General features: G+C 34.6%; 3 protein-coding genes across 3 annotated transcripts; 2 read left to right on the forward strand and 1 right to left on the reverse strand.

The window, feature by feature from the left end:
• Window positions 1–19,742: 19,742 nt before the first annotated feature.
• Smp_196930 (wnt related) lies at window positions 19,743–25,490 on the forward strand (the record flags this gene model as incomplete). Its single annotated transcript, XM_018794480.1, has 3 exons — window positions 19,743–20,054; window positions 24,888–25,047; window positions 25,180–25,490. 3 exons carry the CDS (start codon window positions 19,743–19,745, stop codon window positions 25,488–25,490), a joined length of 783 nt encoding a protein of 260 aa, XP_018648889.1.
• Window positions 25,491–33,315: 7,825 nt separating this feature from the next.
• Smp_151410 (putative protein phosphatase-7) lies at window positions 33,316–52,843 on the reverse strand (the record flags this gene model as incomplete). The annotated part of the gene is made up of 11 exons (XM_018794481.1): window positions 52,436–52,843; window positions 47,242–47,403; window positions 44,920–45,086; window positions 43,231–43,267; window positions 40,975–41,124; window positions 39,798–39,863; window positions 39,174–39,595; window positions 37,326–37,432; window positions 35,704–35,873; window positions 35,261–35,342; window positions 33,316–33,518 (listed from the first exon to the last, which is right to left on the reverse strand). Exons 3-11 carry the CDS (start codon window positions 44,991–44,993, stop codon window positions 33,316–33,318), a joined length of 1,311 nt encoding a protein of 436 aa, XP_018648890.1. The 5' UTR covers window positions 44,994–45,086; window positions 47,242–47,403; window positions 52,436–52,843.
• A 17,045-nt stretch (window positions 52,844–69,888) lies between these two features.
• Smp_192890 (hypothetical protein) lies at window positions 69,889–70,843 on the forward strand (the record flags this gene model as incomplete). Its single annotated transcript, XM_018794482.1, has 1 exon — window positions 69,889–70,843. One exon carries the CDS (start codon window positions 69,889–69,891, stop codon window positions 70,753–70,755), a length of 867 nt encoding a protein of 288 aa, XP_018648891.1. The 3' UTR covers window positions 70,756–70,843.
• Between the last annotated feature and the right edge of the window lie 1,246 nt (window positions 70,844–72,089).

The raw sequence follows: 72,089 nt of genomic DNA on the forward strand, positions 1-72,089 counted from the left end.
TTAAATGATTAGATTTTCTATATAAATGTCACTTGTGACATTTAACCATGTAGATATAGTTATTTAATTTTAACCTAGAATCTTAAGTTATATAATTTGAAGACATTATTTATTAGGCTATTTTGATTCGAATCTCGCGGGTCGGGATCGTGGATGCGCACTGCTGAGGAGTTTCACAATAGGACGAAATAGCCGTCCAGTTCTTCCAGGTTTTCCATGGTGGTCTAGCTTCAATTGACTCATGATGTCAACTATATAAAAAAACTAATATTCATTTTTAAATAATGAGTTGATATTTTAACTATTATTTAATTCCGTTAAAAATAATACATAAAAAGCTTATAATAAACACTGTCATAAAACAGTTTTTTTCAGAGAATTATTACAAAACACAACCAAACGTACTTCCTAGTTTCTATTGCTAGCCACCATCCATCTTTGCCTATAATATTTGTCACTTTTAATTGATTCTTGTATTCATTTTACTTTTTCTTAGAAAAACCAATATTTCTAACAGGGATTACTATTATTATTATTATTATTATTATTACAAAGAACCTTTTAAAAGTTGTTCGGTATATAGTTAACTTACAATTAGAAAATTATTACTAACTTGTGATTGATATGAAATTAGAGAGCTCAGTTTGATAACTCTTTATTAGTTCGTTCTGATTTTTAACTGTGTCATTAACTGATATCAGTCAGATGATGTAAATGTAACTAGTAATGAATACCGTAGAATAAGTAATATATCATTGATGAAATATATTTAAAGCTGATTACATTAAAATTGATTTTGATGTTTATGTTATCATTTATGTTTGATCATAACCCAGTAACTAAAATAAAATAAGAAAAATCTTATTAGATATTTATTTTTATCAATATTTATTTGACAATTTAACTTGTAAATTATTTTCCATTCAGTCTAGACATTATTCTAGTCAAATGTGAACAAAAGTCAACATCTGACATACTATATAGAAATGAACATACCTAACTTAACTGTAAACATTCATATATGCATACATGTACATAATTACACTGTAAATAGAATTTATCGACACAGTAACAAATAAACTTAAAAAAATAAGCATAGGAGAATAATTAGTTTTCTCTCTTGGATGCTTTTGCTTCATGTGTACTCATTAAAAATTCAATTGAATAAAGCATGAATTACATGTGATTGCATTCAACATTTTCACTTTCAAAAAACACCATTGTTTGGTTAGTTCATTCGATCGAATAACTCAGATGATAACCATGTAGTCTGTTCACTTATTTATATGTGTGTAAGTGTGTGCATGTGTGACGATGTCATGGAAAAATGACCTGATGAAATGTAGAGAAACGACCACAAAATTAAAAAGACATCTTTATGTATTTTGTTGTATATCTATAGACTGATATTATTTTTAATACGCGATATGTAAAGATTGTATCATATTTGAAAATGGTCATTATGATGTTCTAATTTCTGGAAGATATCTGGAACTAAATGATTAGGTTATTAAACAATATATATTGCCATGAACAATGTAATGACTAGTACAGTGACAAATATATAAGCAGTAGTCATATGACTATATCCCTTTACGAATTTGAATAAATCCTAAAAAGCAATTGAGGCAGAATAATAGAATTTCGTTTTATTTCACGGTTTTTCATTAGCTGCTTACGATTATATTAAAAATTTAATTATTTGTTCTTTGTAAGAACTGTAACACTAAAGTATATTACAGTTAATAGAAATTAATGCGTAACTACAGGACAAAACTTTTGAAATCATTCTCTTCTGTGAGGCTAAATATATTGTTTGTTTTATAAGTTCATTATTTTGGACAAATATTTGTGGATGTGCATTTCTGACAAGTCCCATAATGGACGAAACGGCCATCCAGTGATTCCAAATTTTCCATGGTGGTCTAGCTTTAATTGACTCATGAACTCAACTATTAGAATCACTTAAATCTCCACAATAGCCTTCAGATATGTTAAAACACTAAACGGAATACAAAGGATAGGGAGACTAGAAATGAACAAGTGGAATTATCACCCGGAATAAAATCAGCTTCTCGTTTCACATTAATAAATTCTGACTGTTCGTTCGTGTTCAAAAAACCTATTTTTCAACACCGACTACTTTTGTCTGTCATCCTCTTGTTGAATATAGGATAAATAAGAAATTATGTTAGTTCACTTATTCGATAACAACATAAGTAGAATAACTCTGTCACAGAAATACTCATCCCTCAATAAGACGACCACTTGATATGGAATATTTTTATATGTGTTCAATAAATCTGAGCCCTGCATTTAGCGTCAGTAAAACTCATACTCTACCCAGAAGTTCACGGGATACTGGTATTTTTCATTATGGAATTGTAATAATTTTAAGATGACTACTGAATTTTCAAAAAACCAAGCAGATCCATTATTATTAATTTTCTTTTACTGTAAGCAACTTGACTATAAAAACTATTTTAAATTCTTTGGACTCATAGTCCAGATAAAGGTGTTTGCTAAACTAAATAATTTGATTTCCTAGGATTATGTATAAAAAATTTACATTAAAGGCAAACAAATTCCCTCAGAAATCAGCGATCATCTAAAAATTACGTAGTCGTTTTAGCATACTGAATGGATAGACTAATGCTAAGTTTAGTGTCTATACGAAAAAAATAAATAATTATATGCATTAAACTTATATATGAAAAATTACCAAGAGATGAAGACGGATGAGTTAGTAAGAAGACTTTGAACCCATTATATATATATATATATATATATATATATATATATATACTTCCACCTTTTACCCCTCACGAAAGACGATAGGCCGCCCACCAGCATTCTCCATTCAACCCTGTCATAGGCGATGTTTTCCAGTTGTTTTCACCTGTTATTCATCCTTTTCATGTCTGCTTCCAATTACCGAAGTGGTATGTTCTTTGGTCTATCTATTTTCTTTTTGAAGTTGAGATTCCAAGTTAGAGATTGCTTCGTGATGCAATTTGGTGATTTCCTTAATTCTTGTCCGATCCACTCCCAACATCTTTTCCTAATTTCCTCTTCAGCTGGAAGCTGGTTTGTCCTCTCCCATAAAAGGCTGTTGCTGATAGTATCCGGCCAGTGAATGTTGAGTATTTTGTGTAGACAACTGTTTATAAATACTTGTACCTTGTTGACAATGGATTTAGTAGTTCTCCACGTTTCAGCTCCGTACAGTAGAACTGACTGTCTTGACGTTCGTATTGAAGATTCCCACTTTGAAATTAGTTGAGAGTTGTTTTGAGTTCCATATGTTTTTCAATTGCAGAAATGCAGCCCTTGTTTTGTCAAAATCCTCGCCTCTACGTCTGCATCAGATCCTCCTTGTTCGTCAATGATGCTTCCCAGGTACTTGAATGTTTCCACCTCTTCCAGAGTTTCTCCATCAAGTGTGATTGGGTTGGCAGTCTTCGTGTTGTATTCGAGGATCTTGCTTTTTCCTTTGTGTATGTTGAGGCCTATGGATACAGAGGCTGCTGCTACATTGGTTGTCTTCGTCTGTATTTGTTCGTGTGTATGAGATAGGAGGTCTAGGTCATCTGCGAAGTTCGAATAATCTAATTGACTCAGAGATGTCCATTGTATTCCGTGCTTCCTCTCAGATGTCGAAGTCTTCATAATCCAGTCAATCACCAGAAGAAAGAAGGGGGAGAGTAGACAGCCTTGTCTGACTCCGGTTCTCACTTGGAATGGGTCTTTCAGCTGTCCCCGATGCACTACGTTGAAGTGTAGTCCGTCGTGTAAATTTCGGATAATGTTGGCAATCATCTGAGGAATTCCATAGTGTCTAAAAAGTTTCCATAATATTCTCCTCTCCACACTGTCAAACGCCTTCTCATAGTCAATGAAGTTGATATGTAGTGACGAATTCCACTCAACTGATTGTTCAACGATAATCCGTAGTGTCGCAATCTGCTCTGTGCACGACCGATCCTTACGGAATCCAGCATGTTGATCTTGAAGTTGGGCGTCTACCGCGTCTTTCATCCGGTTGAGCAACATTCTGTCGAAAACTTTTCCTAGTAACGATGGTAGTGTGATGCCTCTGTAGTTCTCACACTTTCTCAGACCTCTTTTGTTTGGAATATAGATGTGGTTTCTTTCTTTCCAGTCTGTCGAGATTTTCTCTTCCCAAATATTCCTGAATAGAATGTGGAGCATGTTCGCAGTTACTTCTATATCTGACTCTAGAGCTTTAGTTGGTATATTGTCAGGTCCTTCTCCTTTCAGACTCTTGATTTGTCTTTTCTTTGAGTAGATTTTGTAAGGATTCGAACCTGTTGTTGAGAGCTGAAATTCGTTTGGTTTGTCAGTGTCTTGAAGGGAGTCTGTATTAAACCTTTGTAATGCTATTTTTCCAGTTGTCCCATGCTTCTTTGACTACAGCTTCATCTTGGCCACAGCAAGGTGGTGATCGAAAGCTATTCCAGGTCTTCTCTTTCTTTTCACTTCTTCCACCGATCTTCTGGATTTTTTAGTGATGCAAATATGGTCGGTCTGATTCGCTGTAATATGTTCCAGTGAGACCCATGTGGCCTTATGTGTGCGTTTGTGAGAGAATATAGTTCTACCTATAACCGTTTTTTTGAAGGTAGACACATTTATGAATCTCTCACCTTTCTCGTTCCTTTCTCCCAGTCCACGTCATCCCGTGATGTCTTCATCGGTATCATTGTTGGGTGCATAGCAATGGATAACATTATTTTTTATCCCTTCCTTTGTTGTGAAGGATGCTTTGATGATTCTGGATCAATGAGATTACCACCCCGTAAGTGGTTTTCGTAACTCTCTGAACAACATCAGCGCAATTCCCTGAATGTGCAAAACATTTTCTCCTTCATGACAAGAATACAACAGCATCTCTCCTGAAGTTAATCTTTTCTATCCTGCTTGGGTCCAATAAGCCTCACGCATTCTGAGAACCGCCAAATTTTATCTCTTAGTTTCAGCAGCTATTTGACTGGTCCTGTCAGTTTCCTACATTGTCCGAACATTCCATGTACCGATACCAATTATTGCTCTGGTTCGTAGATGGAGTATCGGCCTCGTGATTTACAACGTTTTACTGTATGACATGAAATTGTTGACCCCATACCCAACTCTCCTCCTTTATGCAAGATTCGGACCTGCAGCAGCAGGCGGAGTTTCGTCATATATATATATATATATATATATATATATTCACAATAAGGTTACCAATGAATCCAAAATCTTGTTAGACTCCTCAAATGAATTCCATGAAGTCCTGTACATGGGCTATATGACATGATGAAAATTGTCGTAAAATATTCTAGAACTACCAATCCAAGCATTTATATAAGCCTGTGCAAGTTTAATTTCTTATCTAGATTTGCCCTTCATAAAATTTATTCTTTACTATTTGACAATTCAGTTTTTCAAATTCCGAATTGTGTAAATGATGCAAAATATCCAAATATATTATATTGTATGTAGCTGGAGAGAAAGCAACATAGCACACTGATTTCATCGCATTCTATAATTAGTATCGTTCATGATTTTCTTTTTTGTATACAATATCACACAATAAACGATTAATATCATAAATTTTTACTTTAATTTGAAATATTTTATTGCCTTTTTTGTCATTATGAATAAGTGGTTGAAACAAACACTTCTAATGTTTTATTTGATAATGGTATTGTCTTAGTTGATATTATTGGTATTGGTGATAGTAGTAGCGGTAGTAGTAGTAGTAGTAGTATTAATAGTAGTGATATTATTAGTAATGCTATTGGTAGTAGCAGTAATAACAATAATAATAACTATTATTATTATGGATACTCGTCTTCATTTCTTCATACCCTTATGTTAATATTTTATGACAAATATTATCATGATATATTACTATGATCAGTTATCAACAGCATATACAATAATTATACAGTCATTCTTGTTGTGGTGTTAGATTTTATCATTATGACATTTATCACGTAGACGTAAGATGTTGTTTACAGATAAGCAATGGATTCCGTTACATAAAAATATGGTTACATTGAAGCGTGTATATGAAAATTTGTTCATATAGATATTTAGTGTTAACATATTTTATAAACACAAATATATCTTCATTCGACATATGTTCATATGATCACAGAAGCAGATAGGTATTATTATGATTATATTATTTCCACTTTAGGTCAAACAATCTTGTTTGTTGGTTCAAAGAGATATTTATTAAAATTGAAAGGAAATCACTGGAATAATTGGGAGTTTGTAGAGACTGTTGAACATAGAACGTAGCTTCTATCATGAACTGATATCAGCTGAATAACTATTAAAAAAAACTAAAGAATGTTGAATACATGTTTCTTTTTAGTTTACGACTTCCCAACGGTGTACATTGACTATCCCATCAGGAATATAACCTAGGATCTTTTGGTCACACAACAGACATGATACCTGTGGAGCATTAAATCTAATTTCTTTGAATTTCCAACTTTATTTGATAATATATTCCACTACTAGTGTAATCGATGGTAACTCGATATATAATCGATAGTATTGACTAATAATCGTGCAACGCTGCAAAAAGATTAAAGTTAGACACGTAAGCTATGGTATTCTAGTCCATTGGTTACATTCTGACTGCAGCACCTGAAATTTCTTGATGTGATTATGTAAATGTTCATGAATATGCACTGTTAAACCACCCAAAACTAAAATAAACCTTTAGTTCAGCACATCATCGTTTCCAACAATCCCTCATTCTATGAAATTCCGATCGGAATAGAATTTGAAAATGATTATCAAGTAGATCTTATAAAATCATGTTAAGATCATGTCGTAAACTTTCAACTGCCTTATCAGCCTATCATCGACGTATTATATATTGTCTAAGTTGAAATTTGAATGGCGAACGGGTGTCTTAATTTGAAAATAGGTCGGTCGATTAGGCTAAGATTTGTTAATAAATATGGGTTTTTCCAGGTTTATAAATGAATAACTAAATAAAATACCACACATTTAAGTTTTTTTGAACATTCGGTACGGACAAGATGAATATAGTTTATAATATCACTTTGAATTCAACTTATAATGACAACCGATGATTACGAAAGTGGTGGAAAATTTACCGGCCGAAGAAAGTTCGAACGCTCAATCTAGTGGTTACAAAAATCAGAACTGTTCTCGGGAAAGGGAACGCTGAATAGAAACCTCATAATCTTCAATACTTATATATTGAAAATTCAGATGGTACATAAAGGTTTTCGATGCAAGTTAAACCAATTCAAATATTAATTTACTTGAAAACCATATCAGTTAAATAACGCACTTGTACCTCTACTGATCTGTATGATTAATATCAAAACACTGTAGTACATGTATACTGATTAAATGTATCCAATGCTTACGTTATATTCGCAAGTTATATTTAGGAGAAAGGAAAAAACTGGATAACAAGGAATTGAAAAAAGTGTACAAAAGTATTTGATTACACACTGTTTAATTTCGTAATAAGATGATTTTTTGGATGGATGATAATACAATCTGTAATTAAACTTAACACTCATGACCAATAGGGTTATTGGAATAATTGATGACGAAATAAACAGAACAGATAATAATCTTTATAATAAATTCTCTTCAGGTTCTACAATTATATATCAAAATTAATAATCCAAAAAGTGACCGGGTCTGAGGGCTTAAACCTGGTAGAAACTGAAGAGGATTTATTGAAAATAATATTCTTTGTTCATACATCTATGTTTTAATAAGATGGTAGTTTTTCAGATAACAATCTGCTGAAACTACTGTTCCTGAATTTTGTAAAACAAGCTGCGACAGTTCAGTGCCAGACATTAATTTTTCTCATACTTAGTCAGTAAGACATCAAATTTATTCCAATTGTTTGAAGCTTTTCACTAAATTTCAGTTTGGTAATTGAGTTGTCAGATATAGATGTCAAGAGTGAATAAAACTCAAGTCCTGATAAGGCTCAAGCTAGTGATCTCCACATTAATTAATCAAACAGAGACAGTTTTGTAGGTGTTTCTTGAAATTATTCACAACACAAAGCAGATAAATGAAAAATTCGACCAAATTTATTCATCATACGTAAAGATTCCTCCTATAAAATCTGCATAAATGTAAATTATGCCAATATATAAAGCAGTGAAATTATCTAAAGACAATACCAAGAGTTAGTATCACGTACATATGAGTGATTTCCAGTTGGTGACAAAAAGCCGACTCAACAGATAAGACAGTTATCAGCTGTTGATTAATATAAGTTTTCGGTGACTTATAATCTTAATTACATTTGCACAGAAATTTTAATGGTTTTAAAATATTTCTTCATTCTTCTTATTAGCTAATAGAATATAATGAAACAGAAAACATGAAAATCATAAGGTTGATTTCTGATTGCAAGTGATAATCTTCTGATTACACAAAACTATGTACTAAATATATTAGTTGGACGATTATTTCACCATAATCTTTTTGAAGTTGTGTTGTCTTACCGTAGTTGTAATTGTCAATTGGTAGTTTACAGGAGTGTATATATCAGCAAGCCATAGGCTGGTTTATGAACACTGTTTTATTGATAATATCTTGTATAATTCATTAAAAATCATTTAAAAGTAGATTTCGTTAACAATTATAGTCTTCTAGTGACAATCAGACTTATATATACGTATATATATAAAAGAAATTCTAATACTGATAAGTTGAAATGACGTTTCAGAATTGATTTTCAGAACAATTTAATATCAATTGATAAGCCTTTTAAAATCAAGATATACCCTACTGGATCTCCATATTGAGCCGAATGTTTACAGTATCACCATACTCAGTAATAATTATTTGTTCACTGATGATATGAATTTTTCTAATTTTTCATACAAACTGTCGTTGGTTGGATAAGTGGATTCGGCATTAACACGGTGACTCTTGGTGACTATGAATTTAGATTTCAGTATATTATAAACTAGCTGAAGTTGCGAAGACAGATTATTAGACCCAAACTTAGTGAATAAAAAATACCTTGTATCTTACTAGATCTAAAAGTCATTGGTTTCATCCCATTGAAATGTGTCCGCACGATGAATCTCAATCTAGAAAGAGATAATTATTCGGTGTTCTCTAATCAATTTCTGTTCGTCATAAAAATGATCATTAAAGATAAATTCGTTTCAGTTGGTATCCATTGACACACATATTCATGAATTGAATAATACAACTTCATGATAAAATGAATAAAGAAGTTTGATTTTATACATCTGAGTTTGTTCAAATTAATTTCTATATTTTGAGGTCGATCCATTTCACCGTGCATTCGTACATTTTAAAATCACTAGAAGAACAAATTTTATATTGTCGATTTAGTTAGCTAATTCTTCACTTTTTACACACAGAATATTATTTATCTTGAAATGTGTATTTTAGGCTGATTTCATTCGATTCTTTAAGAAAAGAAAATACTTCAAACTAAATAGGGCACATAAAACAAATAAGAGGACATGAATATCGATTTCGGATTGTTTTTCCTAATATTTACATTGTCTTTCCATGTTATTTTCATTTTGTAGTCAATAGAACAATCTCTCAATCTATTTTAGATGCCCACTTAATAAGTGATAAAGTTTCGATAATTTAACATGACAAGGCATAATTTCTTTGTTTTTCTTTGATGAAGAAAAAATAGACAGTTGACAATACAATTTAAAGTGAACCAACTGTTTATTTCTTTTCTTTACGTCTGTATCAATCCTATTTGATTATTTGGAAAGAATTATTAAGTAATGCTTAATTAATATTATTGTTAAGAGTATTATTATGTCTTACTTATACTTGATACAGAGCTGTTAACATCATAAGATGAAAACCTATTTACTAATCCTTAAGTAACCCAAATCAATTTTAAAGTTTATGATGGCCAGCTTTCAAACTTTTGACATTCAGGGATGCATTGTTCACACATAACCTTTTTGGATGAATTCTTTTAAAATGAGTTTCATCGATGGCGCACTTCCGTAATCTCTCATAGGATCGATTCCATGACATTCAGTCTCTCCAGTAAACATCATAACTTTAACAATCAAACCTATAGTAACTTCAGTGACATAGGGGAATGAAATAGGTGGAGTTGGTGAAAAGCATCTATTATGATTAGATATTGCCCAACTTTATTCATTATTGTTACCCAAGTATATAAATCTGCTGAATCATTACCATCTTATGCTGGAAACTGTGGAAATTTGAGACCAACTTCAACGAAGAAATATATCATTTTAGCATCATTTTAAGTTTCACTTTCATTTGATCAAGTTTTACGCGTGATGAACAGAATGTTATTTTCAAAAGTTGTTTTTCTATTTTAAATAAGCTCAACAGTTAGAAGAATAAGTTTCTTTCTTTTCACATTACCTACTATGAAAATGACTATTTGACTTCTAATTTCTATGCAAAGATACATCAGCCTTTCTGGAATTTCACTAGATCAGTATTTTCTGTGAATGTCGATTTACATTTCACGTATCACTAATGAACACAAATCTAACCTAAATTAATTAACTCCTTCACAGTGATATAATGAAAAATAATTTCTATTACAAACCAATATCAAAAGAAGTGTTGAGAACGAATATATAATAAACCAGTCGTTTGTCATAATGTGAGGTTTGTTATACAGTAAGTATATCTGAAGCAACACCATATCTAACCTAAGACTCTCATATCTTTCGTCAAGTATATTAATTGTAGTCTAGTGAGTTAAATTCCAGTAATTCTCATTTTATACTTCAACCAATTAGATATTTGCTTGATTTATCGACCGAGTTGTGACAGACAAATCAATGTGTTTACATTTGATATAAAACTGAGGTGGTCAGTCTTGATTACCTTTCGTAAACAAATTAGATGTACTGATTATTTCCATAGGTGTATTCAGCAAAAGTAAGAAGTTCTAGTACTAGTTAACATCTGTAACGGTTTATTATTATTAGATCATGAATCAATTGATTCATGATCTCAACTATTAAAATGACTATAATATCCACACAAAACCCCTTCTGATATTAAAATAATAATTGTTTTTATTAACAACAATATTTTAAGCGTAATATCCAATCCTTTGGTATATGGATTTTAAATTAATGGAATTTGAAAATAATATGAAAATATGTATGACCTCTAATGTCTGACAGTGTTTTCTGGGCCTTTTTAAGCATCAAACTTCTAAACACATGTTGATATGTACAATTATGCATACCTAGAGATTTTAAAACTAACAAGTTTACACTTTTCTTTAGAAAAATGAAATTTAATCGTGACGAAATTAAACAAGAAAACAAAAGACAGCTGAAGAAATTGTTTTTTCTTGACAGTTTTGGCACTCGATTTTTCCCCTTGTTTTTTTTTGTCATTTACCTTCAGATTAACTACTAGAAACATACATACAAGTACTTAGACAGAGAGAGGTTAATGTATAATAGTGTATTTGCAGATGAATATTTATGTTTGCGTGTGTGCGCATTAATGTAACCTAAATTAAGCAGTTAGTCAGTTGACTAATTCACATTCAACAGGGTTTGTCTTTCTTCCTCTCTACATTGATTATTATTATATGTATATATATATCTGTCATCTCACATATCGAATTTTTCATTGGATGTTTGTGAAGTCACAAGATTCTAGTAACAGTGAAGTGCGATGATAAATTTCTTTTAGTCTCATGGCATTTTTGTTTGTTTATTTCTCTCGTTCATTATAACCGGTCGCTTTTGTCCGTGTTTCAAAATAATAGAGAAAAATTTTGTTAAACTCAACAAAAATCATCATGTAGAATTTATCCACATTTATTTAATCTGTTTACTTACTATGTCAACAATAAACGTCAAATAAACATTTTACATAACTGTCCACAAATGAAGTTACGATTTTAGTTATACATATCGAAAAATAGAAAGCTCTGGGCAGCTGTTTCGTCCTAGCGAATGACTTCTCAATAGTACGTATGCACTACCCAGCCGAGGGTTGCGTCTTCAGGGCTCACAGAAAACGCTTGACCTTCAGAGGAATGAGCCAGAGCTCAACAATTTATACGCTTAACTTAAATTAATCCATGATATTAGGCATCCATCTTTCAATGTAGTTTGTGGGTGACTGCCTCACACAAGATATGACTGAACATTGTTCACAGCTTCTCGCTAAAACTCGAAGATTCACTTCTCGAGACTAGTCAGTAGTGATCACACAATAATTATCAGTATGGTGGTCTATGGAAATTGTCTTCATTTTTTCCGTTTCCAGTCTGGATGTTTGGAAATCAACATCTCCAGCTGTATCGATGGACAATGTAGGTTTAACAAAATAGTATACAGAATAGAAAACGATCAAAAATCCCCTTACAGCACATACATTCTCTTGTGTTTTGCCCTCGTCTGATTTTCTAGCTGTTAAATATCAGCTAACTTTATTCTGAAACAGATAATAATCAGTTTTATTTTTGTTAGTATTGATAATGAAATAAGGTCGATTACCAATTTTATACGTTTACCATGTCTGTCTGTTTAAAAATTACTTTCTTGACTGAAATCACAAACTTCAAAAACAATGGTTTGAGTATTCTATGGCTGAATTTTCAAGCAACTAATTATGTGCAAAAAGTCTTTATGACCCCTGAAAAGTCAATCTAATGTTTTGTGGAAACATTTGTATAATTACCACTGTTTCATAAACTGCCTTGATTAGTTGGATATTCTCATGATTGTATATAGATGCTACTGAATATCAAATTGGGACCTGATGAGAATCTAACTGAAATCAATGCTGTTTGCTGATATAAACTGTACTAATTTACAATATGAGAATTTTTAATATATTTCAAGTTAATGATCAATTACACATATCCCTTACTTCATAATGACATTAAATAACATTAAGTCAATGAACAATTGACATTTTCGTAAGATAATACGAGGATAAAAAACTGGTGGAATTTAATTAAATATTTGCAGTGCAGTATATTAGTTATAATGATCTGACTTTTTCAATTCGCTATTAATAGAAGATAACTTTAAATAATTCAGAAGGCTTCAGCAACGGAATACAACCAAGGTAGATGAAACGTTCTGTGTTGACTTAACGAGTAAAAGACTTCCTTCAAATGATTTTTTTTCAGCTGGCCAGATTATAAACATATAATTACTGTATATTTTTGCGGCGAGGCTATAATCTATGGACGAACGAATTAGATATAAAATAACAGGTCTTGGATTTTGGAGTGAAATCCATTCATCCATTTGGTTAAATAGTGTTTTGGTATTTTAGCTGATGTCAGTTCGTGATGAAAACCCTAGGTCTAGTTCCTAGACCCTGACCTAAACCTTGACCATCAACCGTAAATCATAATTGTAATTCCTCTCACTACTTTATAACCTTCATTTAATCCTAGTTAGTAGGTGGACATGCTCAAGGTCACTTAAGCATCGCTCATAGGTTGTGCATAAATTATAGTCTCACCAATTTCGCTATTGAAGATAATATTTAACATTATTGTAATATACGATTAATCTAAGAAAAGATAATGTCATTATGGATTGTAATGCAAAATACATGTTTTAATATGTCCAACGGTTTCTGGGTTTCATTGATTGTTGAGCTAATAGCAGTCTATGACAGAAACTAGTGAATAATTGATTAAGTAATGACATTTTCTAGGCAGTATGTCCATTTATACATAAAATATCTCTACTGCGTATTCTGTGTATATGGTTTATAGAAAAATAGATTTTTCAAAAATATTGGCATTTCCTAGGTTTTTTTTGCAAAAAATATAAAATTATGACCTTCGATGGAATTCCCTTCTTGTTTTGCTTTTCTGGATTAAACTAATAGTAATTATGTTCTGCCTTCCATGGGTTCTGAAATGACAGTTCGATAGGTCAGTTTAATATTTAGTTGAAAAGATACAGTAGAATCATAGCATATGGCATTTAAATTTTCCTTATGGAACCTAAACTAATTCTTTCACTTAATATAAATGTATATGTTAATATTCATATTATTTTGACTTTGATAGGTATATAAACATTTTAATGAAGGAAATTAAATTCTCATGAAATTAAGGTCCATCTTGTTATTTATTTATTTATTATTTTTTTAATAGTTGAGATCATGAGTCAGTTGAAGCTAGACCACCATAGAAAACCTGAAAGCACTGGACGGCTGTTTCGTTCTATTGTGGGACTCCTCAGGTCTATTGTGAGATAGTAACTCGCTGAAGACAAGGGTGGATGTGTTTCTCAATTTCGTGGATCGGTTGAAGTTAGACATTAACACCGTTGGATGCCGGCCGGCTCAGTGGTCTATCAGTCAAGTGCTCTGGCGCGAGACTGGTAGGTACTGAGTTCGAATCTCGCGAGTGCGGGATCGTGGATGTGCACTGCTGAGGAGCCTCATAATGGGATGAAACTGCCGTTTAGTGCTTCCAGGTTTTCCATGGTGGTCTAGCTTCAATTGACTCACGATTTCAACTATTAAAATACTAAATTCTTCACAAAACCCCTTCTAATCTGAAAAGAATTCGCCTAATTTTGATCACAACTGCATACCAGAATGTAATATTAATGACACAGGATTTACTGAGCTAGTTTGCAATGTGTACCACAAAATTTTCAAATAATTTATTTGTATCAGTTGTTTATATTATTGAAACATCAGTTAGACAATATATGTATTCACTTGAGTAAATAGTAAGAAGATATGAATTTAATATATTAAGAAATTATTTTATACACTGTTTCTGATATCATAATAACAATAGGAATATTTAAAATTAGTACCATCAACATTATTCAGATTAATCGAATCTTGGTTACCTAGAATTGATCATTTTATTGACTTAATTTCAGAGAAAGACTAAAAAGAATTTCGTCATACCCATTAATTACTGTGGGCTAAATAAAGTTATACTGTAAAATTTGTACTATTGATCGAGTATACAGCCAATTGTTTTTATATTATTCAGAAAAAAAGAAAACAATGATTTAACCGATAGACTGATGATACTTAATTGTGGGTTGTATCAAGGAGGTAAAGTGTGAAAATCAATGGAAAACAGAATAGTTGTTTTAACCTACTTCTGGCCTCTTCAGAAGTACATAAAAATCAATTCAGGATGAAAATCGATTGGAACGATGGTCTTGTCTTGTCACAAATTCATCATAGTTGGGAATACGGATTTTTACTTCTAAGTAGTGGATTACAGGAGAATCCTAGTATTGGATGTACAATTACAAAACAGCTTTATATTGTCTTGCTGTACCTAAAAATCTTGAATCCTGTTCATACTCTTTACAAAGTGATTTAGAAGCATCGTTTTGCATGCCTCAGGCATTTTTAACAATATTAATGATGAGAGGAAATTATATTTAGTTATCAGCCACTGATGGGACAGAAGCTTTGATATTTGCGAAAAATGATGATAATCTAAGTTACTAACTGATTTTATCTAGTGAACTACTAGAGAGATAAGTATTTCTTCCTAGTAGGGAGTTTCTCAGGAATGCACATCCATAATTACTTCAGAGATAATACTTAGAACCTTCAGGTTTCTCACAGAACACATTATCTTTATATTACTGAGTAATCTCTATAATCCTTCAGCTTTATTACAAAAACATTATTTAATAAAAACAATGAATCATTATAGATACTATGGTCCATTTAATGTCCATTTATTTTACTGAACAACAAATTAACGTTAATCCGTCTTATCTGACAGGATATGCAGAGATAGGAATTAGAACTGAATAAATAGTCTCGTCAGGAAGACCCAATAATCCATGAAAATACTGTCTAATTACTTATAAGGTGTATGTATACGTTATCGAACTGTTCATGGCATAATAACTAATATTTGTTTTATTTTGTGGGCTGTTATGGTGCAGTTGAATAACTGGAAAGTTATCCATCGACGAAGTATGTTAATGCTGTTAATTCTGTTGAATATTTATGAAATTTTTAAACCAATTCACGGTATGGTTACAAAAAATACACAGAAATTTATTCAATATAAGTGTTTTTATAAGACAAATAATTAACAATAAGGTTATCTTAAAAATCCATGACTCCACAAATTTCTTTCGACCAACTGGCATTCATTGAATATTCATAAATAGAATGGAAAAATATAGAGGGATAAATTTATTTTCCATCGGAGCATAATAATAAATTCTAAAACAGTGTTATAATTTTAAAAATTTTGAAGGAACAAGTCGAAGATTTTAAATACTTGGTTGTTACACATTGACCAAGTTCGGGTCCATGTAATCGGCTATGAGTTATATACTTTATATGATGGTTATTGATACTCTTTGGCCATTAAAACCATAGTAGACAGAACGATTTCTGAACATGCTATCTGAATTTAGATAGTAGTCCTTTGACCATGAGACCATCAGTCTTTTTAGATAACTTTCATTTCATTTGAAAAACTTCTTACCACTAGCAAAAGTTAGTCTACATCAAACTATTGAAGTACCATTTCTAGTTTAGCGGAAATTTTCCATCTAGTAAGATATATCACGGACTTAAAAAGTGACTTCTAATTAGTTTACTTACTTTAGCCATGCAGCATTAAGTGTACATCACCAGTTTCTTCAGTGTCTTGAAAGTCAATCGCTAAGGCCAAGCTTCATCATAGTTGTCAATCGTCACCAGGACATATTCGCAAACTTGGAAAAGATGAAGTTACTTGTAGGATTTTAGCCTTTGTCATACAGTGTAATATTCATTAACATTAATGGTAAGCTATCCGGATAACGACTGGTTTTCTGTAATACTAGAATCCTTGCACTAATAGACTATTTGGTAGAAAAGATGTTATATTTTCTAGTCATTAGTCCTGATAGAATTTTATCAAACAAACTACATGTCTTTGTTTAAGTCAATACTAAATATTTTAACATAACAACTGAATACGCTTTATATTGGTCACCAAGTTACTTTTATGTACAAACCTTACGATAACTGATGTTTCGATTAACCATGATATCAGTACTGAGCCGTTCATTTTTAGATAATACCTAACCATAGAGCTTTCTACACTAAAAGCAAATAGATCTTCTACTAATGATCGTTAAAAATCTTAGAATAAATCAATACCGTCTTATGCATAAGGAATTTCACTAAATGCGTTAGGCGTTGAACTAATCTGTTACACCCCTAACATTATGTTGACTTTATTAAGAACAGACTCTTAAATAAGAATTTCTGGAATACTTGACTTGCAAATTTAGCTTGCTTAGCAAGTAAGTAACTAGATCTATCAGATTAATTACGAGAAATGTATTTAAAAATAAGATGATCATTATTTAACATTGAGAAGTTATATTTCACAGTGACCAAAGTCAGTATTGTACAAATCTCTAGACTTTGACAGGAAGATATAACCACAAAAAATAAGGCTGTGCAATAAAAATTATTCCTACTGCTTTTTGAATCAGCAGTTTGAAGATAGCGATTCCAAATAACACAAAATGTTCCACCTTATAAATATTATTTGGCGGCTTAAAATAGAACAAGACTCAAAAGTGTGACCTAATGGTGGAAGACTGATTCCTTTATACCTCATTAACTTATCCAGATTATTTACAACATTATTCTAAGTAATTATTCGCCTATCTATCTTATTATTACCTTTGGGCAAAAATAGCTCTTATATCCACTAAAATGTTGATCATTTTAAAACATCTGGTAGTATAAAAGAAAGGTAAATATCTTATTTAAACATTTCCAGTTGGGTATACTTCAAACCAGGTGAATTAAATTACAGATGATTTAACACATGACTAATAAACGGATACGTAATTTGATGTGGTATTGATAATGAAGTAGAAATAACCGATATCAATTCCATATGTTCAGTGTAGTGAATCACTAAAGTTTACACTACACTGATAATACGTATCAACTAGGGTGGACGATTATTTAATGGGATGAACTATATTTGCAAAAAAAGAACTTCACACGTATGAATCCCGAAATTTTATAAAATATTTGAGGTATCCAATCATCCGAACCTTTAGATATTATACAATATAATGAGCATGTGACTGTTTAAAAGATTAAGCTTAAGTGGTAGAAATGTGCTTTCCATCAAATAGTCAAATTATTACAAGACAAAATACGACAATTTTCTAGTTCAAATGATTGTAAAGAATTGTTTTGACCACTAATTTCACCTGTGCGTTAAAAGTAAGTTTCACAAGGTGTAAATAGATCCAGTTTATATCGTATTTTTCTCCCGAAACATGACAGTTTATCATTTCGTTACCTATACTATTTCTTATGACTATCATCAAGACTACCACAGTTCATTTATTGAAGATATCAATATGTGTATATGAACCTAGTATGATACAAAGCCATGAAAATAAATTACCAGGAAGTTCCAGAAACTGTGTTTTGTGCCGTTTAAATTTTTTTTTTACCAAAGGCATATCTGTAATCTTCACAAAAACGATACCCCCTGTTGAGTTTAGATACTCTTTACCCGGTGTCACAGTCCTATAGAAGGTCGACTGAGGCTCAAATGGACTAGCAGTACTTGTTCTGACTGCGATACTGGATGATGCGGGTCTGAATCTCACGGGTAGAATAAATTTTCTCAAGATAATAGATAAGACTTCAGAAGAAATGCCAACTAGTGCAAAATATACATTCAGAGGTTTCCGCCAACTTCATTCAACCATCTAACAAACATGGAACAGTGTGTCAATCTGTGTTTTTGTTCTAAACATAGTTGGTAGACTATTGAGATACATATTTGCTAAATACCGAACACTTTTGCCTATAAAAAACATTTCTATAAATGTTCATAACTAGGAAGGGATTTTTTCATGAAGAAAACTGCCTGGTAAAATGTAATTTGAAGTATACATACCGTTTAGTTCGTAATTCTATTACATATATAAGAATCCTAAATATCACCATATTGAAGTTGATTTATTTATAATCTCAAATGATCCAGGTTTACCGAATAAAATATGATTTTAGATGTAATCAAGTTGTTTAAATTATAATTCCGAACTGCCTATTGAAAATATTGTGAAACAGGCTGACAAGAGAAAAAGAATCATGTTAGAGCTTCGTCATCACTTAACCAACATATTTTGACTGCATTTTGTTAACTGAACGATTAAAGAATAAATATTTATCTATGGATTAAAACTAAACATAAAAGAGTCAACCATAACATCTTTTACAACTATGTATTTTCTAGAAATTCGACTGAATATGATTATTTCCTACCAAATATATGAAACACTAAATGTAACGCGACAAACACAATAATACATCAGTTTACTGGGAATTTCAGAATTTTACTGGATTGCAACTAAACTATCTTGAGCGGATGACTATCAGCGTCAGAGTAAAACAGAAATTGGACATTTAGCCAACTGAATGAAATTAATATCATATAATTCTTTCTACAAGACAACAGTCTGAATAAATAAATTCACATGTTTCTCATATTTACTAGAGTTCTATAGTTTATTTGCCGCGTAGAGGCATCAAATATTTTTACACGGTGATTCAAAACAAATTTGGGTGATCGAGATTCCGACCTATTAAGTACTGGTTCATGATATCATCTTTAGTAATCTGTTAAACCCCTTTTATATGTTTATTCCGCTTATATTCGTGTTGAATTCCTTTTAAAAATGTACTATCATTATTTGATTTTTTTCATAGGTACAAGGGAATCTGCTTATGTTTTGGCTGTCACATCGGCCGGTGTATCACATGCAGTCACTAAAGCATGTAGTAGTGGTTTACATGATAATTGTGGATGCGACAGGACAATATATGATCATCCTAGAGAACCGAATTTTGAATGGTCCGGCTGTTCAGACAATATATATTTCGGAGCAGAATTTTCAAGACAATTTCTTGACGTGCGTGAACGCAACAGGTTAAAGCGTAATGCGAAATTAGGCCTAACCAATTTACATAATAATTATGTAGGAAGACATGTAAGTTTATATTTATAATTGTCATGTACAGTTCAAAATATTTAGTGTTCACTTGACCATTAACAGTTTTCATTTCTACTCCGCAAAAACGACTATATTCAATCGAATAAGCAAACAACAGAAAACCATAATCTACTTTACTTAGCTTTGGTAAAGTATTCAAAAGTATGATATTTTATCGACATTTTAAGGTCGCACGATTGGTAACTTTATCTCAGTAATAAATGGCTCGAGAAACTATCGATTTCAATGCAACTATGGTAAGCATATCCACCTTAAGAACTATGTATCTACCAATATAGACACTTTTTCACGTTATTGTTTACATAAAAGTCAGATATCGGATTCTGATGATAGTAACTCGCACTGTCGTCAATGAGGAATTATTTAACCTATCTACGTACCAGGATAATTAAAGTTATCCTATGAAATGTACATTATTTTCGTGTTTATTTCAATCTAGTAGAAACAGGTGGACTAAATTTAATATGTGAATTATTATTTGCATTACTATTATTTAGGGATATCAAATAAAATCTGAAAGGTATTTATTGCCTTCTTTAAGTCAAACATGTATATGTTAAAATTCAATTCACAATAACATTCATTTTGCTAAAATTTAAAAGTCGTTAGTCACAAATCTGATTTCATAGTGAAAATTTTAATGGTAAACACATATAAAAATCATATCCAAATCAAACTTGTATCATTGAAGTATGAGACTTAAGTTAAGAGTAGGTCTCATACTTCCAAAGTATTAGAGACCACAGTTCTGGCAGTTGGTGAACTACTAATAATAAATATCTGAGTAGTATGTATCAAATTCAAGAGACATCCTTCTTAAAAACAAATGAAAGAAATATACCTCTTTTCAGTTCTAAATGCTAATAATGTTTAAGTATTTTCAACTCACTGGTTCTGACCAACCAGAATACGTATGAAGGAAACTTGAATGAAACGACAATATACATCGATTCACAAAGAAATATGTGAAGTTAGTTTAACAAGACAACTTCTCACAAGGGTTTCTAGATAATTGTGTGGTGTGAGGATAACTTTAATAAAGTTTCTACTAAGGATTTCCTTTCTGGAGATTTGAAGACATTTGTCATTGGAGTGTCACTGTTATTTCACATTCAAGTCCAGATTTATATAAAATACATTACGATCTAGAGGATGATGTTTACGATTTATTTCTCACATTTATATTTACTAATTTCCTTAAATAAATCACACGAGTTCTATATATCATCGATCATTATGGTGTTAATGTGTGTTCCATCTACCAGCTTCAATTAACGTGCATACTATAAGTTATTATCAAAATGTCTACTACTTAGGTAGTTTTTTATAGCTAAATTGGTTTCATGATAAATGATATCTAGTTAGTTCAATTTCTATCTTTCATAAATACCAAATCAACCTAGGTATAGATACTTTATTGAATTCTCATCACGGACTGACGTTATTTGGATTATTATTAAACCCCAAGAAAAACTGAAGATGCTTTTTAAGAATCATCGGCAGGGTCTTGATTTTTTGGGAGTTATGAGTACATATTTCTGAGGAGTCTTATGATGTGATGAAAGTGCTGTTATGTGCTTTTTGGTACTCTCTTGTTTTCTCAGCAAATTCGCCTACAAGATTATCTACTTCATCTTGTCAATTTTCTCATTTCTAGTTTATTATTATATTCTTACACGACTAAATTATAAATTCCCTTGTTGATGAAGAATGTATAAAGCGTACAACTAGCATTAAATAGGGAAAAAAAGTAACATGTTGATTACTTTTAATTCTAACACATTACGAAGATTTTGTCCAGCTTTTCTGTATGCTATGACATTTCATGAAGTGTTTGATTTTCTTATCATGATAACTTTCTATGCATACCAGACTATTATTACCAATATCACATGTAATAATGTTCATGCCACTACTAATATAGTTACATTTTTCTTACGTTATTATTGATAATGATGGCAACATTATTTCACTTGACCATGATCCTAGTTAACATCCTATTCCCCCTGAAACTGTTACAAGTATCAAGCTGTTTATTGTACACCAGTTTCTTTACTCTCTTAAGCTATTCCTATATATTTTTGTTTTCACTTCCTCCCTTTCTTTTATTTTGTTTCTCTCTTCATAAACTTGATATTAATTTTTCTTAACCTACAAATAATTTATTCATTGGAAAAGAACTCTTTTAGAAATTTAATTTCTCGCTCTCCCTTCCATAAAATATTCAACAACTTTTCTCTATTTCCACTTTTTTACGTTGTCTACTAAATCTTGCATCTTATCTAAGTAACTTCACTATCATTAACTATCAAATAAATCATGTTACTTTTAACGCTACATATATATTACTTAGATTTGTATACAGTCAGTTGACTTTTACTAGAAATTGGTTCTAATGTTCATACTAGTAATAATCATAGTAATATTATGTATAATAATATAATTGTTTGTTTGTTATTATTATCTTCAGCTACTATCAATGGGAATAAAATGAGTAAACTAGGTGATTTGATTAATGATCATTGAAAATGAACATGTACAATAAATAACCCATTGTATGTTATAACTAATGTAGGGGGTTGGGCTAAGATAATATGTATGGGTAACTGACAAAGATTATGCCAAGTCTAATAGTTAAGTGATATTCTAGCGATATATATATATATATATATATATATATATATATATATATATTACACAGAAAGAGATGATCATCATGATGGCTACATTCGAAAATGATGATAAATGTGCGAAATCATTTTTAATCTAGGGGTTAACTAATCATATCGATAGATTTAATATAACCATATGCGGATTTTAATACAACACAATACACATCTAAATTTTATTTGCATGCATATTATATAGTTGGTATGGTAATCATCTTTGATGCGAAATAAATATTTTTTACAAATGTAATAAAACTACGCCAGATTCAAGGTTTTTTGACACTTGTTGGTGAATTTCTACCAAAATAGGCGTCAAAAGTGTTCTTTCCCGTTAATTTTTTCCCACTATTTATCCTCTCACAATAAAATTCGTTTAATGAAATGTGTGTGTATATTGCTTTGCTCCTTTATAACACAATTGAACACTCACTATTCTGTCTTACACACAGATAAACACGTAAAATAATATGAAAATTAAACACCACCTAGGAAATTTTCAACATGAATGCTATTGAACTGATTTATTTTTCTGACTTGTTAATAATAAGATGGATGCATAGTTGGAATAAATTTCACTGCCTGACATTTTGACTTCGATATATTGTATAAAATACGTAAGCAACAAAAGAAGCTTCATATTAAATAGATACAATTTGTGGAATAGAGTATTTATACTGTTTTTCTTGAGGGGAGGGGATATCATATAATAATTTTTATGGGGATTATACAAACAATTTGAATACAAGTAATGTTTCACTTATCGTCAAGACTGATTAATAGCTTAATGGATGGTTATTTTTAGCTTACTGATAAATGTTAGGGGGGAATACTTTCGTTTTGTTTAAAAACAGAAATTACAGACCTATCGTGTAAGCAATAAGATGATAGAAAAGTCAGTTATTTTCATCAAAATCAGTCTATAAACAAAGTTTCAAAACACTCCCCGAACTACTCCATATTATTATGATAAATGGTTAATGAAGTAATTAAAGACCTGAAAACAAATAGGCCAATTATAATAGGCGAAAATGATAATTAACAAATAAAATATTTGATTTTATTGAATTACCCTGTGCAAGAATTTAATTTCAATGTTTCAATAAGTATTGTACTTATAGCTAAAGGTTTGGTAGGATGTCAAAAAAAACATTACGAAAAATTTATCCAGCACGCAACATAGTTTTTATCATAGTACTTCCTTAACTGATCTCAGTTCATGACGATATCAATTTTCAAACTAAACCAATCTCATGGAATCATCGCATTTTATTATATTACGCTTTTCAGTAGAGATGGAAAATGATGAGAAAAACGATTGAATTTATAAAACCACATTTACGTTAGTAATAATAGTTTGTAGACGAAAAAAATTGTCCTGAATTACTTAAATAACAGTAGTAGTTTGAAGACTGATCTGATAATATTCTGTAAAAACTGAGAGTAAAGAAGCACAGTATCCAATATTAACGAATAACGGCTTATTTCAAATTTTCCATCGATAATAATGAATTAAAATTGTTAGGACAAGGTAAAACGCAAGTTCACGCATCAGTTCAGTAAAATATTTATCCAGAATATAATTCATTTTATTTTTAATTCAATGTAATATTTATATAGTATTCATTTATTATTACAATTTTCGTATCGATTTGGTGTGATATTCGCTCAGTGTAGCATTCACCATTCGTTGTATGAAATCTGTTGTGATATTTGCTTGGTATAACATTCGGTTGCATAATTCTAATGTAAAATCAAGCCGTATTCCTATTACTTCACTTAGGTACAGTATTCGATAACTAGTGATCAAATCCCGTGGAAATTTGTACGTCTATGAGTGTGTTCAGCTAATAAGTTGTTGTCATAATTTTGTTTGGGAATGAAGCCTTCAAATGACATCAGTTTTTGTCCTTTCACATGTGTCTTTCAACTCTCAGTTCCCCTCCTGTTCAAAGTCTTATTTTGCACAGTTGTAAAAAATACTTGGTCATTCAGTTATTCACTAGACATTATTAATTTTAAACAACTATGTAGAAAAAGATATACGAACAGTTAAAGGCATTATTACTTCAATTGATAAACATTAATTTTTCTTAAGTGTAATTTCATTTACAATATTTTTCTTTTATTAATTTTTAATAAGATGGTTATCAATAAAATGGAAGTTCAATGTAAATGTCACGGTGTAAGTGGATCATGTGAGATGCGTACATGCTGGAGATCGTTACCGAAATTTCGAAATTTAGGTGCACAATTACAAGAAAGATTTCATGAAGCTATACAGGTCACTTATATGCAAAACCGTTTGGTTCCAATGAAAGCTTTAGAACAGTTAAATAAAGAATCAAATGGAAACGCACTTTTACTTTCGCACCCCGCTTTGTTATCATCTACTGGAGCAACGATGTCATCACGAGTTAGTCGGAATACCTTAGATTCGTTAACTAGTTCAACGTCACTATCTCCATCATCTTTACCATCACCAACAGAAAATGATTTAATTTATATAAGTGAATCACCAACATTTTGTCATCATGACCCGCGGTACGGCAGTATCGGTACATATGGACGTCAATGCGACGAAAATTCCCAAGGTTTAAATAGTTGTCATTATTTATGCTGTGGTCGAGGATTTAAACGGCAAACATTTGTTCAACAGGAAAGATGTGATTGTAAATTTCAATGGTGTTGTAAAGTTGTCTGTAAGACATGCCGTAAAACAGTGGTCATATCCACATGTAATTAATAACTATGCATATGCATATATAAATGCATTATTTTACGGTTTACAATCATTTTATGTGTTTGTTTTCACTTTCGTACACTAAATTCCCTACCTCTATGATTCTCTTCACATCTATTCCAAAAATGCTTTTCTCCCACTCTTGTGTTACAAAAATGTCTGTATTGAAATTGGAACTATTGCTGACAGCGACAAAATAACAATGACAATCATCATGATACTATTAAAATGCCTAAATCCGACAGGAGAGATTACAATAAGTTATGACACGTTGAAAACAAAGAAAAAACTCATCAAGTTGCTGATATTTTGCTCCATGAAAGAAATTAGAAGACTATCATGAATAATCAGAAATAAATTTTTTAATGAGTTTAGTATGGGTAGTAGTACGAAAAACTGAAAAGACCAGATAAACAAAATGAATATACATAATTTACTGTGTTTCTTTTCAAATCATTCTCTTGTTTTCTGTTTTTGTTGTAAATGTTTATTTTCCTAATATACTACCTATAACATGTGTATATTCTATTTATAGTCACTCATTCACCAAATCAATCAGTTAATCATAACTCAATAATTCATAATCTTTACATTGGTAAAACAAAACATAAAATGAATACCATGAATGATAATTATACAAACTCATTTGTTGTATTTTATTATATACATACATATTCATTTTTGATCTGTTCATTATATACATGTAAACATTCAGCTATTTATGAGTGGAAAATACATAACGAAAGATGAGGTTTTAAAGTTGATCTTTATCCAAACACTTTCTTGTGGTTAATTGCTATTCTCGACAGCATGAAAGTGTCCGACTTAGTGAGGAAGTACTGATTTTTGGAATTATTAACATTTTTAAAAAATACTACTTGTGAGTAGCCCAAATAATTAATCTAAATCATTAGACTGATGAAAGTTTGATAATCGCTAAATAAGGTACCTAAAGAGAATTTAGTTTTAATCACTGACTGATAACATTTGTATAAGCATTAAAAAATCCTGGGACCAGATTTACATAGAACCTTGCTATTCGGTAGTCACGATGTAAAATAATGTAGCCGTCTATTTTAACGATTTAATACTATGGAATGTTTTATTCACCATGAACAGAAAAAAAGTCTGTTTCGCTATGATAAAACGCAACATACATTCAGTTATTCTTCGAATGTAGATTGACGCATCTCATAACTATTAATATTATGGTACACAGAACGTTTTCATTTATAGTTTTTAAGTATAATATTGGATGAAGATTCATACCTACCAGAACATTCTGCACCCTTGAAACCAATATCACGAATACACTGTTAAGTGAATTGAATCAATAACAGATCATTTAATTCTCACTCAATAGAGAAATAGCTATCTTTGTGTGACACTTAGTTATTAAGCCAAGAAGTGTGTAGCATATTCGCGACTGATCAGTTTCAAACTTGGACAAAACAGTATTATAATTGCCAATGACTCTCCAGTTGACATCAGTTCATGAAAATCACTTATAAACGATATAAACTTTATTCACATATCCACCTCGGTAACCAATTATAATTATAGTTCAATTATTATTAGCATTTCATATATGTATATTACCAATCATGAAATAAAATCGAAGAAATTTCTAAGGACTGAAAAGGTAATTAAGTGGAAGGTCAGGGCTAATTAGCAGGCTGTATTTTAAATAAATAAATGGAAAGGATTGATAAATTATGAAATAGATAACGGGTATTTAAAAGACCCCCGTTGAATGATAATGCGTACTAAAGCATGGTACAATTTTGTCTCGTTCTTTTTCTTAAATACATTTATATTTTATAGTTGAATTCATGAGTCAATTGAAGCTAGACCACCATGGTGGTCTCCTTTCAATCTGTGAAGTGACTAACGAACATTCATGCAAAAACCTTAGTTGCCTATAGCAGAATGATTTAAAATCCTACAATTTTGGTAAGTGCGAAGTATTATCTAAAATGAGTCAAAGTGGGAGGTTCATGATGCAAGTATTGGGAGTGTTATTCTCAAAATCTAAATGAATAGTGTCCGCTTTATATGTGGAAATATCAAGGACATAGGAAACTCGTTGAGTGAAAATATAAGATGATTCATATCCAGGAGGTATTATGATGAGTTTGAGGGTAAAGTCGAATGTTAACTATGTTGCTCTTATGTAAACGACCACCATTCATGAAATATCTGAAGAAAATAGTCTTACTTCAGTTTATCGATGATTGGAGAAACTGGTCTTTCAGTAAGAAAAAATGACCACCTTAGCACAACATACAGTTTATTTAGACTAAATGCATCGATCAAAATGTTTGGGAAGTATGGTGCACAGCATAAAGATTTGACTTCGCAGTACGAGTGGAATATGTTCTCATATACAATCTAACTACCTTGTAGACTCTTAAGTAATATATATTTTTAGTTTTAAAATCTTCATATGGTATTCAAAAACAAAGAATATTTTAAGGAACAACCGAGTTCAACTTCATTTTCAGGCTTTATAGTTTTAAATAGACAGGTGTTTCGCAAAAGTAGACAGTATACCAGATAAAAAAAACATGAAAAAATTATGATTGAACTAGTCAATATAACAAAGTTAGCATCGATTTTATCTGAAATACGGAGTCAATATAAAGAAAAATGGTTATATCAGAAGACGTAAAGAAAATTATTCTTCAGGTTGATAGTTTCCAATCAAATAAGGGAGATGTGTCGAGGTATTACCTGTGGTAGTAATAATAAGGTATCAAATGGACTTCGAAGACTGACTTTCATCAAGAATTGACCTAAGCTGGGGAACAGTGTCATTTCGCCAACCAATTCAATGCTTGTTTTAAAATAGGATACTTCAATACATGAAGACGATATTATTGAGAAAATTCTGCGGAATATTTGGGACAATTCCCCTGTTTTTATACTAAAACCTCTACTTTTGATGCGCTACACTGCTAGTTTCCTGTAATCACATAGACATGTAGAACATTCCTATAAAAAGAGTTAAAAGAAATTTTTTGTTTCGTAAGAGTTTATCCCGAAAATCCAGCAAGGAATGCATTGTTTTATATCTACAAGAGAATTGGGCAATATAAAAAAATCGCTGCAACATTAGGTAAGATTTCAGAACTATCGCAATATTTAGCATTATATGCTTGTTCACTCAGGTGAAGAGAAATATGTACACATTTTTCGACCTGATTGGCTTTGGGATAGTTATGTTCTAAACTTACCAAATATTATTATTTACATAGTCCGCATAAAACGGAGCTAACCAATTTTGGAACATAATGAAGTAAACCAAGAGTACCATCCTCACTAAATAAGTTTGATTTTTTTAACCAATAATCTTACTAGGCAACAATTGCGTCTTCAAAACATAACTTGTCACTTCTATAGCTTTTAAAAGTTAAAAATGTAACTCGTTTAAAAAGTACGGATTTATGCGCTTAGCTTTGAGCCGTATCTTTTATTTGACTAGAACTAAATCCCCAATCTTTTACAAATGTATACTTTCTAAGAAAGTTTCTGATAAAATTCAGACTTACTACTGAACTTGTATCAGTTTAGTGTGGTGGTACAATACATTTGTGTACTGACTGTAGCTGCAAAAAGTAGAATCATACTTATATCATTGCACTTAGATACACAATATTTATGGTCCCCAAATATTGGATTAACGACAACAAACATAATGTCTAGATCTTAAATTCGCAACACATTTTTGAAAGAAATTAATGCAAAGGAGTTTTTCAAAGTTTATTTTTTGTCGATATTGTTGTATCCCGTGGAGAATTATGAATGGTAACTTTGAGAACTATTTATGGACCAATATGATATGTATATTTCCTATTGTATAATTGCTAAGTAACTTAACTATTCATATTCGTATCCCTCTTATTATAAGCTTTATTTTAACCCACAGACTATTATTATACATTTTACCACTCTTGAGTTATCCCTAGTCCATTAATTACTGTCCCCCTTATTCACAGCCACATTTGGCCAAATATTGTACAAATGTCATTTTTTATTTTATGATACGATGTGGTCTGTTTGATTGGTATATAAACCCAGTATGTTTGTGAATAACGATTCATATTGCAGAGGCTGTTATTGGTGTTCTGGACTTAACTGGTTGGGCTAGGCAGAAAGCAGGACTGACAATTATTCAAGACTGCTCATACGATTTTGCGTATCATTGGGCGACCAATAAATTCACTGCCCTCTGATAGGTGGTCTTATAACTTCATATATTAACTGGGCACTCAAGCAATCAATATAACAACTGGCGACGGGGTAAAAAAAATCGAATCAAAGTCAGCCTGTGATTGGTCGAAAATCAGGCAATTATCCTGTGCAATCAGCATCCAAAATTGTCGTTGCTGTCCTTGAACGACATTGGTCATTAGTCATACGGTAAGAAAATGGCTCTAACTTCCGATCAATTACAATCGCTATTCCAGAGACAAGAGCAGCGTTTTAAAAAGAGTCAGTTGGGATTCATTGACAAATTACACGCAAAGCTGCTGAATCATACATGCAGTGTGGGTGCGACGAAAGTTGATGCATTAATTTCTAAATTGCGCACAGAGCTGGAAATTGATTGCAGAACGAATGAATATGCCGATGAAGGCCTAAATTAATCCGTGACAAACAGTAATTTCAACAAAGAAGTAGCAGTCACACATCAGCCCAGTAGTCCAATACTGTCTGTTTCAGAGACATGCCCTACACTTGGTTCAAATCCTATTACTCCCGAAACAGAACATGCAAACAATGAATTGTCCAGTTCACAGCAAGAAAATATCTTGTTAAACGCCCATAAAATTGCTGCGGCAACCGCCCATGTAGAAACAGAAAAATTGAGTAGTACACTAAACGAAGCCGCACCGATTGGAGCTCATCATTCTACAACAGAAATTTCTGGCGAATCTCAGTCAGTCACAATTAAGGGACGAGTATACTGCGCAGCAGTTCGCTCTGTTCTACTTCACGGTTGCGAAACATGGCCATTAAGAGTAGAAGATACTCGTAGGTTACTAGTATTTGACCACAGATGCCTTAGAAATATTGCTCGCATCTGCTGGGATAACCGGGTAAGTAATAGTGAGGTTAGACACAGGGTATTGGGGAATGATGGTAAATCAGTTGATGAGGTGATGAATCTTCATCGACTGAGATGGGTGGGCCACGTGTTACGTATGCTTGAACACCGATTACCACGGCGCGCAATGCTGACTGGTGTAGGGAATGGTTGGAAGAGAGTTAGGGGCGGCCAAACCAAAACATGGCATCAGTGCTTGAAGTCACTAACTTCTAGTCTGAGCCATGTTGGCAGATGCAGACTACCTGGTTGGGGTCCGCGTGACTATCGTAACCAATTGTTGGAGACTCTGGGTGACATGGCTCAGAATCGATCACAATGGCGTAGGTGTATACACTCTTTATCTTCCCTTAAACCTTGAGATTAAAATTGCTTCATAACGTTCTTCCTTCCTATACTATATCCTTATATACAACCTTTCTTTATATACTACCACCACTAAATTAATTACTTCTATGAATCCGATGTTCATCTTGTTGTGCTAACGAGATATGGCAACTTGGACCGTTGCATATGTGTGTCTGGTCCTACGTTGTAGCTGACTGACTGAGTCAGTCACAACATAAAACTTCGTACGTACGTACATCAGCTCGAGTTGCCATACCACATTAGCACAGAGATACAATTGTCGATTCAAATCCCATAGTGGTAGAGGTAGTAAAAGTATAAGTAGTAATCGGAAAGGTTAGGGTTTGAAGATGTTATTCAAGGAGTATAGTCTATTGAAACAGATTTTGAAAGGGACAGGGACATGAAGAATTCAGAACATCAGAGTTTAGGAGAACACAAAGAGTGGATGCACCTGCGCCATTGCAAAGAATTTTGAGCCATGTCATTCAAGGTCTCTAACCGTCGGTTGCTATCATCTCGCGAATCCCAACTAGGTAGTCTACACCTACCAACATGACTCAGTCCACTTGTCAGTGACTTCATGCTATGTTTCGGTCTGGCCGCCACTAGCTTTCTTCCAACCTACTCCTACAACACAAAACATCGCACCTCGGGGCAGTCGGTGGTTGGGCATACGTAACACGTGTCCCACCCATCTCAACTGGTGAAGTTTCACTACTTCAATCGATTTGCCATACTTACCTAGTACCCGTTTCCTAACACGACTTCATCACTTACTCGGTGGTCCCAGGATATACGAGCAATGCTTCGAAGATACCTATGATCGAATACTAGTAACCTACGAATATCCTCTACTCTTACCGGCCATGTTTCACTGCCATAAAGTAGGACGGAACGAACTGTTGTGCAGTAAACCCGTCCTTTGGTTGGTAGACGGATATCTCGCCTACTCCATAAATTACGCAATTTGGCAAAAGCTAGATTCGTCTTCTGTATCCGTGCTGAGATTTCGTCACACACCAGACCATAAGGGCTGATAAGACTCCCAAGATAAGTGAAGCGGTCAACACGCTCAACTACTTCACTCCCTATCATTAGTTCAGGTTTCGATGCAACCCAATCCTGAAGTAACATTCTGCACTTCGAGGGAGAGAATCGCAACCCGAACATGCCTGCATTGTTGCTTATAGTGGTCAGAAGACTCTGCATTTTGTCAGCGTCTTCACCAAATAAAACTATGTGGTCGGCGTATTCTAAGTCAACAAGTGAGCCTCCCAGTAAAAGTTCAACTCCTGGAAATTTAGATGATGAAAGTGTTATCTCTAAAAGCATGTCAACGACAAAGTTAGACAAGAATGGGGAGAGTGGACAGCCCTGACGTACAGGGCTGGCGAATCTAATTGTTCAGATTCTCATGTTTTACCAGAAAATGTCATATGCATCAAATGATAGTCTAGAATCTAATACAGTTTGAAGTGGTACCAAATACCTGTAACTTTGAACCAAGTAAACAAACATTTTACTGTTTTTTAGGTCTCGAAAGTCGAAAATCAGCATAATCTTCCTTTGAAAAAGCATCTTCTGAGTAAATATGTCATTCGAACACGATTTCCTTACCAATGATGTTACCGCTGGTAAAGGTATCGAGAAAGAATTACTGATATAGCATTACAGCCTCAAATAAAAAAGGATACATGAATCAAACTATCGCTTGCACACCTTCCATACACAGAGTGATACTGGTAAAGTGTTATACGCTCTTAATTTTAAATATCAACCAAACGATGCGCAACTGAATAACTATTTTTATGACTCAAATGTGAATTAAGAAACGAAACATGAGTTTTGAATATGCAAACACAGCTCTAATGATATATTTTTATTTGACTGAAAGGTACTGCAATCTACCACATATCTGGAACGAAAAGAAATCGTCCAGTGCTTCCAGGTTTTCCACGGTGATCTAGCTTCAATTGACTCCTGATGTCAACTATAAAATTACTAAAATCTCCACAAAACCCCCTTCTGAAATATTAAATCATTTCCATCGTTATGAATATTAGATTATTATTGTACTAACTTGAACAAAACACTGGTATAGTCACTTCTTATGATTACAGAAATTTTATTACTTGCTACTTATTATGAATGAACAAAGACTGATATGACTCGAAGCAAAGAAGAAAGGGAGACTGCAGATAAGAATTTATTATAAACTACGAAAAAAAAACATTAGAAGCTATATATAAATACACTAAGTTATGTATGATTTACTTATCTGATTAACAGAGAAATTTGAATACACTAAACTGAGCGGTAGTTAGCACATAAAGATGTCATAATTAAATTTTTTTTTAAATCACTTTATCACTTAAGAAACATACTTTTAACACGTTTTTTGATTTCCACGAAAAGAAAAGAAGCTAAGAATTTATCCAAGTTAAAAGACATTATATCATTATTGTTTAGTAATTTTATCAGTTTTGATACAACAATTTTTAATCTAGCAATTTGTACATTGTAATCAGCTGATTCTAATTTAGCCACTAAACTGTACAAATTGACGTTGTCTAAAGAGTGAAGTAAAAAGAAAACAAAACACTCATTATTACTATTGTTTACAACATGAGCTATAAAAAATGATATGACAGTGTAACTAGAGTGTATCACAGATCAACATAAGTATTCTCGACGAGACAAGTCTTTCTTTTATCGTTACATTCAAACATTTGACACAATGATCAAGGAATTATAGTGGATACACTTCTAGGTCGGTTACCATTTACCATAAACATACGTGAATTCTTTACGATTGCTTTGTACTTCATATACTTAACTGTACATGTTACTGGTTAATCCCTCATCCCTATAGATGTTTAAGCTTACCAATACAGCGTAGTGAGTTTATAAACTATTGGCGACAGGATATTAAGAAAATAACAAATTATGTAGCACCTAAATGTTCAAATGATGGTTAGAATAAATATCAGAGAGATTACTTCAAATGTGTTATTTATAAAGTCGGCACTCAAATACCGGGAAACTATTTTCTAAAATCCAGACGAAGGTTCTTGTATGTTATTTATAAATCTTGAATAAGATAGTACAAACTAACTAACGTTAATTAGGAACGATCATAGTTTTGAGGCGAAAAAAAAACCATACAATCAAAATATTTAGTATTTATAAGGCCAAAAGGACAGAAAATAATAGAGACCGTTTTATGGTGAAATTAGTGTTGTAATAACTAATTGCTTTTAATACAGTTGACTGCTTAGCTTACAACATTACCGCAGATAATTACGTTTTTGGCAAAGCCAATGCCTGCTAACCCTCGTGGAGGAGCATAGGCCGCCAACCAGCATTCTCCATTCAACCCTGTCCTAGGCGACCCTTTCCAGTTGTTATTCATCCTTTTCATGTCTGCTTCTATTTCCCGACGTAGTGTGTTCTTTGGCCTTCCTCTTTTCCCCTTCCCTCCAGGATTCCAAGTTAGGGCTTGCTTTGTGATGCAGTTTGGTGATTTCCTTAATTCTTGTCCAATCCACTTCACACGTTTTTTCCTAATTTCCTCTTCAGCTGGAAGCTGGTTTGTCCTCTCCCATAAAAGGCTGTTGCTGGTGGTATCCGGCCAGTGAATGTTGAGTAGTTTCTTCTTTCTGTAGATCTTGTAGGGCTTGTAACCTGTTGTTGAGAGTTATATTGAATTCGGTGAGTTTGTTAGTATCTTGAAGAAAGGCCGTATTGAACCATTGTAATGCTGTTGCACCAGTTGTCCAGTGTTTCTTTAGCTTCAGTTTTATCTTGGCCACAACCAGGTGGTGATCTGAGGCTATGTCAGCTCCTCTCCTGCTTCCCACATCTCCCATTGTTCTTCGGAATTTTTTGTCCATACAATTATGATCAATCTGGTTCTCTGTGGTGTGGTCTGATGAGATCCATGTAGCTTTGTGTATGTGTTTGTGGGGGAATATTGTGCCGCCTATAACGAATTTGTTGAATGCACATAAATTTGCAAATCTCTCCCCATTTTCATTTCTCTCTCCCAGTCCATGTCGTCTATTTATATCTTCATATCCGGTGTTGTCCACTCCGACTTTGGCGTTTAGATCTCCCATCAGGATGGTGAGGTCCTTTCTTGAGCATTTCGCTATGATTGATTACAGCCTCGAGTAGAACTGATTTTTATCGTCGTCTTTGGAAATTATACTAGAGACTAAATAAACAAAACGACCAATATATATATATACTTTGATTACATAACAGATGACTTGCAAATTTGTAGGTACAGAATTTCAATAACGAATCTTACTTGGTTTAAAATGACAAGCTTGAAAAATAGTCAAGAGATGAGGTTGCAATTCAAAAATTTCGTTTGCCAACGAATTTTCATTCTGTAAAACATGATCGAATTATAATCAGTATGGTAAACGTTTGTACGTTCGTGAAAAATTGATCAAAATAAGTTGATAATGAATATGATAGAAACATTCTAAGGTCCATAATTTATGCATCCATGTATTCTATACATATGCTGAGTTAAATTTTCATAAAATCAATCAATTCCCTTAACAAATCATACACTATAGGCACACCTTTCATTCCTCAAATAATAGGGCAAACAAGATAATTATCTTAGGAATGAGGTCAGTCTAAAATGGATTATGACTCTCCATTAAGTAGGTTAAATAATGAATAATTTGTACGCTTACACATTATTTCCATTACTCATAAATCATACACCTGAAAACTTACTGGAATGTCAGGGTGCATCACACAGTTTCCTGTGAACATAGAATTGTAAGCAACTTGGTCCGTATGATCAAGAGATAAGTTGACCAAAAAGGAACGTAGACAACGCCAAGAAAGCTTTAAATGTGTTACGGAAGCCATTACATCACACCAATCAGTAAGCGAGATGATACCTATTTGAAGTCAGATTTAGTGAGTTTATGTATTAGACAAGGGATGAACAGTATTGGTTACAAACTAGACTACGTAAAAATAACCCTTCGTTGACTTTACCTATCTCCATGTACTTATAAGTGAACCAAGGCAATTATAGGGGTGCTGTGAATAGAACCTGTAAAATCAATTCGAAATAAACGGATAAAAATAGGACGAATTTAAAACCAGACTGATTACTAGCAAGTTTACTATCCCTGACCCGGAAACACGGTAACGAATATTAAAAGTTACCAAATTCATTACCGGCCATTGTCCTGACTTGATTTATCCACAGACGTTATTTAACTCTACTCAAATCAACAAGCATAGGAAAGTTGAATGGCTCTCCCCCAAAAAATCAATAAGTGACGTCTATATAGAAAACACTGGTGTGCACAGATACAAATTCATCCCAAGTATGTAGAAGTATACTTACTGAGCCAAACTTGTTTGGTAAGAGAATTTACGAATATCAGGCTTTAGAAATGATAAAAATAGATTTTGTTTCTCCGTATAAACTAAACATGACATCGTTTTCATTCAATAAAAAGAATATGTTCTCGCTCAACAGTTACCTTGGTGATAAGTAATATCTAATTATTATCCTTAGTTTGAACTAAACACATTTCTTTTAAGCTTGAGCATATTTTACTCGCTAAATAATTAAATGTTATAAAGGTCAAACGAGAAGTCATTTATTGCATCGAATATCCATTAAAATATCTAAAAAGGGAAGAAAAAATGACAAAATTACATAGTGACTGCTTTACTCGTCCTATTTTCCTTTGCAAGTACAATATAAGGGCATTAACCATTTACTATATTTTCCAAAAAGCAGTAACAAACTTATAACCTGGTAGTCATAACAACTATAGTTAGTGTATAATAGTGTTTGGTAAGTAATTCAGCTAAATAATACATTTTTAAACGAGTTCATTTCCGAAGCTAGACAACGATACATACACAATGAACTATCAGTAATAAAATCGACTGATTTGTATACATGAGAATATTAATAGGCTATAACTGTAGAACTGGTTAAACATCTTTATTAGTCAAACAACCGATTAAAGAGAGATAAAAAAAAACCTAGTGAAATAATATTTAGTTGCTAAGTGGTCGAGCTTACTAACTGTAAATAAATAATAATCAAACTCAGTAACTGAGTAGTTTAATATACCCAACTGTAAACCAGAATTTATTGTGTGAGGTCTAGCTGAACCAATCAGGACCATGTCAAAGCAGGAGGAGCGGAGTATGAATCCAAAATCCAATAACGTAAATAATTAAAATAGAAATAATGTTGTGTGAATAAGAACGAAGAACCACATATGGACAGATTTGGCAGAATTTAAATAATGTATGAATTAAAAGAATAAGATCATGTCTCCTTTTACTTTAACAACAAAAAGTAAAACATTTACATTAACCTGAGTTATGAATGTCCAGTTGACTGAAACATTCCAGGAGTTTTTCTTTATGACGAATTATCCGTTGCCATAAACACACAAATGCCATATTAACAGGATCGTTTAATCTGAAGTTATTATCATAAAATTTGTTGAAGAAAATAGAATAAAGTTGATATTTTCACGAAAAAAAACTGTTAGGGATTACTTATTACAACAATTTTTACTACCTACTTAGTGTAGTCAACATTTAGAATACCGAAAACTATTTGAAATGTAATATAAAAGCTATCAGTAAAAAAACAGTTGTATCATAAACAGACAAGCCTTATTCAAATCTCAATAGAAAACATTATCAACAATTAAAATGAGTGAAAAAAAAGACAAAATAAAATTGTCCTACTGACTTGTCACCATTTAATGTTAATAGCTTTAAAATTATCACTTACCTAATGTGTAAATTTTAAAAAATCCATGAAATGTAAACTTAGTTTAAATAACTAAACACTAATAAAGACTCTAATATGATCTAGAAATAAGCAGTCATTGCTAACGGCGACATTCGTTACAACTTATCCTAAGATAATAAAAAAACACTTTTCATTTTATTTTATCTATGTAAGAATATACAATCTATAGGAAATTAGACCTGACGATGATCGTCAGTAACCTACAAAAGTTGCATCAGTAAATTGTGCTTTTTAGATATAACAGCAATGTGAAACATTACACATATTTCGTGCAGTCAAACAACGAGATTAATGAAATGTTTTAAACAAAACAATTAAATTTCACTGGTTTTTTTGATGGATACATACGATCTGAATAATTATGCAAATAACCTTTGCATCAAAGTAAATGTAAAGGACTTTTAGATTCAGAATTAGATCTTATTTGTATAGACAAATGGGAATAAAAAAGTATTAAGTGTTCAAGAAATACTAAAATATGATAAGAAGAAGTGGACATGTTTAAGATAAGTATCGATAATAAGTACTAGGATCTTAACTAGTTTAGACTGCAATCAAATAAGATAAACAGAATTTGATGATAGATGTGTAGCCAAAAGTACCTTTAAGTTAGAACAAAAGGAGAATAATGCAGAACTACCAAAGAAAAGACGGAAATGTCAAAAGACTGATACATTTTTAACACTTGTTTTCAGATACAATAAGTATGTAGGGAAAACCAGTTAGTGAACTAAGTATGGCTAGCTTAGAATATCTACATGATCCAGCCTGTCTTTTCGCTGAAACAATTTGGTTAATAAGACAATTTAGACTAAACGTTCCTCTGCTTGCTAATTCATGTCCTTTATATACGTAGTTTATTTAAATCTACCTATTCTTCCTAAATTGAATAATATATATTAGGGACACGTATCCGAAAAAGAATGCCTAATCTTTCAACTGATTTTCTGTACAAAACCGCTGGATTGAATGATCACCATAATTATTTTGGTCTTTTATACAGAAACAATGAATTACTTTTCTTCCTTTTTGGCTTTACAGTACCTTCTCAAAAACCTAAATAGATAACCATTGTGGTGTGGACAATGGTCAATCATTTTCAGCTTGGATCGAAATTCTTTGACCCAATAAACGTTCTTCGGTGGTGATCATGCATATAATGAAGTGCGCAAACAGAATAAATGGAAATATTAGTGGCTCATCGCAATTTCAGATGAGTAGTTGTAAAAAATATGACAAAAACGTTTTATTCTTGCGATCGCTCTTCTGTATCGTCAGTGAAATTAAACACCAATTACTATCATTTGAGTCTAATTAAAAGATTTATTAGATACCACTGAATATCAATAGTTGTATAAACTGATTGAAATCCTAAATAACTAAAATACAAGGAACTTACGTTCTGTTCTTATCTAATACTTGATCTTGTACTTTTATAAGAACAAATACATTCACATAGATGTTAAGCGATGATAAAAAAGTATCTTTTGGTACACATTTTAATGGATACAGAGAAACAATAGCGTTTGGGTTGGTTACATTTATTTCATTAGACTTGCCACCAGTAACACAAGCATAGGCACCTTCATTACTGCGTAGTGTAAAATAATCGAATGATGAAAATATAGTTAAAACTTTTCCTGAGTGGGAAATATGCCATCCTTCCATATAGCATTCATGTGATCGAATAATCATAGAAAAACTTGTTGTATCTAAGAAACTATCAGTAATATCAGGACCGAAATAACAACCTGCACCACGGAAACCGTTGGGTCGACATCCATCTTTATCTTGAGGATCACTCCATAATAAATCTAAAACCTAATAAAACAAAATACAATAGAAGTAAAAACAAACGACTGCATGAAAACAAAAAAATCATTGAAAATGTTCACCAAAAACATTAATGTGAAATCAAAATCGTTAGAAAAACAATCACTTTTCAACTCTATTACAAAACCATACAAACATCATCCATTAATTTTTTTATGTATGAGCAGTTAAACATCCATTTGTTTCATACCTGTTGCCAATCATTAAAATTCACACGGTTATCCCCATCCAAACATGGTTGTAGAAGTGAGGAAAGCTTTGGAATAAAATTTAACAAAATAAACAGAAAAAGAATAAGAGTAGCGCAATAGTCAAACAATCAGATGAAAAAAAACACCCTTTAAAATTACAAGTACCGTATACACCCACAATATATTCTTCGCACTGACCATAGAACTATACTAGAGTTAACTTTAAAGGCTAATAGAATTTCCGAAATATATAGTAATTGAAAAATTTAAACATTATTCATATAATTTCATTTAGTATTGTTTGTCTGAATCTTCCCATCGATGTTTTAGGACTGCAACTGGTCAGTCTCTAATTGGCATATGTGCATACTGTGCGTATTGCCTCGATATAGCCTAATTTCACAAGCATTGTAAGCAAAGATGGGTAGTGGCTAGCAGTGGAATCCAGGACGCGCGTTTCGTCCTATTTGGGAACTTCACCACATCGCATAAGCAAGTGGCTATCAGAACTCAGTGGCCGAGTGGATAACGCGATGGCGTTTGAAGCGAAAGGTACTGGGTTCGAGTCCCAGAGTGAACATCAACTCTGAGATGCAGGTACATCCAGCTGACAAGTCCCAAATAGGACGAAACGTGCGTTCTGGATTCCACTGCTAGCCACTATCCATCTTTGCTTATTATTTATATATATTCAAAAATATAGCAAAATTTAAATTTTGTTGAAATACACTACTTTTTTATCGTTATAACTAAGTTTACAGGCTATTAGTTGAAATAAGACCGCATCCCTATCTTATTATTTAAATTTAAGTATCTTTATCGTTTTGAATAATCAATCATTTTAGTTAATAATCCTGAACAATCACATACCACTTTCACAGTAAATTTATATTGTATTACAACTATGCTGATATTTATCTGATCTATTCTTTGTAAATAAGATGACCGATTCCTGATTTCAAGTCGCTAATAATTAAATTATACTTGTTAATCTAACATCTACAGCTCATGTGATGTGTGTACAAAAAGGTAAACCAAAGAAATACGCAAAATTTATCATATTTTGTGAATTTTGCTGTTCTTATTTTGTCTAAACGAATAAAGATTTGATTTTTGTTTTAATTATTTTTTTAAAAAAATTGATTTTAAATTCAAATAATTATGTTTTTATCTCACTTTAAATCTATTTAGAAGCTTTAATTTCACAAGATCCGTATGTTTTGATATACCACCATGGCAGATAAATATTCTTTCATTGACGATAGCTCCAATTGGTAGAGAGCAGAACAGTTTGTCACATAAGTGAATTAAATTATTTTTATCTTTCTACAAATTGAAAAGGTAGTAATAATAATAACAATAATAATAATAATTACGGGCTAAAATAATTCGAATGGATTTTTAGATCTAGATTTCAGGACAATTTTATGATAGATAACTGAAAATTCTCTCCTAAATGTAATGGTTAGTTTATCTATCATAATCTGGTTTTTAGGATTAGCATATTTATACTTTATGAAGCGAATTAAATTCATTATTCAATCAATCATTTCATTCTTCATTTTATGTAATATATTATAAATTATTATTTAACTTCCTAGCACATTATTTACCTACATTGCGCTTTAAATAATTATTGAACTTAAGGTTAATGATATCTCCATACTAAAAATAGTAGGATATAAGACTAAATTTCTCCAATTGTGAATTGTTTTACAAAATTAACAACCATAAAACATAATGTTATATATTTAAGTTCATCAGTCGTTAATGAAAATTTATTACAATGTATTACCATTAAACAATCTGTTTAGATATAATAACTTGACTGATAAGAAAATATTTACTAATGATAGATTACAGTAAAGTGTTATGGCAAATAAGATCAGTATATTGCCTTGGTACGGCCGAGAGTGGGGAGAGTCCGCTCCCTCCCTCAAAATGCTCTCACATGGCCACGTGTATATAGCCTCTGCCAGGGAAGTCCTATTCACTGCCTTCTCGTGGCGGGGGTATTGTTTACGAAATTGAGAGGACAAAAAGCGAATGTCCGGCGCTTTAACCGGGTTGGTGGACATAGAGGATCCACCTAGGGGAGTTGGGAAACCCTGATTCCAAACCAATGGTGTACATGGGCTCCATTATCCTAAGAGGACAAATGGCGTATGAATCAATCGTTGATCAACGGCTACCATGGGACTGCATCTCCTCACGATGCTCCACTGCCTTGTGGATCATACCTTAAGGTCAAAGGCTCCGGGTATGACCCCCTAAGAAAACCACCTGCTTCAGTTTGGGCACCTGGGCAGTATCACAGCCCTCACATAAATCAAATGAGATTTGTGCGGCGCATATTTATCTGGTGCTTCCTTGTACCAATATTTATGTGTTTAAATAAAAATTTTAAAAAATTGATAAGAACTGAAATTAAACGGTATACAATAAAGTAAGAGTTACAAATTCCCAAGCATCGCCTAACTCAGTGATCAATGCAAATTAGTAAAGCAGACAAGAGTTAAGAGAAATCAAATCAAAACCAGTTTGTAAGTCCCCTGACTATTGTGGACAGGTACAGATGTTCTAGTTCAGTTCCATGAAACAAGCATAATAGAAAGTTGGAATATCTAAATGATATGAAAAAAATTAGTCACAATCCTCTATATCTATTCATTTTTAAACTATTAAAATTTTTAATTATTTGTCACATTTCATATATTTTGTTCATCAATCTCAATAATTCTTTTCGAAATATAATCCTTATGTTTAGCTGCCAATACTACTACTCTGTCTTTTCGTTGCCCTAATGTAAGAACAAGTAGGAACTTGAGCTAATACACAACTATGTAAAATCCTACACTGTTTTTGAATGACATCAGTAAAATTCATAATTGAATGAAAGTGTCTTCAATATTTAAAATCCTTTTCCATTTGACACTTAACTGGTTATGATGGGCGGCGTCCGAGATCTGATACTGATAAACAAGGTGCTACGCACTAACAACCCACAACTAACTACTGAAATAGAAGACAAGAGCGAAAGAGAGAGTCTATTGGGCTATCAAAAAAAAATATATATATATATATACTCTGTAGAAAACCAAACCCATTTTTTAGACAATTATATTATATATCCCTTAGGACATATTCGATTGGTACCAAGTGACTTTCTCATTTGGTTACTTCTGATTACCCCACAATATTAAAACTCTGCTAATTGTTAGACATACTTTCGAATTAGTACAAAATTAATACACTAAAAACTATAAACAACAAAAAGACTTCGAAATGAATCTCGTTAAAAATTTAATTAAGAATTCTAATGTTTAATGCTTGAAAAAAAACGTTTTTAAAATACAACTACAAGATATCTGGTTGAATACTGAACAGGCTACTTGAATAAAGTCGAAACTGTAAAACGAGAATACAACTTACAGAATATTTATTTGATAGTTCTTTTACAAATCCATATCTAAACAAGTTTGCAACAGAATAAAACTCATTAGGATGAACAAAAAACTTTAGTAAAGATAACCGTCAGTAAACAATAAAGTACTATTAAGATAAAATGAATCGACGCCTTACTTTTATAACTGTCACTGCCAATAACAAACTTCTCACGAAGTAACATGTGAAAGTTTGGAGTCATGGCTTAATGTGTTCGACTCTCTACCAATAAGTCGCAGGTCCGAGCCCCACTCCACCTACTTCCGTTTGGGAACCCGGATAGTATCACTAATCTACAGACAAAAAGTGTGGCTTAAAGCCGGGTATACGAATGCGTACTTCGTGAACTACGTGAAACATGTGAAAGTTAGATATGAATAGTTAGCAAATGCAAGAAATAAGAAAAATAGAACACATGATACTGAATTTTAATACTCATATACAAGTCTATATAACAGAGAGTCGAGTAATTTAAATATATAGATACAATGGAATACAACATTTTGAGTTTGACCATTAGTTATCTTATTTAGGCAAATATTTCGCAATAAGTGAAGCTATCACTATACATTGCCATATATATATATATATATATATATATATATATATATATATATATATATATATATATATAATCTTATGAGCTATAGCAACTATGAAAACATTCAGTTGACCCGTGCACGCATTTAGCTATTCATAGATACCATTCTTGTACAAAATAGGGCGTAATCGAAACAATAATATTAATGAAAATATCGGCTTTGAGTGTTTATATATTTGCATAATTCAACTAAAAAAAGTACAGATCTAATAGAAAGTAAGTAAATGTGAAGATAAAAAGGTCAAAGGTGAAATGATACATACACAATAATAATTTTTTGATAACACCACAAACATTTCGTTCACTGAAAGGAAAGAATAGCAATAAGTCTCAATAATTTGTACTACAGTTTATAAAGAAATAAGATTTTTATTCCAGAGAATAAAACAAACAAAACTTTAAACTAAGTTCGCTTATAAATAACGAAGTAATTCCATAAAATGGTTCATAACAAGACACTTCAAAAGCATTTTTTATAAAGCAAAAGTGTGTAAACTTCACAATAACACAACTCACTACAATTAAGTCGACCCTGTCATAAACTAACACCAGCTGGCGAAGTAATGGAAACTAATAAATGGTAGACAGCTGCTTTATCTAAGTTTTGGATTTGACAACAGCGTGTACCTACTACTATCAAACCTGGCAACTTTGGATCTCGCAGCGAGTACGCCACTATTAAATCACTGACAAGGTCGTATACGACACTAGAACAAAACAAATTCGTAATTTTTCTCGGTTTTTATTTTGATGTGCGTCAGTAATGAAGACAATTTTTAAATTGGACAAATCCCAAACCTTTAAAAATTCAATGAACTTTTGCAAATGACTTTTATTCTTACAAAAAGGCAACTACTCGTTAATCTTATAAATCATCACATGAAGAAAAATTCGAAGTTAATTACGACTACGTTTTAAAACTGCCTAGGTTACACAAATATTCTCTTTCCGTGATGAGAAGTCTGGTACACTTAAAAACTGAAGTAGAAATTTGAACATCTTCAAGCAGAATATTATTTTTTTGACGTACAGAGAATGGTATATAAGGTATTGTTAGTTTTATGATGAAAACTAACCTTTCATTCACCATGATATCTTCATGATTTCCCCGATTAAGAAATACATAGGTTGGGTAAGTTAATACAGCCATTAACAATAAACTTAACACTTCGGCTGATTTGGTTCCTCGATCGACAAAATCTCCATTGAATACAAAACGATTCCGAGAGTTTGGTAAACCAGTCTATAAATACGATAAAGTTAATATGAGTAATTTATGACACTTAGTGAACACATCCTTTAGAAATGTGAACCTATGAATTTTTTATGTTTGTCAGGTTTGACTTTGAATGGAAATTGTATCATAGATGTTAGACTAAAAAAATTTCCATCAAAATAAATCTGGTTTAACATTGAGTAGTTAGAGGCAAAAAGTCCTTAGTAGTTACACATGAAAATTGATCGGTGGAGCTATATAGAGACACAACTGGAGAGAATGATTTGTTGTTATCTAATAGTTAATTAATGGTTGCTTTAACAACCCAATACTCAGTATTGGGATATGTAGATTTAAAATTTGTGTCCAGCTACTTCGAACTTGTAGACATTTGCTGCTGGTGAGTGATGACAAAACTAATACTAGATTTAAGGCATCCAATTTAACCTATTCAAACACCTAACATTCAAAGCGATTAGGACAGAAATTTAATGTACACTAATTTCATACTTACAGTGTAGCGTAAATAATCCTGATTCGCTTTTATTAAAGCTTATAAGTACTTATCTTTACTGTATTAACGTTTTTTGAGTTCATCTCTATCAGGTTTATAAGAAAAACTTTAAAATCCATTTTAGAAGCATCTTAAAATATATATGATTTCTTGTGGTTAACATCACCTGTTTCTGTCATATTCTTTTTGAGACATTACGAATCAAGAGCTTACACTATAATGGGTACAGACTAAAAGAAACCATTAGAGATTGAACTGGCAACAGATACTATACTTTAACTGATACTCAACACTGAACAAATAATGAGATAAGACTAAAATTTGTAGAAAAGATTTTAATGTCACAAGATAAGGCAATCGTAAAGATAAATACTGCTGATTAAATAACTACCCATATGACTGAAGAATAAAAGCAAAAAATAGTTTGCTATCAATTATTTTTGGTGGACTAAATAAATTGTCTAGAAAAGCTTGAACTACCATTTTGGAAATAACTCCGAGTATGTGAAGAAAGGAGGAAATTGTCCTTCTTCAATGTTTGCAGTAATTGATATCAGGAATATCAAAATTTATTAAGGTAAGTTCACATACTGTTTATCGCTCATTAAATAATTTATACACCTTTTTTGCCCTCTTTTGTACAATAACATTACTGTCGCAAGAAAATTGTTTAGGATAATCCATGCGACTCAATTTGGCTGTTTATTTGCAAATTAAATCTTATCGGTCATAACCCAGCGTTATACATTTGGGGTTGATGATATTGGGTAATAGTGGTATACACAAATCGTAATTTATTCTTATAAAGTATATCATCCCAAATACACTGGAGTTGTAGGCTAAATAGATTTTAAAACCAATAACAACCACTTAAGATGTAGTCTATAAATTTAATAATGGATCCAACAACGTTCAGTCGTAATGTAGTTTAAAAATTATGACGAAGTTGGATTATGGTAAGATAAACTAATAACCAAATAAGAATCATATATCCACGTAGAAGAAACAGCTTCTTTGAAAAAAACTCTAAATAAAATAATCTGTTGTAGTTGTTCTTAAAACAAGAAACCGTAATTATATTAAAACTACCAATTCATGGAAAATACACTGAACTACATGTTAAACAGGTTTCTCTATAGATTAATAATCTATGCACGTAATTTATAATTACTAACAACAATAGATATCATATCTTAATATACCGTGGACTGAGTAGCTAAATAGTATCGTTATGTATCCACCATACACCAAGGGTCACTTAAAACTTCAGATACAAATCGTAATCTGAATTTCAAGTCAAATTCATATTCATCTATTAGTCTTGTTGTTTTCTATAACTAATTGTTATTTACCCCTCAACCATGTTTTATTGTTTCAGTTATCATAATTAGACTCCATTAACTATACAATGAGTTTATTAACGTAATCCGTACAACACAACCACATACATAAATATAATATGACGAATTGATAAAATACAGTAATAAATTAGGTAACCTTGATGGAAAGATGCAAACCATTAAAAATATGTAATTAAAAAGTGGGTGTATCTCAGTAAAATTGCTTTATATATATATATATATCAATAGAAATACGTTGAAATAAAAATATTCTAAAATGAACTGAATCAATTCGACCACTTTCTTTTGATTTTCTACAAAAGCTTACTTCCTCAAAAACTCTTAAAGCTGCAAGCAGATTGCCATGGAGATCACCACAGATAATCAAATGGTGTTCATCTTCAAGCTGAATTTCTGTTAGATTTGGTTGTTGGCTAAAAAATTCTGTAGCTTTGTTCAGTATCAAAGTGAAGAAGTTGGTGGGAATTATCTAGCAATCCAAAAAAAAGTCAAATTCATTCACAAGGTAATATAAATGAGCCAAGTTTTCACTCCTTACTAATCATTGTACAATGTAATGATGAAACAACAGGATAGTAGTTACTGAGTACAGTTCAAACGCCATTTGACCTACATCAGCTAGGGCAGTATCAAAAGCTCACATAGAAAATACATAGCTCGAAAAGGGGCGCAGAAACCTGTGTTGATAAGTGAGTTTACCTGGATTTACAAATTCATTATTATTATTATTATTATCATTAATATTATTATTTCCAAGATACGAGCAAACACACCAAATGACTTATTTAGGTGATTGGAGGTGGCCAACAGGAAACCCTGGACCTAAGTTTCGTACTAGCTAGCGTCCATCAGCAAAGCATATCTGTAGAGTAGAGGGGACATGTGCCCCCTCGTAGGTTTGACACTGACTACCTCCAACCTCCAAACATCTCAGCACAGTGTATGCAGTGTCGACGCGCTCAACTACTTGATCATCTGTAATTGGCTTAACCATCGGTATAGATCAGTCCTGAAGCAAAATTTTGCATTTAAAGGGGCTGATACGCACTCAAACACGCTTGGATTACTGCTCAAGGAGTTCAGATTGCTTTGCATTTTATCAGAGTCTTTATTAAACACAAACGTGACATACAAGTCGATTCAGATCGTCTCTGGTAGTCTCGTTTTCTGAGCTAGTTTCTATCATGCATAAACAATTCAATTTTAACTGAGTTGTACCTATTTTATGTGCAAACCAGTGTGGACTTGGATTCATTTATACTATAGATGGATCAACAAAAAAGAACTCTGTACGATGCTGCATTGACTGAAGTTCCAGTCTAATAAAATAATGCAATGATTAGAACGGAAAGAATAAGGGAACGGAAAATAAATAAAAGTAGGAAAATATGGTATTTGTTATTCAGATAGAAAAGTGAGTGGATTGTCACAAATGCACTTGCTCCTGAACTATATTACAAGTGCTGAAGATAACGACTATTAATATCGCATAGAATTCATTTTGAGTAAACTGCCTAAAACCAATGGTTCAAGATTAGTGTAATCACTTATTATAGTTCTCATGTTTTTAATCCTACGCTTATTTAAACCGGGAACAAGTAGGTTGCCATACATAATAGGTGTTCTAGATATTAAAAAGGAAATTATATACGGGAAAATACCAATGACTGAAGTTAAAAATAACTCCAAAGTTTCGCTCAGCATTCTGCTTCGAGAATCTTCAAGAAAATAATTAAAAATCAGAATTGTCGAACAAAAATTGAGTTCATAAAATAAATGTAAACTAAGCAATTATCAAAACAAGTTGAGATACGCAAAATACTGAGTTATTCTGTGAATCTTATGTTCCACCAACTCCGCCTGCAGCTCTTCTAGAGCTACTGCCAGTCCCAAGCCCACACAAAGGAGGAGGGTTGGACATGAGGCTGGTAACCCCAGCCCGTAGAAAAAAATCTTGCTAAAAAAACACCAACCAGATCAAACAAATTAAACTATTTAAACTTTGCCCTCCGAGTTCAAGGAAGAATTATGATGCCTCAGGATGAAAATCGAGATCCTTCAAAAGTCACAAGGCCGATGCCCCTTCTAACAACCAGAACAACAATTAATATAGATACATGGTACGTCCGGACAATATGGGAGACCAGGAAAATCAGTCAAATAGCAAAGGAAATAAGGAGATGAAAAATTGACAGTACTTGGAATCAACGAAATCCATGAAACCCAAGCAGGAGAGCAAAGGCTAGATACGAGAGAGATGCTTCTGTACTCCGGCCACGAAAAAGAAAATGTTCCATACACTCGGGGAGTTGCTCTAATGCTGTCCAGAGAAGCACAAAATTCACTTGTGGGATGGGAACCTCACGGATCCAGAATCGTCAAAGCATCGTTCAAAACAAAGGAGGGGCTGTAATCAATCATAGCAAAATGCTCAAGAAAGGACCTCACCGTCCTGATGGGAGATCTAAACGCCAAAGTCGGAGTGGACAACACCGGATATGAAGATATAAATGGACGACATGGACTGGGAGAGAGAAATGAAAATGGGGAGAGATTTGCAAATTTATGTGCATTCAACAAATTCGTTATAGGCGGCACAATATTCCCCCACAAACACATACACAAAGCTACATGGATCTCATCAGACCACACCACAGAGAACCAGATTGATCATAATTGTATGGACAAAAAATTCCGAAGAACAATGGAAGATGTGGGAAGCAGGAGAGGAGCTGACATAGCCTCAGATCACCACCTGGTTGTGGCCAAGATAAAACTGAAGCTAAAGAAACACTGGACAACTGGTGCAACAGCATTACAATGGTTCAATACGGCCTTTCTTCAAGATACTAACAAACTCACCGAATTCAATATAACTCTCAACAACAGGTTACAAGCTCTACAGGATCTACTGAATGAGCAAGAAACTACTTTGGAGGACAACTGGAAAGGGATAAAAGAAGCATTAACTTCAACGTGTCAGGAGGTTCTTGGTCCTAAGAAGCATCATCACAAAGAATGGATCTCTATGGGAACCCTGGACAAAATTCAAGAAAGGAAGAACAAGAAACTAGCAATTAACAGCAGTCGAACACGACCAAAGAAAGTCAAGGCACAAGCAGAGTACACAGAAGCAAACAAGCAAGTGAAGGAGGGTATTAAAGCCGACAAACAGAAATACATGGGAGAACTAGCAACGACGGTAGAAAAAGCTGCAAGAGAAGGGAATATGAAACGACTACAGGATGCAACGAAGAAACTGGCAGGGAGATATAGTAAACCAGAGATACCCGTCAAGGACAAAGAAGGAAAGACAATCACGGAGATTGAAGAACAGAGGAAAAGACGGGTAGAATACTTTGAAAAACTGGTCAATAGACCAGCCCCATTGAATCCACCGGACATCGAAACAACGCGCACAGACCTTCCCATAGTTGTCACTCCACCAACTATCGGAGAAATCAAGATGGCCGGCCAGCAGACAAGTCAAGAAGGAGGAAGCAGCAGGACCTGACAACATACCAGCTGAAGCACTGAAGTCAAGCATTGAAGCAACTGCAAACATACTTCACTTTCTATTCAAGATTTGGGAGGAGAAACAAATGCCGACGGACTGGAAAGAATGATACCTCACCAAGATACCAAAGAAAGGAGATCTGAGCAAATGTGAGAATACAGAGGCATCAGTTTAATATCAGTACCAGGAAAAGTTTTCAACAGTGTTGCTGAACCGGATGAAAGACGCAGTAGACGTTTGACGTCGAGATCAACAGGCTGGATTCCGTAGGGATCGGTCGTGCAAAGACCGAGTTGCGACACTACGGGTCATCGTGGAACAATCAGTTGAGTGGAATTTGTCACTATACATCAACTTCATTGACTATGAGAAGGCGTTTGACAGTGTGCACAGGAGAACATTGTGGAAACTTCTTCGACACTATGGAGTTCCTCAGAAGATTGCCAACATTATCCAGAACTCATACGACGGACTACAGTGCAAAGTGGTGCATGGAGGACAGCTGACAGATGCATTTCCAGTAAGGACCGGAGTCAGACAAGGCTGTCTACTCTCCCCCTTCCTCTTTCTTCTGGTGATTGACTGGATTATGAGGACCTCGACATCTGACGGGGAAACAAGGAATACAACGGACATCTCAGAATCAGTTAGATGATTTGGACTTCGCAGATGACCTAGACCCCCTATCTCATACACACGAATAAATACAGACGAAGAGAAAAATGTAGCAGCAGCCTCTGCATCAATAGGCCTCAACATACACAAAGGAAAAAGCAAGATTCTCAAATACAACTCGGAGAACGCCAAGCCAATCACACTTAATGGAGAAACTCTGGAAGAGGTGGAAACATCCAAGTACCTGGGAAGCATCATTGACGAACAAGGAGGATCTGATGCAGACGTAGAGGCGAGGATTTCGGCAAAACAAGGGCTGCATTTCCACAATTGAAGAACATATCGAACTCAAAACAACTTTCAACTAATTTCAAAGTGGGAATCTTCAATACGAACGTCAAGACAGTCAGTTCTACTGTACGGAGCTGAAACCTGGAGAACTACTAAATCCATCGTCAACAAGGCACAAGTATTTATGAACAGTTGTCTACACAAAATACTCAACATTCACTGGCCGGATACCACCAGCAACAGCCTTTTATGGGAGAGGACAAACCAGCTTCCAGCTGAAGAGGAAATTAGGAAAAAACGTGTGAAGTGGATTGGACAAGAATTAAGGAAATCACCAAACTGCATCACAAAGCAAGCCCTAACTTGGAATCCTGGAGGGAAGGGGAAAAGAGGAAGGCCAAAGAACACACTACGTCGGGAAATAGAAGCAGACATGAAAAGGATGAATAACAACTGGAAAGGGTCGCCTAGGACAGGGTTGAATGGAGAATGCTGGTTGGCGGCCTATGCTCCTCCACAAGGGGTAACAGGCGTAGGTAAAAAAAAAGTATATTCAACCACTTCTAGTTTTGATTATTCCCCTGAAAATGCTCAGACCAGAATGCCGAGTAAAATATTGGATGTATTTAATTTTAATTGCTGAGATTTTTCCAAAGTTAATTTCGCTCTAATGTCTTCTATAAAATTGGAACCCAAATATTGTAAAACTACTAATTCGACATTGAATAGGAATAATATATTTGTAAAATCTCAGCGAATGAATTTGTAGAGATTTTACAAATATATTATTCCCATTCAATGTCTTACATCAACTCAGCGCTCAAATACTGTGAAACTATTCGCTCTAATTTAGACGAGAGTTCTTATATACTAATTCGAATTCAGACAAAAATTCCTACAAAAAAAGGATATTATAGATAATTAGATTTATAAGAGATATAGCATTGCTTAGAGTTACGGATACTATCACTCATTATCTGGTAGCTCTAAAATAGTAACTAAAAGCATATTACATTTACAAAAACAAGGGATTTTTTCCATAATTGGTGAACTTGTCGTTTCAAGAGATTGAACATACTTTATCTGACTGTATCCAAGTAAGAAAAGATAGAAAATTCTCTTCAGGTATTGGAAAGTGTAGATGATTGGGGTCCGGATTGAAATCGCTTGTAAATGAAGGTTCCCTATTACACAAAAATTTGTTGGATGCTGAAATACAAAAATAAATGAAGAGCAGGACTAGGAAACTAATAAGAACCAAATTATCATATGGGTATTTTGCAATGTAACTACTAAAACTTTGGTAGAATAACCAACTGACCGTCAAACTTAAACTTTGGTAAAAACTGATCGGAACTTCAGACCAATAGCTAGCAAGTTAGGGGAAACGAAACTAAAACATGATCCTCGATATTGTCAAGGACTGAATCATACTGAGAAGCACTACAGTATTGATACGAGTCACAAACCAAGTACGAAGGCATGTCAACTCAGTCAATTTGAAGGAAACGCTTGAACCGAATTAAATTTTTACTAAAAAAAAAGAATTAGTATAAATCACTCCAAATAATGACGAACTTCAGTGTAGATGTTATAAAGTATTGGACGTTGTTCAAGATAACTTAATTAATTAATTGACAAATCCTATTATACAGTATACTTTGCAACCACTGATATGTAAACATCTAATCGTTTTACTGACAACTGTTCTATAAACTCTTTGTGTTATATACTAGTGAAGACATAAGTATGGGTACCTTCCGGGACCTATTATTGGACTATTATTCTAAATATATTTTTACTATATAACTGTTCAGTGATTAGATTTAATCTATACATATTCATCATATTATAAGCTTTATTTTGACCTATAAATTATTAATATACGGTTTACTGTCCCTAAACTATATTCAGTTTCTTATTACTTTCTCCCACACTCACAGCCACATTTTGCTTGATCATGTACAAATATTATTTTCGACTTTATGGTGTGATGCGGTTTGTCTGTCTGGTATATACACCAAGTGTGCTTGAAATAGCTGATTCACATAGCAGCTGATATTGGCGTTCTGGACTCAACTGGAAGGGCTAGGCGGACAAAGGACCAATAAGGACGCTAGACTGTTCATATCGGTCGAACGTCATTGGTTTGGCACAGTACTAAGATTAGACAAGTATTCCGATTGGTGGATAAATCATGTGATAAAAAGCCGGGCATAAATCACAACAAATTGGCGACGGCTTTTTTTAATTCATAACACCTTGTTGTTTTTTTTTCACCGACGCTTGTCGTTTTGGTTCTTCAAGTTGTTTCAAATCCACTAGGTTACAAAAAAAATGATCTAAACTGCTAAACTGTTGAGTTGTATATCGTTTTATTTAATTATCTTTGATGAACAAATAATTTAACCACTTTTTATTTTAATGTCAAGGAGGATGTTTTTGATAACTCGATGAGACGAAATTTTCGATTGTTGAAATCAATGAATAGTATCCTAATCAATAAATGAACGCAATGATACAATATGGCCGGGTGATGGCTACTCATGAGATCATGTTATTAACTTAACCCCTAGGATGATTATAAACCCAAGACAAGACCACTAGCCAAATGAATGGATTTCTGTGCCGGAAAATAAAGTGCTGAGACACGGAATATGAACACAAAGTGAACATAACTAAATATCATAGGCGAATGGGGGAAATTAGCTTGCATGTCACGCGTTTCCCAGTTGGTTAAGGCCCAACTTTTAGGCAATACATCATTCAGTCATGCATCAACATATACGATAAACTAGTCACTACAGTGAGTTTCAATAATAACTATGATAAAAACTGATGAAATGGATACAATAAAAGGCAAAATTTAATGGAAATAATTATCAGTGTGAGGTTGTAGAGATTACTGAATTTCATTGAAATCATGAACCAATCTAATTCAGACCATTTAAAATCTGAATACATTGGATAGCCGGTTCGTCCTAGTGTGGGGCTCCTCACCAGTGCCTATTCACGACTCAGCATGCTGTGATCGAACCCAGGATTTCCGGTTTCACGCATGAACACCTAAACTTCAGATCACTGAGCCAGCATCCAACAGTGTTAATGTCTAACTTCAACTAATCCATTATTTATTTAGACACATAAATATTGGTACAATCAATGACATAGCACGACCATCTTCCATTGTCTTCGATGGGCAACTGCCTCACACCCGACATTAGATAGTCGTGCTATGTCATGGATTGGTTGAAGTTAGACATTAACACTGTTGGATGCTGGCTCAGTGATCTGAAGTTTAGGTGTTCATGCGTGAAACCGGAAATCCTGGGTTCGATCACAGCATGCTGAGTCGTGAATAGGCACTGGTGAGGAGCCCCACACTAGGACGAACCGGCTATCCAATGTATTCAGATTTTAAACGGTCTGAATTAGATTGGTTCATGATTTCAGTGAAATAATTGCTTAATCGTCATTTACATAGCATTAAAAACAACAATCTGATGGAAAGTACAATTTTATTGTGAAATACTTAGTAGTTAATTTAGTATTTAGTGAAAAGGAAAACAAGTCTACACAACGAAACCTAATTATAACACATCTAAATGGTAGTCATACGTGTATTTTAGCTACTAAACAATATAGATTTGAATGTCTTGTGGAAAACATAATTAATAAAAACCTGTGAATAACTAAACACAATTTATCAACAACAGAGAAAAATTGTAACTCATGATTAAAAGTATGTTGTTTCAAATTCTTGGAAGTTGATTTTTCGTGAAATTAAAAGAGGAAGTGGCTCAACTTGGTGATGAAAGCGTGATCGTTAAATATAAAAGCCCGTATCACATCAAAATTTACTACCATTATTACTATTTTGAGTTTTACTAGCATTTACACGTCATATATTTATTTATTGTAGGAATTTTTAAAAAAAGAACCGATCACAACAGATATGGAACAATACAAAACAAACAAATAACAAATGATAAATCTAAATTTCGTTTCATCAGTGTTTGCCAAAAATTTCTGTGCGGAAAACATTAAATCACCCCAACCAAAAAATATAGCAACCTTACCATCTTTATCCCCGAAGCTAGACAATATGAGCTGTAACTAAGTAGAAAAGGCAATGATAAAAATAATTCTACAATGAGTAAACGCCGTAGACAAAAACCTCAATTTCATGGTTTAAAAATATATTGTTCAGAGGAATAAATTTAGCTTTCTGAGGGACCATCGTAAGCAACAATGCAAGCATGTTCGGGATGGGATTCTCCCCCTCGAAATGCCAGATGTTACTTCAGGATTGGGTTGCATCGAAACCTGAACTAATGATAGGGAGTGAAGTAGTTGAGCGTGTTGACCGCTTCACTTATCTTGGGAGTCTTATCAGCCCTTATGGTCTGGTGTGTGACGAAATCTCAGCACGGATACAGAAGACGAATCTAGCTTTTGCCAAATTGCGTAATTTATGGAGTAGGCGAGATATCCGTCTACCAACCAAAGGACGGGTTTACTGCACAACAGTTCGTTCCGTCCTACTTTATGGCAGTGAAACATGGCCGGTAAGAGTAGAGGATATTCGTAGGTTACTAGTATTCGATCATAGGTATCTTCGAAGCATTGCTCGTATATCCTGGGACCACCGAGTAAGTGATGAAGTCGTGTTAGGAAACGGGTACTAGGTAAGTATGGCAAATCGATTGAAGTAGTGAAACTTCACCAGTTGAGATGGGTGGGACACGTGTTACGTATGCCCAACCACCGACTGCCCCGAGGTGCGATGTTTTATGGTGTAGGAGTAGGTTGGAAGAAAGCTAGTTGCGGCCAGATCAAAACATAGCACAAATCCATGAAGTCACTGACAAGTGGACTGAGTCATGTTGGTAGGTGTAGACTACCTAGTTGGGATTCGCGAGATGATAGCAACCGACGGTTAGAGACCTTGAATGACATGGCTCAAAATTCTTTGCAATGGCGCAGGTGCATCCACTCTTTGTGTTCTCCTAAACTCTGATGTTCTGAATTCTTCATGTCCCTGTCCCTTTCAAAATCTGTTTCAATAGACTATACTCCTTGAATAACATCTTCAAACCCTAACCTTTCCGATTACTACTTATACTTTTACTACCTCTACCACTATGGGATTTGAATCGACAATTGTATCTCAGTGCTAATGTGGTATGGTAACTTGGACTGATGTACGTATGTATGAAGTTCTACGTTGTTGCTGACTGGCTGACTGACTTTTGAGTGAATGTTCAGCTATTAGGCCCATAAAAATAAAGTATCTTAAAGGCAATGATAGTTCGGTTTAAAATTTTCGTGCAAAAAACTCTAAGTAACTTGGTTAACATTTGAGTTTCTGAAAATTTTAAATTTTAAAAGGTAGAATCAGGTATGGTTTATTAAACAACAAAATAAAAAATCAAGTCATACGATATGAGGTTCAATTATTTGCTTCAAAATAGATTTGACTATATAGAACATGATACCACCTAATGTACTTGGTCCAGTTTTAAGTTTTAAATTAAATTTATGGATTAGATATCTTTGTTATGTGTATAAACAAATATAATTTAAAATTTTACTGGACCTAAAAACACTCCACTAATGAGCTTTACTGGAATCTCTCCAGACCAAATATTGTATTTTTATTTAATTTATTTAAACACATACATATTGGTACAAAGGGGCACCAGATACATATGCGCCACATATATTGTATAGACTGAAACTTCAATAAATCAGTCATTCGGTCAGCTACAACGTAGGACCAGGCACATATATGCATCGGTCCAAGTTGTCATAACACATTAACACAAGATGAACGCCAAATTCATTGAAACAGTTACTTCACTGGTAGTAATATATAAAAGAAAGATTGTGTGTAAGGATATGATATAGGAAGAAAGAATTAATTTGTGAAAATGAAGGTATAAAGCCATCTTAATCTCACGGTTTAAGGGAACACAAAGAGTGTATACAATTACGCCATTGTGACCGATTCTGAGCCATGTCACCCAAAGTCTCCAATCACTGGTTACAAGAGTCGCGCAGACCCCGGCCAAGTAGTCGACATCCACCAACATGGCTCACACTAGAAGTTAGTGACTTCATAAACTGATGCCACGTTTTGATTTGGCCGCCCCTAACTTTCTTTTAACCGTCTCCAACACTAGTCAGAATTGCGGGTCGTGGTAATTGGTGTTCAGGCATACGTAACACATAACCACTCCAAGAAATATGTCTCTACTAGCTTGAGAGCAAAAAAAAGATACGATGATAGATTTGTACATCATAAGCAGTGGTGAGCCCTGAAAACTTTTTGCAACCTTTCTATACAACGGAGTTAAAAACAATCTAACCCAAAATTTCTTACCTGTAGTCTACAACAGAGGTGGGTATACATTACTAATAGTCCGCGAATCCGCAGATAGTATGTCGGAGGCCGGATATACAAAGTACTAAAGTACTCTTAATTAAAATAGTGAAATTCCTGCTTTCCAAGATTAGTTTTGATTACAATTAAGTATTCTACCAAAAGGAATAACGGTTAACAAACCTTTTGATTCAAATGGATGTGACGTAGAGTGAAAATAACCATCAAAATAATTTCTGACAACTCTACTTCTGCATCATTAGACGCAATATCATTACATAGGTAACTAAAAGCGCTATTTATTTATCCCATGACATTTTATTTTGATATAACTGAGATAATCATGTGGCTATGATTGATAATTGACTATCTAAATGATTATAAACAAATAAGGTGAGTGATACATATCTAATGTGACTCAATTACAGACTGAGAGATACACCTACCAAACTGTTAGAATTTATTAGAATAGAATGGGCTGCAATGCCAAATTTGCCAGATTATTCACTTTATATACTTAACATATATTTCAATCTACTATTCTGACCAAGGATATTAAGAACACGATTCTCCCCACTCTCAGCCGTATCAGGGCATCGAGAACACTATTACCTGACTAAAAATATAATCTAACCGATGAGAATTAATATGAGTCAATATACAGCATAATTAACGAAGCATTTTTGAGATTTCATTATAGACTCATGTTACTTTTAAATAACTTTAAATTATTTCACCTCTATCTTTTTTACGTATATTTCTGAGTGATTGCGCAGGACTCAAAAAATCCTATGGCTGACTGAATGACGACCGGAGGCTGCAGCTTGATTACCTTCGGTATATAATAAGTAGTTTTAAATACATATGCGACCAAAATATCGACAAGTTTCAAATGTCAGAATATTTTAAAGTAATAAAAAATAAGGGCGAAATCTAAGTCTTAGTCATTCAGTCAGTCAGCTACAACGTAGGACCAGACACATATATGCATCGGTCCAAGTTGCCATACCTCGTTAGCACAACAAGATGAACACCAGATTCATAGAAGTAATTAATTTAGTGGTGGTAGTATATAAAGAAAGGTTGTATATAAGGATATAGTATAGGAAGGAAGAACGTTATGAAGCAATTTTAATCTCAAGGTTTAAGGGAAGATAAAGAGTGTATACACCTACGCCATTGTGATCGATTCTGAGCCATGTCACCCAGAGTCTCCAACAATTGGTTACGATAGTCACGCGGACCCCAACCAAGTATTCTGAATCTACCAACATGGCTCAGACTAGAAGTTAGTGACTTCAAGCACTGATGCCATGTTTTGGTTTGGCCGCCCCTAACTCTCTTCCAACCATTCCCTACACTAGTCAGCATTGCGCGTCGTGGTAATCGGTGTTCAAGCATACGTAACACGTGGCCCAACCATCTCAGTCGATGAAGATTCATCACCTCATCAACTGACTTACCATCATTCCCTAATACCCTGCGTCTAACCTCACTATTACTTACCCGGTTATCCCAGCAGATGCGAGCAATATTTCTAAGGCATCTGTGGTCAAATACTAGTAACCTACGAGTATCTTCTACTCTTAATGGCCATGTTTCGCAGCCGTAAAGTAGAACAGAGCGAACTGCTGCGCAGTATACTCGTCCCTTAATTGATAGACGGATATCTCGTCTTCGCCATAGGTGACGTAAGTTGGTGAAAGCCAAACAAGCTTTTTGAATCCGTGCTGAAATTTCGTCAGACACCAACCCATTAGGGCTGATCAGACTTCCAAGATAAGTGAAGTTGTTCACGCGTTCGAATACTTCACTCCCTATCCTTAGTTCAGGTGTTGACGCAGGCCAGTCCTGGAGTAACAATTTACATTTGGATGGGGAGAAACGCATCCCAAATATCCTGGCATTATTACTCAGTTCTAACAGAAGACTCTGCATTTTGCCAGCGTCTTCACCAAACAGGACTATGTCATCTGCGTATTCTAAGTCGATAAGTGAACCTCCTGGTAGAAGATCAATTCCTGAAAATTCAGTCGACGAGAGTGTTATTTCCAGCAACAGGTCTATAATGAAGTTAAACAAAAATGGGGATTGTGGACAGCCTTGACGGATACCACCTGAGGTTGTAAAATCATATGACAGTTCGCCATAAGCTCTCACTCGACTGCTAGTGTTCGAGTAAAGAGCCTTCACAAGGTTTATGTACTTCTCAGGTACACCTTTCAATGACAGACACTGCCACAGAACCTCTCGGTCTACAGAGTCAAATGCTGCTTTTAAGTCAAGAAAAACTATCATTGTCGGACGCCGATAAGCATGTCTTTGCTCTAAAACTTGACGAATGGTGAATATGTGGTTGATACAGCCACGACCAGGTCTGAAGCCAGCCTGATTTTCTTGTGTTTGCAGTTCACGAGTCTTAGTTAGGCGCCTGATAATTATTGAGGCTAGTATTTTAGATGCTATGTTAGTCAGACTAATCCCTCTATGGTTATCACAGGATGATTTTGGCCCCTTCTTATATATTGGGACAATCAGAGATTGTGACCAGTCAGATGGGATTACGTCCGTCTCCCAGATTTTAGCCAGAATATTAGTCAACCTAATCGCTAAAATTGGACCACCATATTTAAAGACCTCTAAAGCCAATCCATCTGGACCAGCTGCTCTTCCTCGTTTCAGATTACTTATAGCCTTTTGAACTTCAAGTAGGGTCGGGGGGCCTACTTCAATGTTCCATTCAGGTTTTCTGGGAATAGTGGGTAGTTGTGCAGTAGCTGAAGGCCACCTAAACTGCTCCTTAAAGTGTTCCGCCCATCGTTCTAAACGTTTGGGTTGAGAGCAGATAGGGGTTCCGTCTTTTTCCGAGATTGTCTCACTTACACTTGACTTCTTAATTCCGGTTTCTTTTATTAGTCTGAATAGTTGCCTGGTGTTGCCTACAGCCGATGCCTTTTCCATCTCTTTTGCTTTCATTGCCCACCACTGCTCACGATCGTTCCCTAGACTTTTAGTTAACCTAGATCTAATTTGTTTACGCTCTTCATCGTGTTCAGAGCCTGATGGGATGAGTTTACGCGAATCCATCAGTGAAATAGACTTAGAAGAAATCCACTGGTTTTTTGGAGCCCTATGGTTTAAATTACTAATAGATGTTACTGCTGTTTCCACAGCTGTTCGTATGTCTTTCCAAGTAGCATCTGGGTCAGTCTCGTTTACAGAACTGCTTAGATGTGAACTCAGTTGTTTCTGGAATTCGCATTTGGCTTTCTCGTCCTCCAGTTCAATCCTAATGGGTCTTCTTTGTGTACCTTTCTTGCGTCCATTGAGGCGCAGACAAATGCGCGCTCGTATTAAAGCGTGATCAGAGTCTAAACAAGTATTCCAATACGATCGACAATCTTCTATTGAGCCTCTCCAACGATGACTGATGACAATATGGTCTATTTGAGTCCATCGTTGGTTTGGTGCAGGTGGTCGCCATGTTAAACGATGTCTCTCCTTATGCTTAAAATTAGTGCTTGCTAAAAATAAACGATTGTCTGAGCATAGTTGCAACAGACGATCACCATTATCGGTTCGTTGAGCCGGAATACTAAAACACCCACCTAAATGTCTTTCTGTTTGATTTAAGCTGCCTACCTGGGCATTAAAGTCACCCGCTACGACTACTATGTCTGAGCGCTTAGCTTTCTGAAGAAGCTCAGAGAGCTTTCTGTAAAAGTCATCTTTCACTTCGTCACGGCTGCAGTCAGTGGGAGCGTAGGCAGAAACGACGAAAAGGCAACGACGTGTGTCCCTATCCTTCCGAGTTCTTACGGAGCCATTTAGCCGGACAGCACACAGGCGACTGTTAACGGGGATCCATTCTAGTAGTGCCTGTTCTGCCCTTGTACTGAGTGCTATGCCTACACCTGCAAGTCCACGAGAACTAGCCAACGGGTCGCCAGATACACGGAGGGTGTATTTCGTTGGCTGTCCATTTTGGCGAGGTGAGGTCAAGTGAGTGACCACACTAGGATCCTGTATGCGTGTTTCGGAGACACAGCATACATCAATGGTACGAGATTCTAGGGTTTTAGCTAAGGAGGCCTGTTGACCGATTTGGCATAGGGTACGTACGTTGAAAGCTCCAATGTGTAGTTTGGAGCGAGGTTTTAGTAGACCTGGGACAGTGTTTCGCGCACTAGAATCGTTGGCCATGGTGACACTTGAGAAAGAAACCGAAAGAGGAAGTTTAGTGTTGAAAGTTAAGGTAGAAGGAATAGTAGGAATTGAAGGAGATTAATTATGAATACAGTGGTCTTAAGTGCTGTTAGAGGTATGAGGGCAGTTATCACTTCCCGGTTGCCCACACCGTGGAAGGATTCTTCTAGGGGTACCTGAAAAGGAAATTGGGTTAGAAGTGGTCTTAATGACCTGAGAGCGTGACCGCAGTGCCCAAGGGACAACTGCTTGAGGTCGGTCACACACGACCTTTTTCTGGGTAGTTTTTGTGTTAGCTCCGTACTTGTTGGGACCTTACCGCCGGAGACGGATATCCGTGGGATAAGGCGAGGTGTGCATTTTTAGGGTCGACCTTTTCTAACCCCACCCCTCCTTGTGGGAAGGCAGCATCGCTGTCATGCTGGTTGTCTGAAGGAAACACCTTACTGCTGTCACACCTCTGTACAGTCAGCAGTACGACTTCGCCTTCGGACCTTGGGCTTGCTGCTTTTAGTCTCACCGCTCTTTAAACGACCTGCCTGGCATGGTAGGACCTTGAGGGACGATTGTTCCAGCCAGTATAGCTCGATTGATTCATCACGATAGGCAAGCCCGACCACCACGTCAAGGTAGCAGCAACGGTCGGGTCTTAGTCATTAAACCAAGTACATTGAAATGCGGATGAAAACTTTACGGCTCTAAAAATGACATGATAGTCTAGGTTAATATATGTGGTTAGATTTGAAATAATATAAAGTTTATTGAGTCTGACTTTAATATGACGTCAAACAAATGACCACAATAAATTTTTACTAACCCCTTCAGAATCACTTTCATCCGTTACGTATTCTAACGACTGGTTTACTTGCCATGCACACTTACGACGAAATTCCAATCTCGCTTTGCACTTTCTGTACCAACATTGGATTATCACAGCAGCTTGAAAAGCTAAAATAATAAGTTATAGTGCACTTTCTAACTCATTGACATAGATTATCAATCCTAGGATTCTAAACTAGCAAGTGCAAAAATGTTGGATACTACACTATATTGATAACTAAGAAATACTAAGTATATGCTCGAATTTCTGACCTATGATCTTACTAGGGACAAGTTAAATGCTTAACAAACCCTACTTCGTCAAAATAACTTTGATAAAAGTTAGTATCAAATGTTGGTGAACAGTAAGCCAACTACTTCAGTAGCCAAAAGTCAATTACTTCATTTAATTGTGAGTCTACAGCTTTCACTGACAATACTCAAGATTTAATGCTGCAAATATAAGTTTCATCGAAATCTAATACCTGACGTTGGAAATCCACAATCTGAACACTCAAAATGGAAACCAAATGATAAATGAGAAGGTAAATTTTAGTCACATCTACACGTAGTTGCTAGTATACACAACAGGTAGGGCGATAGCTTAGGTTAGAACCCGATTTCACTCATTCCGGTCCGGTGGGCTGGGTAGAATCATCAGTTCTCCCAAAAAAAGTGGCTCAATGTTAAGAACAGCAACTTGCACTCAAGAAATAAGTTAAACTAAGACATATGATGAACCGAGTATCTAGAGTTATCTTTTGCCGAACATTACCACCTATAAGTGTTCGAAATAGAGATTGGAGTGAATTGAAAAGCATTTATTTAACTTGTAATACATATATGGTCTAAAATGGCCTAAGGTGAACTACAGTGGATTAGATCATTGTATTTTGTCAACCTTTCACAGTTGTCAGTTATAGTGTACAGTGAGTTTTTTTGATGTCTTACTTCGATGATTTTTTTTCTCACAAAACCTACGATTCAAACAGAAATAACCGGTGAAGAACTAGAAATGTGATAGGTTTAATTGTTATCGACTGTAAATCGTAATTCTCAGGCAAATGGCAGGTAAGTTTCAGATTTACAAAAAGCGAGTAACGTATAAATCCACATTAGGAATTAACACTAGAATCGACTGAAACGCCCGGTAACTTAGCTGTTTCATGTAAGATTTTCGAATCAAAAGCCACTTCTGAATGCAACTACGTTTGGATACCTTGTAGCATGTGCGTAACTGAAATATATAAATTGAAGAGACAAGTGTTTAAAACAACTTGCATCATAACGTTTATGTGATCCATTATCTAGTTCAGATGTTCCACAAAATCTTGTAGCTCAACTGAGTAATACTAAAAATCACATTACTTTAAATTGATCCACTATTACACTAAGATCTGTATAGCTTACCACAGCATATATATATAATGCAAACGAAATGGGATATTATGAAACAATTTCGGGTTATCGTGTGAGGTGAATTTTCTAGCGTATATACGTTGCTCAAAAAATGCTGGACGATATTAGTTACTTTAAAAACAATCAGTCCCATTTAAAAATTTTGATAGTGTGATGAGATAGAATTGATTCGAATATTTCAAATAGTTGACTCTGCTTTCATGAATAAATCTCTTGAGAAATAAGTGTGTGACCATACTGTTCCAAATGTGTTGTGCAAACTCCATCTCATCACATAATCGAAACATATTAGATACATGTTGTGAGCGTGCCCTTACGAAACAGTGATATCTTGCATTACATACGTGCAGAATTGCTAATTAAATATGACAAGCACTTACATAAATTTTGGTCAGCATTAACAATCTTTCCTTTCCTTCCAAACATCATAAAAAATTAACAGTTCATAGTCCCATAACATGTGTTATGTGGTTGCACTTTTTAGACTCCTAGTATTAGGCAAGCTAACTAATATAACTAAATTCGAAGTGTTTTGTCGGTGAGCTGTAAAATAAAAAACAGTCAGATAACAAAGACAACAACGTATAAAAATTGTGCTTGTTACAATATAACTACTACGGTGTGGGTGAATGACTAGCAAGATATCAAAGCAAAACGTCTTTTCTTTTATCACATGTCGATAAGGTATATTTGCAAGTGACGCTTCATATAGATCTACAACACAAACAATACACTATGAGTGCAAATGGTACAGATATCTATATAAATACCGACACTTCTATACACTGCATGTAAGCGATTACGTCTAGATATAATCATAAATAGATAGTCCTTTTCGGTAAATCACAGACAAATTTTATTTTGTCCCACAAGGTTTACAGTAAATATGATAGTACATACGACATCCATATGTTTTAACCGAGTTCCAAGATGTTCAACTTCCTGCCTCTCTAAAATAGTTCATATGTGGTGCATCCAGACCCACTTATTGAACTAATTTGTATCACTACACATTATGGCACATTTTTCAGTAGGAAACAAGTTGAAAGGGTGTCTAGTGAAAGATATCGAAAAGCTAGCAGTGTCCTTAGATTAAGAACAAGCAGCCGATGTTTTCTTGATGACAGATTTATCCTCTAAATACGATTGTTATTACGTGGGATTACAGGAGACAAGCGGAAAATGCCCTATGATAACAATCTAAGTTTACATTTTAGACACCGACGCTTATAAAGGATGTATGGGGGTAACTAGATTACAAACTTGGGACTATGGAGAGTTTGGTCCCATATTTAGTTTTAATCCGACCCATGTTCAATGAATATAATCCCAACTTTCGTGATCTAATTCATCCGTAGTTAACAACTCAAATGATCTCTCAAGCACCTGAGATCTGACTTTATGGATTATTTGAACAGTCAATATGAGGATATTACATAAATACAGTACTCAACACAGACATGTCGAATTCACACAAGCGTATACCCACTACAGAATGCAAGCAAGTGATTTAGATTTGTGATGTTCGGATATAATGAGTACTTTGCATATTGTTATGCGCCCAATTTGAAGTATAATACTGAATTGCTTCTGACTTTAGTAGTGGCCTAGCCGTGATTGTAAGACTGTTCTAGGAAGCCCTAGTTTTTGAACTCATGTCTACTACTGTTACTTACCACCGTTAGTCTATTCATAAGTACTGTGCCCATTTGTGCGATTAGTCATATATCTTCATCTGCATAATATATGCTTGTTTATCTGCTTACCAACCTTGCTTTGACATTTTCCTGGTCTGCACAACTTGAGATACTTCAACTACTCAACACTTCATACACATCCCCCTCATACATTACATTTCACACCAGTCCAACTCAAATTAAACCTGTGGAATACAATCTTGGCCTATCACAATTTGGCTACCAGTGCTTGACACTGTGACGTGAAATTACCTTCCTATACAGTTACTTATAATTCTAGTGCCAGCCCAATTGCCCTATTTGGGGGTTTTCCCCAAAGTTTGGAGAAATATTAGTGTTTTCGCGCTATCTCCCCAAAAGTTCCGATAGCGGCTTCCCCAAAATAAGAAGATTGATAGTGTAATTGGCATTCGAACACCATTCCAATTAGATTCTATGTACAATTAGCGTACGGAATAATCCGTATATTAATCCATAATACTAATTTGCTTTATAAAGCTACTTGATGTATATTTGAATAATATATTATTCAAATATACATCAAGTAGTATGACTATTTAAATGTTTAGTCAATCTGTTTATTTTAAGTCACCCAGAATGATAATACGAATGCAACAATAACCGAGAAAATAGTCACATACATCATTAATAAACAAAACCTTACTATTGAACAGCCACGAACTAGTGATTTCAAAACTCCCTCCTACTTACTTAATATGTATTATCAGTACAAATAGATTCAGGTTCGTCATTTGAGCGGAGAGCAGAGATTTAAGCAAGAAATCTCCTAGTCTGTTTCTCCTTGTACTTATTCTACCCTTGGATATGTCAAGCGAAGCCGTAAACGCATACTTCAGAAATGTTTTTAATTTTGACTATAACCTTGTTGTGTTTTTAGTTGTTCTGGCCTAGCTAGGAATGAAAGAAAGGGCATATTCCTGGTGTCTAATGTAAGGAAGCGGGAAGAGATCCAATTCACAAAGCCACTCGTCATAAACTTCAGCACATCTAGGGTTGAATGAGTAGTGATCCTCTTATCCTGGAGCACGTAATTTGATTAACACTTTAGACTATGAATTAAGCCCTATACACAGTCTCCGAACTTTAATCTTACTATTGCATCTAGCCTATATTCATTTGATTTTGCGTAGGTCGGTCGACAGCAGTCTTTGTTATCCCGGCCCTGCCTAAATGATTTCACCTTTAGGATCGATTAACCATCCTGATCTCTTTAGGTTATTCTGTATTCTCACATATTCATCCTCTTCGATTATTAACTTGACGCCTTTTGAGTCCTTACTTACTCCCTCGCATGTGTAAATTCCACAACTTGTATTCTCCAAATTGCTTATTTCAACATATAAACATGATTCATACTCAATACCTCTGACATGCGAGTTTTTCGATCTCCTTATTCACCCTCTTATCAATAGCTTGTGCCTTACATGGATACAAAGAATATCCGGACAACAAATATAGTTGGTATCTGGCTCTTATTTTTTAATCTTTATTGAAATGATTATTAGATAGATAACCTAAATTATATAGGATCTATTTCTCCATGGTCCCCAAATGCCCTGGTACATGAGAGGATGGAAAGAACCTCCTCTCCCCCTCGAAATCCTTTCATATGGCTACATGTACGTAGCCACTGTCAGGGCAGTCCTGCTCATTGCCGTCTCGTGGTGGGAGTATTGCTTGCAAATTTGAAAGAAAACGCTTAAACCGGGTTGATGGGTAGAGAAAGTACACCTGGAATTGTTAGAAAACTTTGATCACAGGTCAGTCGTGCACATGGGCTGCAGGATCCTGAGAGTACAAATGGCTCAAGAACCTATCCTTGATATCCGGTTACCATGAAACCGCACCTTCTAATGTTGCCTCAGTCCCAGGTGGACTAGGCCTCCAGGTCGAAGAATTGGGGAGTGACTTCTTGGAGCCTGGGTAGTACCCTACGACACACACAAACCAAGTGATGATCAGAACCGAAAAAAGTACTCTTGCTTGTATTTGTACTATCACAAATTGTATCTAAAGTTATTTGGTGACATTTGTTTACATTTTATGTTGCATAATTCCTCTATTCTATTGGTTACATATTTCGTATATTCCTTTCCGACTCATACAGAAGGTTGTCCATGGTCAGGAACCTGTTCTGTCTGGACGTTCTCAAGTCACTGATTGGTTGAAAGTCGAATGCTACCACCTAATCAGCCTTTCTGAAATCATGTATACCGTTCAACCTGACTTCCTTCAGCGTTCGCACACCAATGCAAATCGAACTACAGATAGGATTGGACATATCGAAACAAGTCTCAAAATCTATATCTTTTGTCCATCCGAGACCTGTATTCAAGACTCTTGTAAATTGCTACATATTATCTCGCCATTTGCTGCATCGAAAAGCTTGCTCCAGGTGCCTTTATCGGGAGGACCCCTTGGCATCATCGTCTGATTACCCTAGGGTTGCAGCCTCACTAAGCACCAGAGCTCAGGTAGGTCTAATCCCCAATAAAAGTCAACTGTGAGCTCTTGGATTAGAGAGCTTTATCAAAGTGAAAGGAAGTAGGTAAGAGAAATGATGAGTTTTCTCCATCTAGTACTGCACTCTGCCAGACTGCAACTTGATGCGATCTACGTCTATTTCAACCACCAGTTAGGTGTTCGCCCACGGAAAGTGTGATTGACAGATATCGCAGTATCAGAATTTCATATTCGCGCCGCTTATTACTTGTAATTGAAAAACAAGGAACCACTTCAATTCAACGACGAGAAGTAAGAGCACCAAGACTGGTACAAGTGAAGATTTGTTAATCCCAGGACACGACGACCCTAACCGAAAATACACTCAGAAAATATTGACTGAAAACCCATTTTGATTGTTAATTAGGATGGAATCATATATATAAAAAACACTCGGAGTTATAAGAAATCACATGCTGCGTTTTATGTTGAGCGCAATTCATGTTAATTTGAGACAAGAATATGGTGTCTTGGACAAACATCACACCCAAACAAATTGATGTTCTATTGAATAAAATTTCACACTGGAAAGCAAAACAAATACTACAATGAGTAATTATCACAATGAATGAAAACGTAAGTATGTTGACGAGAATCTTTATGAGTACAAGAATTTTATTTTTGTTTCCATTCACGTCTTCTCGCCTGCCCTTTTTTCAGTGAAATACGTTGGAATAACCTTCCTTGAAGATTCTATTCGAAAGGTTGTTCTTTATCTTACTCGCTGGGGTCCAGGTCCGTCACGTGGTCGTGTTGAAGCTTCTAGTTGGATTTTTCAGCTTCATTTGAAAAAAAGCCTACTTAACCTTCAAACTTCTATTCTCTGCTCATTCGTTCAATGCTCATGACTCAAAAGTCGTTCATAAAGTTAACATTTGCGACGTATTAGTACTATGCAAGCAATCCAGCATTAACTTGTAGTGACCGGCCAGTCTCGATAAGAACACGATTGGAATAATAGAAACAATTATTATTATTGTAACCAATTGTACCAGAGATTGTTTTACTGTATTTGTTTAACTGTATCCGTTTCACTTCTTGTTCCTTATACCGCCTGGTTTGGTTCGAGCTTGCTCACGCACTGCTTGTTCGCTTGTACTCTTTGGCACGTCTCGGTATTATTTCGATACCACGAGATCGCCAATAAATATACTTGATCTGGACTAGTAAAGCCTTCTGGTTTACGGGCTATCAAGGGAACCAAGTCATATTTGTACGCGTAATCGAATAGTAGTGGTGATCATAGTCCGTCCACGACTCGACATCCACTACAACTGGTGAGCCGTATTTGGAACACGCACAACAACTGGTGAGCCGTTGTTGGAACACGCAATACAGCTGGTAACCCAATCCATCGAGCACAAGTCAAACTTGGCCAATTCTCCAAACCAGATCAATCCGGTGAGTCTATTTATCTATCCACATCTGTTGCATATATTCGTATTGATTTTTTTTCAATATATAATATTTTGGCAACTTAATATGGTAGATAACGATAAGAATAACATAAATATGATAGACTCCGAGATACAGGTTATCAGTTTCCGACCGGTTCCTTTCATCCCCCATGATCCAGAAGTCTGGTTCGCGGCACTGGAATCTCAATTTGAGATCCGCCGCATAACCAATCAAAGGCAGAAGTACGCCTACGCTTTGGAATCATTGCCCGGGGATCACCTAACCGCTGTCCGCGAGGTTGTCCTCAATCCCAACGTTCCAAACGTTTATGACCGTCTTAAGGATGCCATCCTTCGACATTTCCTCCCATCAAGAGAGGAAAGATTGAGGACACTTTTAGCACGTCACCCTATGGGTGATGCTAAGCCGAGCCACCACCTCACGCGCCTGCAATCCCTTGCAGGAAACATGACAGTTGACTCTGAGATAGTCAAAGAGTTGTGGTTCGAAGCCTTACCAGTCAGTATCCAGCCAACCCTTACGGCTCTGCTCGAGGACACCCCGCTCAACAAGGTGGCCCTCATAGCAGATAAGATTCTGGCACGAGTTAACACCAAAGGCGACCATTTGGTTGCTAGTTTTTCCCGTTCTAACGTTGATCTCGATGCTAGACGACCTCCGGCTCATGGGGATAGGGACAGATGTATCCATACTCGTCTCAGTTTCCGAGATCGCTCAAAAGTGCCAGCCCCCTACGCCCCCCGACCCAGGTCACAATCTCGAAAAGCCGTAACGACTCGCCCCAAGCGGGCATCTTCCAAGCCACGCCAGAAGGCGGTTTCGGAAGCGAGTCCAGGTTGGTGCTGGTTTCACCGTGCTTTCGGAGCCGGTGCCCGTCATTGTCGAGCTCCCTGCTCATACAAGGCGGGAAACTCCTCAGCCGGCGAGTAAATGCGGCCGTACTCGCCGGCACTTCACCTCAGGTTGGCCGTTTATTTTACGTGCACGATTATCGCACCAACGCTAGGTACCTTGTGGATACGGGTGCCCAAGTTTCTGTCGTACCTATCGGTAACAGTAAGTCTCAAGCCACTATGCTTCGACTACGCGCTGCGAATGGCTCAGTCATTCCCACCTATGGTACACGACAACTTACGGTCAACCTGAGCAACCGACGACAGTATCTGTGGACGTTCATCATTGCCGATGTTCCCACAGCTATACTCGGTATCGATTTCCTACAGCACTATGAATTGCTAGTCGATTCACGTAGGCTGCAGCTAATTGATACTTCGTCGAACAGCAACTTTATGGGCTCTAAAGCCCACACAAACGCGTACCGAATCACAGGTGTATTTCATTCGCGTGACGATTTATTCCACGTTTTATTTCAGAAATTCCCCAAATTAACTAAACCTTTCGAGGAAACTCCATTGGTGACCAATCGTGTGGTACACCACATAGTCACCCGCGGACCACCAGTCACGGCAAGACCTCGCCGACTGGCACCGGACAAATTAGCTTTCGCTAAACGTGAGTTCGACAATTTACTAGCTACTGGTATTATTCGTCCTTCTCACAGTCCTTGGGCCTCACCTCTCCACATGGTTCGAAAAAAGGATGGGGTTAGTTGGAGACCATGCGGAGACTACCGAGCGTTAAACACAGCTACACGTTTCGATAGCTATCCCATCCCCCACATACATGACATCACGGCATCACTCAAGGGCACGACAATTTTTTCCAAGATCGATCTGATACGAGCATATCATCAGATCCCAGTCGCTCTTGAAGATATAGAGAAAACTGCCATCACGACTCCTTTCGGTTTATTTGAGTTCCTACGAATGCCATTTGGATTACGGAATGCTGCTCAAACTTTCCAAAGGTTTATCGATAGCATTGTACGAGACCTAGATTTTGTTCACGTCTATATTGATGACCTGCTAATCGCATCATCAAACGTAGATGAACATTATCAACACCTGACGCTACTATTCCTGCGCCTTTCGGATAATGGAATAATAGTCAACTCCGACAAGTGTGAACTCGGGAAGAAGGAAATAAAATTCTTAGGTTATGTTATTAAGCATGAGGGTATTCTACCTTGTGAGGATAAAGTACGTACTATAATGGAGTACACTGTACCGTCCACACTCAAGGAACTGAAGGCATTTCTCGGTTTGGTCAACTTCTACCGACGCTTCATTTCGCACGCAGCAGAACAGTTACGACCGTTAACCGATTTACTTCGCGGTAATCCACGCAAACTGGAATGGAACGAC

This window comes from Schistosoma mansoni, chromosome 1 (assembly GCF_000237925.1).
Source record: "Schistosoma mansoni strain Puerto Rico chromosome 1, complete genome".
Classification (NCBI taxonomy): Eukaryota; Metazoa; Platyhelminthes; class Trematoda; order Strigeidida; family Schistosomatidae; genus Schistosoma; species Schistosoma mansoni.